Consider the following 72,089-nt stretch of genomic DNA (forward strand, 5'->3'; position numbering starts at 1 on the left):
GCATCACCAGATGTTGCGTAGCCAGGATTCCAGGGTGGGATAGTTTATGAAGGACATCGAAAACGTTGCGCCGCAAATTGCGTGCAACGGCTGGGCGTGGGACATCACAACCACTGGACATCACAAAGAATAGGGACGGCACAAGATGGAAATTGGACATCACGTACATGTAAGGCGACAGCTTTTCCACGAAGCGCAATTACTTCGGCGTTGTCTTACTGCTCGGCAGGAAGTGCGGAGAAGCCGATGCTAATCGGGTTGTATCCCATAGTGATGAAAAATACATTGTCCTTTCCGTGCACTTGCCGTATGTCCGTCGTGAATTCTGAGATGAAGCCGAGGTAGCGTGCTTCCCGTGGTGAAAATTTGTTATAATTCAAGCGTACGGCGAAGCTCAAAGTTTGTGGTTTTTCTTAATGTGAAACTCTCGGCACTAAAGGAAGTGTCTGAAGTGATGTACAGCCATGTACATTCCGAGGAGTTCTCTTCCGAAGGTGCGGCAGTAGATCTCCGTGGGTGAGAGCTTCCGAGAAAAGAAGGCAAAAGGCTGCCAAACATTATCCGTGAACTGTTGAAGCACGGCTGCCACTGCATCGTCGGACGCATCGGTCATGAGGCAAAGAGGGGCTCGTGGTCAGTGATGGACGAGATGAGATGCGTGAGACAGCTTTGTTTTGATGGAATCGAACACGGTTAGTGCTTCTGGGGGCCAGGTGAGTTCAGTTTTGGATTTGTTGTCCTCGAGCAAGTCCGTTAGGTTCCGGAGAAAAGCGGCGCAATGAGGGATGAAGGGGTTGTAGAAATTCCCGAGGCCAAGAAACTCGCGCAGTTTGCGGATGGAAGATGGCTAAGGCAATTCCTATGTGGCCTCGACTTTTAACGGCAAGGGACGGATGCCATGCTTGTCGACAAGGTGACCGATAAAGTCCAACTCGAGCGCGCAGAATTCGCACTGCACCCTATTGATGATAAGGCCGTATTCAGCGAGGCGTTGAAAAACTGGCCCAGATATTGGATGTGATGTTCTGCTTCGCGACTAAAGACAAGCAAATTGGTGATGTACGTGAAATATAAAGGTAATTATCTTGTGATTGTGTCGATGATTCGTTGAAAAGTTTGTGCAGCATTCGGAAGGCCGAAAGGCGTGTTCACATACTCGAAGAGTCCAAATGACGTTATGGTTGCCGCCTTGGGTATATCCGCTAGTTCCACAGGAATTTGATGGTGAGCCTTCACCAGATCTATCTCGGAGAATATGGTTCCTGCATCCACTGGTGCAGAGAAATCTGCAATGTGCGGAAGGGGGTAACGGTCCGGGGCAGTAGCAGTGTTGAACATATCGCAACCTCCACATGGCCACAAGCCTCCAGGCCAAGCCTTTGGCACTATATGCATTGGAGAGGCGTAAGGGCTCGAGAAAGGCCACACGATCCCGAGTTCGAGCATGTGTTCAATTTCACTGCGTGCCATCTTGCAGTGATCATATGGTAAACAACGTGCTCGAGAGTGGACCAGCTTGCTGATTGAAATGATATGATGAGTGACGTCATGATGGACCAGCAAAAAGAGGTTGGCCAGTTGAAGGACGGATGGGAATTGCCCAGAAAATTTTATGTACACTGATTTCTTCAGTGTGCTGTTGACCACTGGAAGTGGCACTTCCGAGGCTATACCAAGCACTGAAAAGTGTTTCGTAGCTTAAACAAGGTGTTTTCGGCGCATATCGACTAAGAGATGGTAGTGGCGCAGGAAATCCGCAACTAAGATGAGGTAAGGAAGATCAGCAAATAGAAAAATTCTTCGGAATGTCTTGCTGAAGTCGATGGGGAGGGACAGTGCTTATTCCCTAGAGGGGGCAATCAGTGTCTTATTGGTCTTGATTGGACTTGCCGGCGCTTGCGCATCACCGCTGAGGATGGAATGACACTGACTTCCGCATCTGTATACACGAGGAAATGCAGGGTTTTGTCAGTCACGAATAATAACCGGGTTACTTCGGCACGAGCACCACTCGCCTCTTCTAGTGGTGTTCCCAGGAGTTTCGCAGAAAACTACAGGGTGCTGTGCACTTTCGCACTGCGCTACCGAAGGTACGATGGTGCCAGCATTCGCCTTGCTGTGATGGGGACGGCGAGCGGCCGCGCGGTGAAGAACGCCAGCGTCGAGTAGATAGAGCGGTGATGTGGTCTGAAAGTGTGCAGAATATCCTCACGGAATTCATCACGCAGGCTTTGCAGGGAAGGCGAGGGTTACACATTGGATGCATGTGAATGTTCCGCGAGTGAAATCGCGAGACTTGATGCGTCCATGACGGAGGCAACAAGTTGGGCTAGCTAGGACACGGGCAAACTGCTAGCAGTCGCCAGAACCATGCGAACAGAGGTGGGAAAATGTTGTAGGAACAATCCTCGGTGCGAATCTTGATAGAAAGCGGTTGCATCGTCTTCAAGGAGCTGATCGAAACGACGCAGTAGCTGCGGAGATTTGCGATTCCCGAGCCCTTCGGTTAGGAGACACTGCGATAGCCGTCGCTGTTGCGAAATTGTCATGCGTTTGACGAGCTCGCTCGTGAGGATGTCGAAAGCGTCTGTCACCGGGGCTTGAAGGATCAGGTGGCGAAGCTCGGTGGCAATCTCGGGTGGCAGTGCGGATACAAGATGGTTCAATTTCTGAGTCACCGACGTGACTAGCGCTATGGAGAACTGGCCGTTTACTTCAGCGATACAAGAGTCCACCGGCTACTACTGGGGTAACCTGAGCGAAAGATCCGCCACGTCGCGCTGTGGTGCAGGGGTTGTTCGATCACTATTGGCCGCGACGGTGGCTCCGCGCTGATCATTAGAAGCATTGCGGTTTTCGTCGGCCGTGTCCACCGTCCGTGGTCACCAATCTTGTGGCGCACATAATCAGTGCTGACAATGAGCCACGATAAACAGCTGTATACATTTACTGAGCAAAACGTCTTAGGTGACAGTCATTACTCAGCAGATAAATCTCCCGGCAACCTCGTGCCGGCCGTGTGCGAAATGAGCGACGCGTTCGCTTCGTTTCCTAGGCAATGACATGTGCCTAGCCAGCCGCCGTTGCGCTCATATTCCTAAACGTCGATGCTGCTACACTCCAATCAATATCTCTCCGATTTGTGTGTCTTGGCGTGCCAGTCAAGGGTGATTAATGAGCGGATTTCCGAGGCTGCTACTAGCCTACTTCGTTTGTGAGATTCGTCCAAGGATTTCCTCGGAGGTTTGGCGAAGAGATAAGCTTGAGCTACGACGAGAAAGGTGAGAGGACATTGTTGCAAGCGATGACAGCGGTAGTCCCAGGGAAAGCGACAAAGAAACGAAAAAGGAAAGATGAGAAGAGTTTATGTCTGCGCGCCATTGGAAATGGATTATGTTTACCTACTCATCGGTGTACGTAGTATGAAATATTTCAAGAAAATCTCTTCTACAGCAATTATTGTTCAGTCAGATATTTAAAAAAATCACGTTGGAACTACTCATCTGAGCGTAAACACATATATTGGGGGAACAACAGGTTGTAGCAGCGGACTTAACCTGTTTTCATAGGTTCAAACCGTGCCGAAATATGCCCCATTGAAACGAGAGTGCTTAGCTGTTCAAAACAGGAAACAAATAAAAACAGCAGTTATTTTCACAGTATCGGTTAACTGCATCGAAGGACGTCATACCTTTACACAGCAATATATAAAAAAATGAAGAGAAACAAAGAAAGGCAGAAAGAACAAAAGAAAGAAAGAATGAAATGAAAGGAGTCGCTCCGAAACATATTGAACAGCGAATGTGATCCTGCTTTAGAATATGAGAACACTAGTGAGGCAGCATTGGTGCACCAGCTACGTGACCCTGGCATAAACTCAGGTGCAGCAAAATTGGTGCGGCTAGGCGCGAGAAGTGTGAAATAGGCGTAGAAGCTTTCCTTTACGAACGCACTCTTAGAAAAAATTTACACCCTTTGGGGCGTATCCTGTACCACAACGACAATCGTCACCTGTCTTGCCCGCGTTTCCTTTCTTTAACGTTGCGAGCCCGGTACTTCCTAGTCACGAACGGCATGCGCGTTATCAGTGTGACGCAGCATTCTCGACAGGAAAGTAGCGAGCGCCAAGTTTCAAGAAAGGAAACACAAGCAAGGCAGAAGACTATTATTGTTGTGGGACAAACATACACCCCAAAGGGTGTAACCGTTTTAAGAGTGAGCCATGCTCTGATCCTATTCCGTCTGGCCGCCCTAAAAGCATGTCTGTCGCACTCCCGCGCCCGGATATCTACACATCAAGCGGGAAGAAAAGAATAGCACGAGTGACTGGCTGCCGGAGCGGCAAACTCAAGGCGAGCGCCGCTGCTCTTCACGAACGCGTCGATGGCGAGAGTGCCAGGCACATTCCATTTTCCAACGTGGAGGCGGCCGGCAGAAGCCAAATCATCCTAAAGACCGCATTTCCAGAGCAATCACATGCCTAAGTTTTCGGCCAAGCTATGCGCCAGCGAGGCGGCCCACCTGATCCCAGTTATTTTATTATTATTTTTTATGCACGCTTTATTAGCGGCTGTAGTTGCTTCCGTCTGACGTAGACACTGTCGCACATGTCTTTTGATAGGGCATCGCCCAGCAGAAGTGTTGGTTTTAGAGAAAAATGCGATTCAGAACACCGCTGCTCGCAACACCACGACCAAAGAAAAAAAAACAGAAAGAAACAAAGAAAATGTGGGTTTATGGGCGCAGCCACGACAGCGCATGAGCCTGCCGTAAAGTAACGCATTATATGATATCATTTGCCAGACGTGTTTTAGCATGGGCCATTTTCGCCAGCCATCCCTGCTTTGGAAAATGGATGCGCCTGGTACTCTTGCTACAGGCGCGGTAGGAAACAGTGGCGCGGCATGTCGCTGTTTTATCGTTTTGCAGCACCGGCCAACTGTCCCTTGTGATTTTCCGCTTCGCCTGTACGTTCACTTCAACTGAAAGGGAGCACACCATTGTTAGACGGCCTTTTTTTCGGTGTTTTAGTTCACCGCGCAGACGTGAGACGAGCATGTCTCTTGCTACTTCCCAGAAATTTGCTTTTTCACCCGTTTCCTGCGACAACAAAACGCTCCTCACTTTAAGAGTAACTTCATTGGGCATGTGGCCAAATGGAGTTACATTGCGTCTGAAGCCATTAAATGGGTTCTGTGGGTTGCTACACACAGGGTGTCCCAACTACCATGCACCAAGATTAAAAAATATGCAAATGCCACGACGCAGCTGAAGATAACGAAGGTAATTTTGCTTGCCATCGCTTGGAGACGCTCAGGCTATCTTTTTGTATTCTGACTAACTACATTAGTCTTAATTTATTAATCAATTTCCCAAATATTATAACTTGATCAAATGTGTCCATGAGAAAATATGTGCTACATATAAGTATTTTTTTTGTCAAGCGTGAGAGGAGGCCGTGAATACGCGCAAAATTACCGCGCGACTGACCGCTCGAGAAACTTTGCGCGTATTCGCAGGCTCCTTTCCATGACAGCTCGTGAACACACTGCCATCTTGTCAAGAGAGAGAGAGAGAGAGAGAGACAACTTCATGTAGTCGCCTGCAGAACGACACCATGACTAAATGGCGCCGTGACGCGGGCCCTGACGTCTTCTCAGCGGGTGGTCTCTACTCAACTCCAGCGCGTGTTACTCCCGCGGTTGGTCGCCCTGTGGGGCAACGTTCCGTCGGTTTCGCTCGGCCTTTGTCTTTCAAGAGCCACCGAGACCTGCTGGACGGCCCAGGTTCGGCTTTCGTGGTCGTAGCATTCCGCCGCAGCCGCGAGTCGCGGAGGAATCGTTGTACTTGTCGAAGCCTCATTGGGGAACTTGGTGCAATCCCATAGGATGTGCGTCAGGGTGGCCCTCTCCCGCTGGCACACGCGGCACACATCACTCACATATAATTTAGGGTATAGATGAGTCATTAATACTGGGGTGGGTAAAGAACCAGTTTGCAATTGTCTGAACAGCACCGCCTCCGCTCGGCTCAGCCCCGGGTGCGGGGGTGGGAAAGTCCTTCGAGCGAGGCGGTAGAACTGGGTAAGTTCGTTGAACGTCGTAATGCGGTCCTTGGCACTACACCACGTTGGACGGTCGGTTGCAGCGGCGCGGTTGGTTAGCGCTCGCGCCACTGCGTGTGCCGTCTCGTTGTGGTTATCGTGCTTCTCGGACGCATCGGTGCCCGCGTGCGCGGGGAACCACTTGAATCTAACACACCGATTCTGTCGTTGCAGGTCAGCCGAGCACAGAACGCGCACAGCCTCACCACACACTTTGCCCTTTGCATAATTCCGCACTGCACTTCGGGAATCGCACAACACCGTCTGGCACCCGGGGTCGGCAATGGCCAGGGCAATGGCCACCTCCTCCGCCTGACACGCCTCGCGGACCCGTAAGCTCGCCGCTGCCCTCGATGACGACGCCTCGATGACGGTAGCTACGAACGCCGCGCAGTCTCCCTGGTATTCTGCCGCATCCACGAACCTTGCGTGCTCGTCCTTGGCGTGAAAGTCGATGAGGGCCTTGGCCCTCGCCGCTCTTCTCTCCTTGTTGTACTCCGGGTTCATGTTTCTCGGGATGAGGTCCACCCGAATCCGGCGCCGGGTTCCGTCCGGGACAGAAACGTCGCTACTCGCCGCTTTCGCTCCGGGCGTGAAGTCCGTGTTCGGCGGCTTGCCTGGTTTGGGGATGAGTATGGTCTTGGCAGTCTTCCACTGCTGGGGCAGTGACCCCGCACTCCAGCACTTGTTGTAGTAACCGGTGAGGTTTTCGATGGCCACATCGCTGAGGTTCTTGAGCGCTCTGTTCGAGATGTGATCCGGGCCGGCCGCCGACTTGCTGTTTAGTTCGTGCAGGGCCGCTCGCACCTCCTCGACGCTGATGTCGCGGTCAAGCTTCTCGTTGGCTTGACCGCCGTACTCAGGATGCCTTTCCGTGGGTGTAACCGGAAGATACTTGCTGTTTATGCGTCTGATTACTTCAGTTTCCCCGTTTTCCTGGACTGCTCTGTGAATGATCTTTGCGAGGCGGTCGCGTTGGTGGGACTTTGTTTTAGTCTCGTCGAGCAGATGCCGCATCAAGTTCCAGGTTTTGCCGCTATGCATCTGCCCGTCCGCAGCATTACAGATTTCGTTCCATTGTTGCGTGCAGAGCAGCCGACAATGAACTTCGATGCCGCGATTCAGCTCCGCCACCTTCTTCCTTAGGCGCCGATTTAGTCGTTGTTTCTTCCACCTGTTTAGGATAGATTGCTTTGCTTCGAATAAGTGCGCGAGACGGCTGTCAACCTTGTCGACCTGCTCATCCGTTTCTATGATTTTGGTCGCCTCCTTGACCTTCCCCGCGATGTGAGCTGACCATTCTTCTATGTTATTGATTTCCTCCATCTCCGTTGGTAACAGGCTACGGAAGGCATCCCAATCCGTAAAATAATGTTTTCTGGTGTCCTCCGAGGCCTTGACCTCTTCCGGTATGATGACCTCTACGATGTAGTGGTCGCTGCCGAGCTCTGACCCCGTGTTGCGCCAGGACATATTCCCCTTTTCGTCGTTCTTCACGAACGTGAGGTCCGGCGTCGTATCCCTGGACACAGAGTTCCCAATCCTTGTAGGATCAGTCGGGTCTGTGATGAGGGTGAAGCCCAGGTCCAATGTGTCTTGGAACAGGTCTCGCCCCTTGGCCAATTGCTTGTTATATCCCCATGCCGGGTGTGCCGCGTTGAAGTCCCCGCAGGCGACGAGCCTGTGAGTCCCCGCCACGGTGCTGGCTCTGTGAAGGAGCGTCTTGAATTTTTGCTTCCAGTGTGAAGGGCTACTGTAGACGTTAAGCAGAAAGGTGCTGTTCTTTTGTTTCTTGCCCGTAACGACCTCGATGAGAGTGTATTCAATTTTACTATTGTGCAACTCGTGCTCAATGAAGGTGAGTCCCTTGCGAACCAATGTGCATATCCCTCTGCCGCCGCTGACCTTTGGAGACTTGGCGTATACGCGATAACCGGGTAGCGACACTGTATCAGTGCGAGTCTCTTGTATCATGATTATATCAGGCTTGTTTGCTACGTGTGTTATGTGTTGCTGCAAGACTGCCTTCTTGCTAGCGAAACCGTTACAGTTCCAGTGCCAGGTCACGAGACCCTTCACTGCTGTAGTTGTTGTTGTTGCTGGAGCGGCCATGATTGTTGCTGATTGTACTGCCGCGTTATTCGCTGTATTGCGTTCGTTAACTGCTGACACGTCCGCTCGATGGCGGCGAACCTGTCGTTAATCATCGTGGTGAACGTTGTCTTAATATAATCTTCGAGCCCATCGAGGTGTTCCTCGATTTGGTCGACCTTGTCTTTCAGGTTGTCCACCCGGTCGTTGAGCTTGCGCTCCTTCAGGTTCTCGATCGCTCGTCTCTTGGGTGCTGGTTCCTTCTCAGCGGATGTTGATGGTAAAGCGCTGCTGATGCTGGGTGTTGGTTCACATGATACCGCTTGGGGCGTTTCGTTATTGGTGGAACGGGTCGTGAGAAGCTTCTTGATTTCCATGATCTCGTTTGCCATCTTGCTAATACTGGCCTCTTGCCTACTGACTTTTGTCTCGAGCTCGTTGTTTTTGCGCCTGAGTGCCTCGTTGTCTTCCTGCAACATCCTCATCGCCTCGTCTTCCTTCGTCTTGCTCTTGTTGTTGCCATCGACGGTCTTGCTGGTGCTAATGGTCGTTGCGGTGGTCGTTGCGGTATTGGAGGTGGTGGTGGTGGTGGTGGCACCCCCCTGTGCTTTCTTGGCACCGTGCCTTGCTGCATCGGCCCAGCTCACGCGGTCACGTGACTGCGATCGCTTGCGGCTAAGGCTACGCTGTCTACTCTCGCTGGCCCTGCGCTTCGAGACGGAACGTGACGCTCGGCGACCAGCTGGGCCGGCAGGTGTTGCAGTTGCTGACATCAGCGATGGAAATTCCTCAGCTCTGAGAGATGTTCGCTGTTGCTGCTGCGCTTGTTGTTCGGCCATCTTGCGCTCCCATTGTCTCCTTGTAACTACGTATGGGACCTTGAACCTATTCTTGCAAACCTTGTCACCGGTCAGATGTGGCCCTCCGCACAATCGGCAAGTGGGTGTACAACTATGGTCTTCCTTGGGGTCAACGGCCCCGCAAGCAAAGCAAGCCCTCACGTGAGGGTTTGGACAAACGTCGCGGCGGTGGCCCACCTTTCCGCACTGCTTACATACATCGAATTGTTTACGATATAGGCTGCACTTGGTGAGAACGGGACCATAGCACACGTAATTCGGGACCTTCAGGCCCTTGAAAGCCACGATGACTGTGGTCGAGCTACCAATCCTCTTCGCGCCAAGTGCCAAGGGATTTCTCGAGTTTACAATGTTCCGGTCGATTGCGGTCGTGGAGTCCTCTATTGGGATACCTCTAATAATTCCTTTAACGGTGCCATATGGCGCGGTTTGATATGCGCCAACCACGTGTTCCTTGCCACCAATGCAGATCGATTTTATTTCGGCGTAACGTGAAGCACGTATATCGTCGGGGGTACTCACCACCATGATGTTTTGTTGCAAGTTGGGGCAGAAGGTGTCCGCTGCTCCATCCTCCCTTGATACGTTCGCCGCCGTCATGATGGCTGATGCCACGGTGGCGGTCTGGGTCCTCGCGATGTTAAGGCCTCCCCGAGGCCGCACTATCACCTTGGTCTCCTCCCTCGGTAGAGCGTCCGGCATCCTTGCTGCCCTCGTCACCGAAGCTTTCACGTTCCTGGCAAAGTTCTTCGTCGTAGGTCTTGACTGGTGAGCGGCAGTCCCGTGGCTGGCCAAGGTCTTTATACGCCGGCCTACATGCGACCAGTCTGCATTGTCGTTGAATTCCTCGGAAGAAATTTCTTCCCCTTGAGTTTCAACACACATCTGGCTAACGCCGGAATTCGCCGGGTCCCGAACAATGGACGTCTCCATCTCGGTCGACATGTTTGTATAGCCGCCGCCCGAAGACGACGGCCTTTCCTCGCAGAGGATGGGCCTGGCTATGGGCAGATCCAAGCTGTTCGATTAGGCTTACTGGAACGGCGCCGGCTTCCACGGAAAGTCCCGGGAAATTGGCGAAAAATCGTACCTTTGGTAGCCACCGGTACCGGTTGATGACCCGCACTCTCACAGACACAGTGGTAATAGTTATACCGCGGTAAAAAATAATTAGCACTGCAAAATTGGTCATAAAATCCGGAGCCGATGTGAGCACGTCAGCTCAGACCATGGCTCATACCCGAATCCCCATCTTGTCAAGAACAATTTTTATTTTATACACGTCGACATAGTGCACACAAAACACGAAGAAGGAGGGAGATGGAATTAAAAGAAGATGAGCAAAACCAGAACAAGCTAAAAGCAGGAGATAACGTGTCGACAAGTGCACTTGTCTTTTTGACGGCCTTCAAAAAGAAAAGTTCACTTGTCAAAACGTCCACACAATATCATACTTGTCTTGTATAGCTCGTTTTGCTTTCCAAAGTACATCCACTGGCATCGCTGTTCTAGAGTGACTGCTGAGAGCAAAACCTTCGAGGGATTGCCCAGCACAGCTGATGCCTGATAGCTCATTGGCTCGCGTCGTCAGACTAAACATTGTTTCGTCGCCGTCGATAAAAATCCTGGTGGAGGTGGTTGCGGAGAATTTTTCTCTTTTTTTTACAGAAATTATGCGGCAACTCCAAGCGAATTTTCGATGCGGCAACGACCAGCACTATTATCTGGCTCCTATGCACAGGGTATTTCAGCGAACACTTTCAAAATTTGGTAAAGGTTGCCTGTGGGAGATAGCTGAATTCTAGTTTATGAGCCGGTCTACTCGAATTGGTGGACACGACCTGCAAAACAGAATTGAAACGCAAATTTGACTAATTAACAAGAATTCACTGATGACCTTCTAGCTAATTAGAATATGACCCATATTGCAACTTACAAATTCTCGCAGTGGACTTCGCAAGGCGGATCCGCTTGGAACGAATTCTCTGGACGACACCAGTTTCGAGATATAATTCCCGAACTTTGGGGAGAAATGCATTGGCGTTCGAGTTACTTGTGTGCTTCAGTGCATGAAACGACGTTTTGTTATCAAATTAACTGGAACGCCGATGCATTTCTCCGCAAAGTTCGGGAATTTATATCTCGAAACTGGTGTTATCTTGAAAATTCGTTCCAAGTGGATCCGCCTGGCGAACTCCACTGCTAGAATTTGTAAATGGAAATATGTGTCGTACTGTAATTGGTTGAAAAATCTAATTAGTGAAATTTTATTAATGAGCCGATTTTTATCTCAAATTTTGTGCAAGTATTGTCCACCGCTTTGAGTAGACCAGCTCACGAACTAGAATTGTGATATCTGCCAGCAGCAACTTTTAAAGATTTTTTTAAAGTGTTCGCTCAAACACGCTGTACTTAGGTATATGTACGCTGTGTTCTATGCGATGCTGTAAAGCATGATGTACATACCGGTTGTACTGCTACATTATTCCACCACCGAAGTTCCTCATACCGCGCCGTACGTTCTCGATTAAGTTATTCTTTGGAACATTGAGAATGGGAGCCCACGCGCGAGTGTCGCGAAACGTAGCACATCGCAGCCCAGCTTTTTGTTTTCTCTTAACTGTTCTCATACAAACAAATATTGAAATTGTGAAACAATAACAGTGCTGAAACCCGAAAGCGATGCAATTTGGACGGCGCGGCTGTTTAGGGACAGCGTAGTGGCACCCATGCGATGTCACTGCAGGCACTGCGCGGCTTGCTGTAACGTTATTTAGGGTGCAAGAAATATTCGCGCACCCGACCACGCATGTCCCGCCCTCGTGAGACGGACCCGCGTATAGTTGTAACACCGTAAGAGAAGCTCAAGCGCAACTCTAACTAAACTTTGCAGTCGGAGTCAGTGGTTCACCTGTCGGGTGAAACTGCCAATGTCGTTTTTTTTACCCTTCAGGTTGTGGTGGTGGCAACGGGCGGGGATGACGAGGTAGCCTAAGAACCACGAAAGTCGTCAACGACGACAAACGGTCGTCAATTAAGACTGGTGGCTTGCTTGCTTGCTTGCGGCTTGCGAATGGCTGGCGTGCTGTCCGACGGATGCAGTAAACAAACGAAGTTTTCAATAGTGGTTCAGAAAGTGTCATGCTGCGAATTCTTTTCGTGTGTAGTTTATATGCAAAACAGTAGGCAAGAATAATGTGGCGCCAACCCGTCATCCGTTTCAAAGAGGACGCTCAATACATCCATCAGCACACACTCGCAAGGGTCTCGGGCAAGGGTATGAATACAGCTGCCTGATCATGCGTTGCTTCATGCTTTCGCTGAATTCAACTAGATTGAGAGAGAAGAGAGAAAAAAAAACTTTATTGATCACGTAATCGGAATTATGGCAGGTATGGGTGGGGCCCTCAGTCCAAGGCTCCATTGGCTCTTGCTGCTGGCTGAGCTTGGTCCAGGAGGGCCAATTGGCTCCCCTGATCCTCGCTTGCGGGTAGTGCCTCCCACTGCCGTACGAAGTCCGTGACGCTTAGAAAACGTGAGTTGACATTCCTTGGCCAACTAGATTGAGATACAGCGAGCATGTGCGATTTTTTCGGGGAACTGCATGGACAAGAGAAGAAAAAAAAAGAACGGATACAGAAGGAAAACGCACGGGGCTGCGGCTAGTGCCAATTATTTCACAGCCCCACGCCATCGAGCTTACGGCCAAAATTGAGTTCGGCATCTTGGAAGTGCGGGAGCAGATGGAGCGAGTGCTGGGGTGCTGCTGTGTTGTTTTCACAAATAAGTGCGCGTTGCTTTTTTTCGCTCTCTATTTATGCTCGTCATGCCGTGAGCAGGTTTTCACGTGATGGATGAACCAATAGAGAATTTGAGCGTGAGCGAACTATTAAGTAGGGTTCTGCTGCGTCACGCTTCGTTCGAACGGACTCCGAATCTAAGTAGTGTAATCCATCGCGGGCAAAAAAAAAAAAGGAATGTCTCAAAGTAATGCCTCGAGAATGTAATTTCGCAGCGCTACTTGTTCGGTTTCTAAGGATGGTGTAAGTGCCTTATTGCGGAAGCCGAAATTATGCAGGAAACGCGCAATCCTAAAAAAAGAAATATAGACTCTGATGTTTTACGCTCTAAAACCGCGATACGACCATAAGGTACGCCATAGCTAAACAGAAAGAATTTATTTTTCCTAATTGGGGTTCCTTAACACCGCGGGATTATACGTACTCGAAGAATTTTTTTCTTTGTTTCTTTTTTTTTTTGCCTCGCCGCCATCGAAATGCGGCCGCCGCCCAGCCGGGATCTAGCTCAATTCAACAACTCGGATTTCCCGGCTGCCGTTGAAAAAAAAATGTTTCGCTCACCAAGTTTAAAGAGTGTTCTTGAGCCTCGGCTTTTTCTTTGGACGCGCTTTCTACACCCTGCGAAAGGTATCATCCTTTTTTAATTGCCCCACAATAAGTGCACCATCATAAGCTCGTCCCCATATGAATTCAAACAAACAAGAGAAACAGATTTGTGAAGAAAGAATCAAGCAGTTCTATTTCTTTACTTGAACTATAATATGGGACGATATCAGTAGTGTAGCGAAATAAAAAAAATGAAACGTAAGAACGCGTTTCACACAGTAACGAATTTTTCAACCCTTATAGGTGCTGATCTTGCCGAGGCTAAAGCATATTTCTTAAGGGGTACGATGGAGTACTTAAAATGGAGATAGATTAGCTTGTTTCTTTATGGCGATATCTTGTGGCAAGTAAGCATGGCGAAAAGTGCTGCAGACGGCAAGAGAACAAACTCGGAATGAGCGCATAGCTATAACCGTCAAACTAGCGTGTTAAGCTTCTTCAGCGTGATTACTGGGTACTCCGAATTCATAAACACATTTACGTTATGGTGTTCCTCCTCACTGCTGCAATCTGAGCTCGCCGTCGTGTTCAATAGAGCCACGGAGCAGTTTCAGCAACGTTAGGGGTGCAAACATATCTTTATTTGAGCATTAGGCCTAAGTTGCCCACGTTATTGTCCACGTCCACGGCTATAGTACACGAAGCGGAATATAATTGGCCTCTACCAAATTTCCCGTCCGTGAAATTTAGTTCGTCTCGCGGATTTCCGAGGAAGTGTTCTTGCGAAGTGATGTGCGGATGAATGGTAGTGTTAAACAAACTTTACACGTGGAATTGGTCGCTATATATAGTTAAGCGTTGCGTTGTCGAATGGGGAAACTGAACGACAGCACGCTGTAACGAAGCCGAAGCGAGAGAATACCCGAATACCCGAATACCCGGGACACGTATTTTGTCGAAGTTTTATTGATCAACAGGAGATGGCACAGTTGGCTACCTTTGAAGCTGATTCTTTCTACAAAGGAACTTTCTTTCGCCGGCATCGTGAAAAATTCCTTCAGTCGAAGCATTCAGAACAGTGAAAACACTTCCAACACTGGAACTGCGGAAGCATTGGAAACAACTGGCATTTATTTGAAAAAGAATCGCACAGTTCCGCGTACAAATCTAAGCATTGAAAGCGACAGCGAAGTTTAGCGTGGCGCTGAAATTCCTCTGACAGCGTTGAAAGAATACGCGGAGGCTACTTATGGGGCACCTCCAAGGCAGTTTAAAAGCATATAAATGCTTTGAACTTCTTTAATCGCAGCAAAGAAAGCGCCCTGGCAACTACTAGGCATGGCACAACGCTGGCTTCATGAGGACTGTGGCGCCCTGCGTTGCCGATGTCTCACCTCAACGTTGTGACCACGCGAGCATGTTGCTCGAAATGTCCTACATGTTTTACTGAGATCACCCCATATGCGCCATGGAGTAGCATGCACACAGCTGCATTATTATGCTCACGCTAGCAACGGACTACGAAACGCTGCCGCAACTCCGCCGCGGAGCCGTTTGAGCTGAGGGCGTGAGAATGCGTCCAACTGGCTCCGTGATTTTTTTTACAGCCAAAAGCAGTGCGCCTCTCTCACGTGTCGCTGGAGACTCCCTAACCACCTGCGTGCTGCACGCAATTGGGCCGTCGATACCGTGACAGCACGGCGACGGCGACAGTGGCTGCTGGTTCGTATGTCGCTATGACGATATCGCAATAAAAGATAATGTTCGGGAAGTGGGGGGGGGGGACGCCGGTGGCGAAAATAGCTTCCCCCATTTCCGAATTGCGCGCGCAAAGCAATTGATTGGAAACTGAATGGAGGGAACCCTTCCCCCAAATCCCGTTCTTCCTCTCATCCTTCTTCCCTTCCTGATAACGCACAAAAGTTTGGCGGCCACTTACAGCGCGGACTGTAAAGAACGTGCCAACTCCAAACGCGAACGTTCGTCAGAAAAAGCCCCAACTGTTGCTGTGAGAATAGTCCCGATCGTACTAACAAAATTTGCGCTTCAATATTCTTCTTATGTTGCTTGTCTGGGCGGGCCTAATCCTGCGACCTGTCGCAGTCGTTGGTTCGCGCGCTGTTGCCAGGGCTGCTGCTTTTTGTTCGAGCTCCTTTAACTGGGTGTTCGCGGACTACGTGTAAACAGGGATCGTCTCCGCTGCGGTGCAAGAAGTGTTATGCAAATGTCGAGACCCTTGTGAGGGCATATATGCAGAAATCCACGAAAAGGTGATTTCCGTTTCTATTGTTATAGAAACACTTAGGAGATGCCGGAGGGTTTAGTTAGTGTTGCTACCCAATTTTACACAAACATGCATGAATAATCAAGTGTAAATGTACGAAACTAAGTCACTCAAAAGGATACTGCAACTAAAGTAAGCTCATGTAAGTAATTTGAACAACTGGCGCACAAAAAAGAACGAAAAAGGAAAGAAAGAAAGGTGGGGGGGGGCTTTCAGACGAATAGAACAAACTATGGCGAACAAATATTTTTGATGTGATCCGTTGAACAAGAAAAGGTGTGTGTGTGCGTGTGTGTGTGTGTGTGTGTGTGTGTGTGTGTGTGTGTGTGTGTGTGTGTGTGTGTGTGTGTGTGTGTGTGTGTGTGTGTGTGTGTGTGTGTGTGTGTGTGTGTGTGTGTGTGTGTGTGTGTGTGTGTGTGTGTGTGTGTGTGTGTGTGTGTGTGTGTGTGTGTGTGTGTGTAAGACTGCTTCAACAAGGCCAATGTGTCCTGCTGAACAGCCGTCTTTTTATGGTATGCAGCGCTTACTATCCGATGCCATGAAAGCAGAAATTGTAAAGGTGCATTTTGCCGTAATCCTCTCTGCCAAAGCTCCTCTCAAACCTCTTAGGCATTGCTTAATTATCAAAATATTTATCTAAGTCCAACATTCATTCCCACGGTTGTACACTTTTCTTTCAGCTTTTGTCTAATTTTATTCTCTTCAATTGTCTGTGCCGCCTGCCGCAGCAAATCCTAACCAGTCGGTCCACAATGGCTAGCCTGCCCGTTTTTCTCTGTCTCTCTTTCTTGCTTAAATGTGCAAATGAAGCGAAGCTTGCGACATACAGCTGCGAGAGTCTAGGTCTTGACGTAGGCTATATTGAAAACCTATGTTATTACCGAGTTCCGCTCGAAGAGTAGAACTTGGCGAATCCATTCACTCTGCTTTTCCGCAACATCTTATATTGTTTTCTCATGTGTTCGTATGTGTGCTTGTGCGTGCGTGCGTGCGTGTGTGTGTGTGTGTGTTTGTGTGTGTGTGTGTGTGTGCGTGCGTGTGTGCGTGCGTGCGTGTGTTCGTGTTCGATTTAAGCATTCTTTTTTTATTTTGAGGCCCAAAGCGGCTTATCACAGCGTAGTAGGCAACATTTTGAGGTTCATACCTGATGTCGCTTGGCCTCATAGACCCTATCTGGCGCAATGAGTTCTCCGGGCTACCCGAGGCAGTTCAAGCAGCAGTTGTGTTCTAACGCACGACTAGGGGGTTTCCTAAGAAAATATGCCATTATTAGCACGGCACAGTATGATTTATAAAAATTAATCCTAAGAGGATGCGCTCTTCAATATGAGATATCAACTACCGAAAAATATGGAAAACCGTTTACACACAGTAGGCCTATTTCTGGACCTGCGTAAGGCATTTTACACTGTAAATCACGTTATACTTCTGTGCAAACTTTATGACTACGGCATACGTAGTACAACACTAAATTTATTAACAAGTTACGTAACGGATCGTTACCAGTTTGTTTCATATAATCAGACGACTTCCTCGCTTCTCAAAATACAGACTGGCGTGCAACAGGGATCCATACCCGGTCCTGTATTATTTATTCTTTATATTAATGACCTTCCTAACATTTCTGCCTCACCTAATATTATCATGTACGCAGATGATACTAATCTTTGCAAATTCTTCCCTGGAATGCTTAGAAAAAGAAATAAATGATTACTTATCTGAATGGCTGTACATAAACAAACTCAATTGAATGTGAACAAAACCAAATATATAATATTTGCACCAATAAATAAGCCATTGCCTGTTAATATAACTGTTCTATTTCAAGCAAAGAAGCTAGAACAAGTAACAACGCAAAATTTTTTGGGGGTATGGTTTCAATAGAACTCCTGCGGGGACAATCATGTCAATAAGCTTAGCAATGACCATAGCAAAGTAGTAGGCGGTATGTATAAAATTGGTGATCTAATACCATTGCGGCTAAAGAAAGGAATATAATACGCCCTTTTTCACTCAAAGCTAACTTATTGTACCTTGATTTGGGGAACAACGATAGCAAGAACTATGAGAAGTTATTAAGCTTGCAAAAACGAGTAGTTCGAATTTTTGGAAACTACCATGGTAGGCCGCGTGACTTACCCACACACAGTCTCTTTGGCAAACCTTTGCTGATCCGAGCAAATCATGTTTTTTTATTATTGATTACTGTTACAGATAAAAAACACAGACTCCATGTTGTCAGCATACCCACTCCTCCTCGATAACCATTACGTAATCAAATCAGAAAAAATGCCATTTACGCGTACTAACTACGGTCGTCAGGATATAAAATATCAAATACCAAGACTACGAAATATCGTTGAGCAAAAAATTCATTTTCATGCACCTCATTTTAAGCAATGTATAAAAAGCCTACTCATACATAATCAAATCACTTATACATAACATGCTGTGGCACTAAAATGTTTTATGCACTATATATGTATGCTTTAATCTGTGCTGTAATGTGAATTCACAAACAAACAAACAAACAAAAATTGAAGCATAACATGTATTTTCACATAATGATTGTATAATGTGCAAGCTATCTTGTTTATTTGTATTTTCCACATCGTACTTGCTAGTTCTTGTGTTATATTTGCTTTTTTCGTACATTGAATTATCAAGTAAGTCGAACGCGCTTAGGAGCAAGAGCCCCTGTCAGGCCATATGGCCTTTAGCTCTTGTTTCCTCTTACCGCAACAAAGAAAGAAAATGAACTTCAAACTTCCAACTTAATACGGCTAGCATATTCTTGCAGATCATTCGCTTAGACGCACTAAAATAAGAAAGACCACAAAATTACCAAAGAAAGCATAACTCTAGAAAGGAACAATACGAAAATAACGTGTTTGATCGGCGAATGAATGCCTATGTTGAATGCGTAAACAGAACGCAGTTTTGCCCAGTTGATTCGGGAGCAACTTAGATAATCCCAGTCAGAAAAGTAAATTACATGCATCGCTAGTTTAACCCGCTGAAAGCTATACTTGCCCTGGTCGCTGCAAACAAATTTGCTGAATTTTATAGGAGACGCTTCAATTTCATTGCCGCCTCGCCAGACAGTGTTAGTAGATATTCCAGTGAGTCGAACTCAAAAATTTAATACAGCTCGCAGTCACTTGCAGCTTGTTCGTTTGGGCAAAGCGAAAAAAAAAGACGACTGCAATGTTACCAAAGATAAGGAAAATCTAAAAAAGGAGTAACAGTTAAGTAACGTGTTTGGTCGACGCTGGAATACGCACGTGTAGAAAGCTCAAACCGAACGCAGGTAACGCCACTTGATTCGTAATCAGGTCAGGTCAAGTTCGTTGCGTGGCCAGCTTAACGTGCTGCAAGCTGTATTTGCCTGGGGCGCTGCAAAAAAACCTAACTAAACTAAATTTCATAGGCTGCTTTTTTAATTTCTTCGTGGCCTCTCTTGGCGATGTTATTGCAGTCTGTTGAAACGACGTGCAAGTTCAAGAGTTTCATCCGGTATGCGTGAAGTTTGTTTTAGTGTAGTTGCGCTGACGGGATGGTATATCCAGTCTAGCCTACTCGCAAAGTGAAAGAAGTTAATTTAGTACACTATATTGATTGAGTAAAAGAGAAAGAGCGTTGCTTGGTACTCAAATCGATGACGTCATAGGACGAGGGCAGTGTTCTTTCTCGTTTTATTTGTTCAAATTGTAATAAAAGTGATAGTATTTGACGATGATTAACACTAACCCCAAACTTTCGTCCGTTGCTTGCCGCCGTAAAATGTTGACGGTAACTTTATTTCATAAGCCACGCCATGGTTATTTACTGCTCGACGAACATATATTTCCCCGCATCGCATAGCGAAATCCCTTGTGTCCCTTTCTGAGGTAGACGTTGAGTATTGCTACCCGAAATCTTTCTTCACTGCTTTGTGTGCCTCGTACCTTTTTCAGGTGTAATCTCCTTCCCACAAAAATTATTACTAATATTACTATTACTAATATTCGTAAATTTTTAATGCAACAGAAGCTAACTTTGCGCGTTTACCTCCACCTAAATTCGTATAATTAGAAAGGTTCTGTTTCCTCAGTGTATATTTTTTTCTGTTTAGCCGGTCCAACCGACCACCATATGTAATGCCTTCGGGCCCTGAAGGTGTTTATAAATAAACAGAATATGGAAACTCTCGCCAGAAGAGCGAAACACTGACTGTGATAGCAAATCTCAGCGTCGCGCTTGAGCTTCTCCGGTAGTGCTTAAACACGCACGCAATATACGCGGGTACGCCAAAAGTGCCGGCACCCTGAAAGAGAGAGAGAGAGAGAAGGCAGGGAGGTTAATCAGAGGCGAGTTTTGGTTTGTTATCCTGCACTGTGGTGGAGGATATAATGGTTGTAAAGACGACATAGAGCCAGAGGAGAAAAAAAAAGGAAACAAGAAGAAAAAGAAGAGAAAAGAAAAGGGAGAAAGAAGAGGGAGAAAATTGGTAACAAGAAAGGTGTTCCCACCACGGGCGTCCACACAGGCCTGTTTATCTCAAGAAGCGCAATAGCGTTTGCACCGCCTTTTCATGCAATGTTAAGTCGCTTTGATGTTTCAGAATTATTTCTTCCGAGAAGGGCAGGCCGTGCAACTAGTTCAGCACAGCGGAAAGCGATTGCCTCTGGGCGCTGCACTGTGGGCACTGACAAAGAACATGACGAATCGTTTTCGAGTCGCCGCAATCGCCACATGCCGCAGTGTCAGCCATCCCTATGCGGAACACGTAGGCATTGGTAAACACGGCGCCCAGCCATAGCCTACACAAAAGGGTCGCGTACCTTCGTGGAAGTCTTGGTGCAAGTCGAAGACTTCAGGTTCGATTCAGGGTGTATAAACGGGTGTGAATAAAGTGTGCTTCATTCCACTCTGATGTAGTGCATTGGCGTGCCAGTAATTGGAGCATCCTTACTTCATCTGACCTAGACAGAGGGATGGATAAGTGGTTGTCTTCTTCACGAGCTTAACGAATGGCTTGATCGTCACGTTCACTGCCGATGATACGAAAATGACATGGTAGCCAGTGAAAAATTAATTCATCTCCTTTCTCAGTCAGGTGGTGTAAGACTTCTATGATTTTAAATACGAACTGTTCATGTGGACCGCGTCGTACGGCTGACAGTAAACACTCTAGTGCCGTCTTCAAGTCGCAGAAAATCGACCACTTGTGTGTAGGTTCGTCATTAACGAAGTGTAGTGCGATTCGAAGTGAGGCGAGTTCTGCTGCTGTCGGCGTTGTCGTGTGAGATGTTTTCAACTTGATAGTGGCGGCTATTGCTTTAATGACCACAGCTGCGGTAGAGCTGCGGCGCCCTAAAATGATTTAAGACGCTGTGTAAGGCCTTTAATGATATCGCACAGGCACCTCTGCAGTGCCCGTGAGGGGCCACACTAGTAAAAAACATCGGTTTCAGGTTTGAGCACTGATTCTGCTTTGCACTTATGATATTTACCATACTGAGAATGTTTAAGATAAAAAGGCAAGGTCCGTGAATGTTGTTTGACCACATTTGTTTGTGGGCAGCCATTCTCAATATTCCGAGGAATAATTTAGTCAGAGATCCAATACCGGGCATGAGAAACGTTAGGTACTGAATAGCGTAGCAATATTACCCGCACATAAGGCCTGCATAAGCATACAGCGTGCGTGGACTCGTTCGGTTCTCCGCCCCAGTGTGCCCAAGCTGGAGCTTGCTTGGTGGTTTGGCTGAGTTTTGGGTGGAGTAGACCTAGTTATATCACTTATCTAATTTTTGTAAGGCTTATTTCGTGATTGAATCAGCACTGATGTCTAAAGCTCTCCTGGGCAAGGGCCCAGCCCTTGGTCAGCCTCCCTTTCTCCTGATGATTTGCCTTTGCAATCTTTCTTCCGCAGCGGTGTTAGCAGCATCCCTGTCGCGCTGGTGCTCTCGAACGGTGGATTCATCCGCCTGAACAACCCACAAGCCGTGCAGGCCGAGCTACAAGTCATGACGCATATTTCCAGATGGTAAGCGATGTCCGACAATTTGGAAGAGGTGGGATAGTTTGTAGGTCATCAGATTCGATCTGTGTTGCAGACCTCTCAAAGTGTAAGACTTTCGCATCTGTCCCGGTGAGTGCGTTCATTCCTCCTCATCTAGCATGCACTAAAGGCATTGTCCGGGGCGTAGGCCCTCGATCGAGCCCAACTGAGACTCTGGAGAAACTTTCTGATGCTGGCGTCATAGCTGTATACCGATGTAACCGACTCGTAAACGGGGAAAAAGTTGCCACAGAATCGGTTATTGCTACGTTTGCTGGCATGTCCTGCCCATCTGAACTAAACGTGTGGACACTTATTTTTAGAGTGGAACCTCTCGCTTCCCGTCCACTTCAGTGTCGGAACTGTTGGCGTTTTGGCCATAGTGCAGGAGGCTGCAAATCAAATGGACGCTGTCGCGCCTGTGGTGACGATCATTCCCCCAATGAATGCACAGCTGAAACCGAGACGTGCTGCCTATGTGGAGGAAACCATGCGGCTGACTATGGAAGCTGCTCGGCTAGAGCTAACGAAATACAGTTACTAGAGATAATTGACAGGCGACGATGTTCGCGGCGAGAAGCTATTGCAGTCGTCAAGGAAAGAGCCTTTGGATACGCTGGCGTCACTGCGAGGCAATCTACTTTCCATGAAGACAACTTGCCTAAACTTATTGAATCAGCAGTAGAAAAAGCAATGACAAAGGCTATGCAATATATTGTCACAAGTGTTACCGAATGTATTTCACAAGTGTTTACCGCGCAGATGACACAGATGTTGCAAACAGCTGCCACACCAATCACCAAATCGATTGTTTGTGCTGCAGAACAGGTAGCCAGTTCAGTCCTAGCGCCGAGTACCACATCGGACCCAACATTTGTAGGATCCGATCCTTGTTCTTCGCGTCAGTCAGACTCGCAGGTCGACATGGAAACGAGTCATGATATCAGGCCGCAAAAGCGAACTGGGTCTCCAGTAACTACTTCTTGTCCTTATACGAAAAACAAAAAGGGTAATCCTATTTTTCATTCAGGCATCCAAGAAAGTTCATCGCGACGGTAGTCGCTAAATATCAATTAGATCATCACCATAGCTTTTTTAAAAGTGCTACAGTGGAACTGTCGTTCCTTGTTCTCTCCTTCAACAGACTTAAACTACTTAACAACTGCACTTAATCCTAACGTCATAATCTTACAAGAAACCTGGCTTACTCCTGAGAAAATTTTTCATTTTAAAGATTTTCGATCTTTTAGATTAGATCGCCTTTCACTAGGAGGTGGTTTAATGATTTTGTAATCATCTAAATTCTGTCATAAGGCGAAAATAGCTTTCGGGTTAATGTCTCCAGAATGTGAAATTTTGGCAGTGCACCTTAGCATCCCAGGAAACCGTTCATTTTCTATTATAGATGCTTATTTCCCTACGGGCATACACAGTACATACCAATTGGATAGTGCGCTTGCCAGCTGCAAAAATGAAGTCGTCCTTACTGGTGACTTCAACTCGCATCATGTGTCATGGGGTTACAAAACAGATGCATGTGGGACACGTCTATGGGACTGGACCATAGATAAAAATCTTTCATGCCTTAATGTCAGACGACCTACTTTTATCCGTGGGCAATCTTACTTAGTGTTAGATTTGATGTTTTCTAGCACAAGCGTCGCCGTGGCATGTTGGACTACGATTGATTTCGGTACAAACAGTGATCACCTTCCGGTACACCTTGAAATTGCATGCCCTTTAACATCAGTTGATCGACACGGCAGAATATTTGTGAATTGCAAAAAATTTAAAGACTGCTTGCGCTCCACCATTGCATCATTAACTAATAGTAATAACGAAGAAATTGGCTTGAATATTTGTTCAGCGTTACAGATGTCCCGACAAAAGTCTGAATTTGTAATTCAGACCGCTAAGCGTTCCCCATCTAGTCCTTGGTGGAATAGTGAGTGCACACGAGTTTATCGAAGAAGGAAAGCTGCTTGGAAAAAACTTCTACATAATCAGAGCCCACAAAATTGGAAAGATTATCAATTTATTTCGGCAACCTTCAAACGTGCTATTAAACACGCAAAAGATGAGTACGATAAAAACCATTTCGATTATCTATCTAAATCCAAAAACAAACGTGCTTTATTTAATTACCTTCGGTTTAGAAAGAGACTCCCAATGAGCGTTAATGTAGACTCAATCGTCTATACCTCACAGGAAATGCAGGAGTCCTTAGAGCTGTCGGCGAAAGGATTGGAGAGCCGGTTCGCAACGCGCCTTCAAGCTTCTGTTTCTACTCCTGCATTATCGCACTACAAAGAGATATCCTATTCGGAAGTAGCACAAGTTATGTTACGGTTGCCAACTACAGCGCCTGGCCCGGACCGAATAACAAATGCAATGTGAAAGATTTTCTTTCAAGAAGCTCCACCTGAGCTTCTGAACTTGGTAAACTACTCTGTTAGCAAAGCATGGATTCCACAAGAATGGATGATTGCCAAAATTATTCCGTTACTTAAAAAGCAAGGGGCAGGGTACACTATCGACAACATCAGACCGGTTGCGTTGACATCAAATATAGTGAAACTTTTTGAAAGAGTGCTTCTCGGACACATAATAGAGTTTATTGTCGAAAATCAATTGTTGAGTCCTTGCCAAATTGTATTTCGATCTGGCTATTCAATATGGCACGCGCATGTAGACCTTGAAAGTCGAATTAACATCGCCAGACAGAAAAAGCAATACGCGGCTTTAGTTACCTTAGATATATGTAAAGCCTATGACAGCATCGAACACACAATTTTAACAAATCGGTTACAGAGCCATTGTTTTCCAGGCTATATTTTAGCATAAGTGCATGAATTTTTAAAAGGCAGGGAATTCTATTGTTTTCGAAGCGGCTATTCTTCTAGAAAACATAAGCAAACAAGAGGTGTGCCTCAGGGATCGGTACTCTCACCAGTTATATTTAATATTTTACTGAGCAGAATCCCAGTTCACGCAGGAGTCAGTACCTACGTTTATACTGATGACATTGCCTTTTTTGGTATGGCTAGTGACATTTACTCTCTTTACGAAACTTTGCAGTCGTATCTAAGGGAACTGGAACACTGGCTGGATAGCTTACGCTTAAACCTGAATGCTAATAAGTGTGCTATACTTGTTTTTCCTGTTAAAGACCCAGTATGCATATCGCTGAACTACCATCTCGAAGACATCCCGCAAGTAGAGTCATTAAAGTACCTTGGAGTTATTTAAAACGGTAATCTTAACTGGCGGCCACATATTGAATATATTATGACAGAAGGAGCTCGTACAATGGGCATTTTGCGCAAGTTAAGCAATCGAAGAACAGGTATGCGCAGAAAATCCCTCTTGATGGTATGTAAAATGTACGTTCGTCCGGTGTTAGAATTTGTATGTGTTTTATTCTCAGGTGTTCCATCATACAAGCTTCGGCCGCTAGTTCTGTTAGAACGAGAGGCACTACGTCTGTGCTTAGGCCTTTCAAAATACGTTGCAAATGCCATATTATACATGGAAGCAAGAATTTCACCCATATGCCGATTTCACCTTCTGACCGTTCAGACCTTCTTAAGGCTATATGAATCACCATTAAACCGTCCTCAAATTATTTTCATCTCCTATCCAGAATTATTTTTTTCTGTTCGTTGGCCCAGGTTTCACAGACCACAGATTATATTTGTGCAAACATTACTTGAACCACTAAATGTGCAAATTCGTGATGTGCTTCCTAATAATACGCATTCAAATTACCCAGAGATCAGGTTCGACGACATTTACCCGAACCACTCGAAACTACTCCCTTACGGCATCTTAAACGCCATGTTGCAAGACCACCTAAGCACCCTAGAAACAAACATTATCATTGCAACAAATGCCTCACAGTGCGAGGAAAAAGCTGGCATTGGAATATTTTGTCCTGCGCTCGAGTGGTCTTTTTCTTTAAGATTGCCTGATTTTGTGCCTATTTTTCTGGCCGAGTTGTTAGCAGTAATCCTAGCTTTACGTAAATTAGACCAAATGATTATAACGGATGCTATTCTTACTGACTCCCTTTCTGTGTGCTGTTGCCTTACCGCTACTAATGAGTCACCCATGCTATAACTTTTCCACTTACTAGTTCCTGCCCATGTGCAATGTATTCATTTGATTTGGGTGCCTGGTCATAAAGGTTTGTTTTATAATGAAACTGCCGATTCACTGGCACATGCATCACTAGCGGGCCCTGTTCTTCCTATTCTACCAGTGACAGCACAGATCACGGCGGCAAGATTTCGGATGAGATCAATTAGATCAGCCTTATCAAACCCACATTTGACAGCTTCTCCAGAGTATAAACATCTGGCATTTCCTTGACATAGCGAATCTTGTTACACAAAGATGCTTGAGGTCTGCCCACCAAATTACGCTGCCGCATTCCCTCCCTAAATTTCTATTTACACAGGTCGGGTTTGGTTCCCTCTCCCCTTCGTTCTTTTTGTGAGGAGGAGGAGACGATACAACACTTTCTTCTATCTTGTCGCCGCTTTGCTGCGTTAAGAAAAAGATCGTTGGAGATACCTTTTCGAAGAATTGGCCTGGACTTGACAGAGCCTGCAATTCTTTCGTTCGGGGCGTCCACTTTAGGATTCAGCCACAGGGATGCATGCGTCGCTGTCCAAACATTCCTTGCAGAATCTAAACGAATGCCGTGCTAAATTTTATTTTTTATTACTTTTAAATTAATTATTACTCATTCAACAGCGCCTTCCTGATTTTATTTTAACCAGTAATTCAACCCTATTCAATGCTATTGCCACAGATATTAGGAAATTTATGCTCTATATTATTTTGGAATAATCCACCCATTTCTTGGCCAATCCCCCATCGTGGGTAGGAACCACACGCGCCACAGGCTGCAACAACAACAACAACAAGCTCTGGAATGGTATCACCACGTGTCCGTCGGGTACATAGGCCGGTCTACGTGAGAGATAGCTGTTAAGGCACTTAATCTCTTCCTTATGTAATCGAAGGCTGACTCACCCACGTACTTCCACCATTACAGATATGCCGTGCCTCTACCATAAGATGCGTATCTTCATTCTTGTGCCTGTACAATATCACGCATTCATCTAACTCTGGCGTGCAGTTACAATCTTGACAATGTAGGGAGAGATTAGAAGGCGATCCACCGGTTAAAGACCTTTTATGTTCCATTAGCCTCTGATTGACACACCGCCCCGTTCGCCCTACGTAGAACTCGCTACAGCTAAGGGGAACTTTATAAACCACACCTGTACGACAGTGAGTTAAACTGTTGTTCTTATTGTGCTTCACAGGACAAACGTCTGTCCTTCTTTTGCCTTTTACCTGCTCCTTTTTTCCTCTGCACGGGAGCGCATATCTTACTAGCTTATTGGGAGCAGTGAAAGCAACATAAATATCATATCTACTTGCAACTTTTTTAAGCCTGTGCGATACTGAAGGAATGTACTGGATAGCCACTACTCTTTTTTTGCTATTACTGCTTTCTGTAATCACGTCCGTCTCCCTCGAAACCGACTTCTTTAGGCTTTCAGCCACAGTGGCCACTGCTACGCTAGGATAACCTGCTTCTAATAGGCGCTGGACCTGTGCATTAAAACTGGCGCTCCTTTTGTGCGTACAGGATCTGGGGAGAGAAGACTTAAGACACGACATGGCAATTACGTTTTTTACTACTTTGGAATGCTCGGATTTAAAATTTTACAACTGCTTCGAAGATCTTGGGGAGTACTGCCAACAAACGTGATTTTGTTCGAAGACCAAGGAAATGTCTAGAAACTGAATCACGCGTTGTTGAGGAAATTCCTTGGCAAACTTTATTCCTCCTCCATGAAGTTCAAATTTCTCACTTACTGAGGTAGCAGCACAATCAAATTCTTCCCTATTGCAGAAAATCAATCAATCATCAACGTAACGAAATATCTAGATAACGCAATCCCCTATGGCTTTCTCTAAGAAGCTGTCAACCTTACTCAGGTAAATATTGCCAAGAATAGGGGCCACTTTTGAGCCAATACAAATGCCTGATTTCTGCAGAAACACGCCATCTCTCCACCCAGTCAACGTCGACTTTAAGTACTCAGAAAGAATTTTTCGAAAAGCTCCCATGGAAACACCGCATCTGTCAATAAAATCCGACTCTTGCACTTGTTCTTTATTGCACTCATTTACGGAATTTAGCAACTCGTCATGCGGCAAAGATTAATAAAGGTCTTGGATATCCATACTAAAAGCTGTACAAGTGCTAGTGAAGTACAAGTTGTAGTGAAACTAAGCAGTTCTGTAGGTAACTAGTGACACAGACCTGCCACGTCCCTTTCTCTGACACTATAGCACGAAAAAGGATTTCTTGCTTACACGTCTTCCCTGAGAAAAATAAAGAGCAGATATATGCACCTCTTTGTTGCTCACAAGCGCCTTCACACGCATCACAAAGAGAGGCGTTATTTCGTTCTCCCACAGCCGGGTATAAATTAGCGCACATCTCACGCTCTAGTAGAAACAACGCTGGCTAGCATAGGGGACGTCAAGACAAACAATGCTGGCAAACGTGATCTGTAGGCGTGAACAACGTCAATGTAAATTGGCTTTCGATGTGACTGGCTGGAACTCTCTATGTGACTGTTTATCGAGGAAGAAAGAATAACAAATTTTTTCACCCTACTGAAAGGAAATGCACTGACCAGAAAGATTCACACAGGTTTCTGGAATTACTGTCGCGCAAGCATGTGGAATCTTAAAATGGGCTACTCAACCATCAATGCACGTTCTCCTTTCGAACGTGGCCACAGTAATCGTGCGTACTTGAGCCATTGCAACTCTAGAAACATTACCTCAGAAGTTATTCCATTTGCTTTCCTTCCTGGTTGTAGCAAAACTAAACGCGCATTAAGAAATGCACAAATTTTCGCCAACTTACTGATCAATTGGCAGGCTGGCGCACTCTAATGGGTGCCACAAGTGCGCGTGTTCATTCAACGCGATGACAGACTTGCGCTTATGATGTAATTTGCAAGCAGCATCATTTATTCGAAAACATTGGGTCTTCGTTTATTTAAAGGCAGTGGTTACTTGTTTCTACCTGCCTTATATTCCATAACAATACCGTTTCTTTGCGCTTGTGCAGTTCTAGAAGTGCATCGGCCTGGGTGACCGTTTATTGATCCTTGAATCACAGCGCGTGTAGAATGATCCCTCTTTCGCTTTTTCAATTCCCCTTTCGCTTATCCCCGCCGTAGAATTCCCCCTTCGCTTATCCCCGCAGTAGCTGGTTTGAGACAAACAGGGTGCTCGTCTGACTGACCACCCTGCTTTTCCACTCCTTGTTTATTTCTGTCTCTGCACCTGCTTTGAATTGTGTAATTAAGTATTTGTACGCGATTTTTGTACATAGGGTCAAACGTAAAGTCACATCGAAAGCCCCATGGAGTAATTTAGGCTTTTCCTAGCCGCCGTGAAGAGTTATTTTTAGAAAGTAGTTGACAACAGTGTGCTCTACTTCTACTCACGTGCGGTATTTATTGCTTACAGCCCATCGTTCTCAGTAGCTCCGCGGAAGAAGTGCGAAAGAAGGAAGATGCAGAAGGAAGTTAGCGCGAAGTCAGAACTTACGCGAGGCGTTGTCATTTGTGCTACTTTTCATTTGCGTCATCGCTGTCTTCACGTCCACCAATTATTGCCGCGACAAACCAAATAACCTAAAACGTTCTCGCATCCATTTTGGTTCTCTTTGCTCCTGTGGGGTGCAAAATCAGTGATGACGGTGAAGCACTATAAACAGGAGTGCATTATTACTAAGCAGAAGGCCCTGGCGACGGTCATTCCTTGGCGACTAAGTCTCCCGGCTACTTTGCACTAGCCGCGCATGATCTGAACCACGCGCCCACTTTACTTCCTAGAGAATGACCTGCCCCTAGCAAGCCGCTGTTCTCCCCGTCTTCCTCGACGTCGATGCTGCTACAGGAGTGACGTTGTAGCGAAGGTAGCCGGAATGGTACTTTGAGGAGTTTGAGTCGGGGTGCTGGGAGTTGACGTGTGTTTCATGGCTGACCAGGACCGACTGGTTCTGGGTTAATCAGTCTATCTAGTGACTGAGGGAGTGGGTCCTCAACAAAGGCAGGTTTGAGGCGATCGAGAGAGACAGTGCCTTGTTGGCCATTTGTGTTCATGGTGCATGACGTAGCATGGACCGTCGGAAGGGCAACGCACGGGTTTCCGTACGGAGCCACGGTGGACGAAAACACAAGAGGACGTCGCCAGTTCTTTGGAAATATGCGACGCAGTATGGTGCTGCAGCTTCAGGAGCACGAAGTATTCGGAATGAAGCTCGCAGCCTTTTGATGTCGGTGGGGTCAGGGCACGGCGATGAAACGGCATGGTGGAAGAACTCCCATGGAATACGTAGTGGTGCTTCAAAAACAATCTCGGCTGGCGTACAGCGCTGATACTTCTTCAGCGTAGCCTGAATACTCAGCACAGTGGCAGTGGTGTGGACCAGTGAGTGGGGTAAGGTTGCGCTCTGAGAGAGGTCTTGATGGAGCGATGAAAACGTGCAACAAAACCGTTGGCAATGGGGTGATGTGCCTTGGTGTGTATGAGAGAAGTGCCTAGGAGTGTCAGCAGCTTATTGAATGGTGCCAATTCAAACTGGCACCCTCTATCGATTGCAATAGTAGATGGTACGCCGTATCGCGAAACCCAACCCGTCACGAACGTGTTCGTGATGGTTTCAGAACGGGTGTCAGGCAGAGGGAAAGCTTCTCTCCATCGGGTAAAGGAATCTCTGTCGGTAATGAAGTAGGTTTTCCTACTTGATGGTGTGTTTGTGAAAACTTTTCTTGACACTTGATGGTGGCCATGGCCCCAAAATGTCAATGTGTACCTGGTCGAATTGTTCAGATGGGGCCGTTAACGAGCCGAAAGGTGTTCTTGCGTGTCGGTGAACCTTCTATTGTTGGCATACCAGACAACAACACGACCAGACACCGACGTCCTTGCTGATGCCCGGCGAGACTAAACGTTGCATCACCAGATGTTGCGTAGCCAGGATTCCAGGGTGGGATAGTTTATGAAGGACATCGAAAACGGTGCGCCGCAAATTGCGTGCAACGGCTGGACGTGGGACATCACAACGACTGGACATCACAAAGAATAGGGACGGCACAAAATGGAAATTGGACATCACGTACATGTAAGGCGACAGCTTTTCCACGAAGCGCAATTACTTCGGCGTTGTCTTACTGCTCGGCAGGAAGTGCGGAGAAGCCGATGCTAATCGGGTTGTATCCCATAGTGATGAAAAATACATTGTCCTTTGCGTGCACGTGCCGTATGTCCGTCGTGAATTCTGAGATGAAGCCGAGGTAGCGTGCTTCCCGTGGTGAAAATTTGTTATAATTCAAGCGTACGGCGAAGCTTAAAGTTTCTGGTTTTTCTTAATGTGAAACTCTCGGCACTAAATGAAGTGTCTGAAGTGATGTACAGCCATGTACATTCCGAGGAGTTCTCTTCCGAAGGTGCGGCAGTGGATCTCCGTGGGTGAGAGCTTCCGAGAAAAGAAGGCAAAAGGCTGCCAAACATTATCCGCGAACTGTTGAAGCACCGCTGCCACTGCATCGTCGGACGCATCGGTCATGAGGCAAAGAGGGGCTCGTGGTCAGTGATGGACGAGATGAGATGCGTGAGACAGCTTTGTTTTGATGGAATCGAACACGGTTAGTGCTTCTGGGAGCCAGGTATGGTCAGTTTTGGATTTGTTGTCCTCGAGCAACTCCGTTAGGTTCTGGAGAAAAGCGGCGCAATGAGGGATGAAGGAGTTGTAGAAATTCCCGAGGCCAAGAAACTCGCGCAGTTCGCGGATGGAAGATAGCTAATGCAATTCCTATGTGGCCTCGACTTTTAACGGCAAGGGACGGATGCCATGCTTGTCGACAAGGTGACCGATAAAGTCCAACTCGAGCGCGCAGAATTCGCACTGCACCCTATTGATGATAAGGCCGTATTCAGCGAGGCGTTGAAAAACTGGCCCAGATATTGGATGTGATGTTCTGCTTCGCGACTAAAGACAAGCAAATTCTTGATGTACGTGAAATATAAAGGTAATTATCTTGTGATTGTGTCGATGATTCGTTGAAAAGTTTGTGCAGCATTCGGAAGGCCGAAATGCGTGTTCACATACTCGAAGAGTCCAAATGACATAATGGTTGCCGCCTTGGGTATATCCGCTAGTTCCACAGGAGTTTGATGGTGAGCCTTCACCAGATCTATCTCGGAGAATATGGTTCCTCCATCCACTGGTGCAGAGAAATCTGCAATGTGCGGAAGGGGGTAACGGTCCGAAACAGTAGCATTGTTGAACATGTCGCAATCTCCACATGGCCACAAGCCTCCAGGCCAAGCCTTTGGCACTATATGCATTAGAGAGGCGTAAGGGCTTGTGAAAGGCCACACGATGCCGGGTTCGAGCATGTGTTCAATTTCACTGCGTGCCATCTTGCAGTGATCATATGGTAAACAACGTGCTCGAGAGTGGACCGGCCTGCTGATTGAAACGATATGATGAGTGACGTCATGATGGACCAGCAAAAAGAGGTTGGCCAGTTGAAGAACGGATGGGAATTGCCCAGAAAATTTTATGTACACTGATTTCATCAGTGTGCCGTTGACCACGGGAAGTGGCATTTCCGAGGCTATACCAAGCACTGAAAAGTGTGTCATAGCATAAACAAGGTGTTTTCGGCGCATATCGACTAAGAGATGGTAGTGGCGCAGGAAATCCGCAACTAAGATGGGGTAAGGAAGATCAGCAAATAGAAAATTTCTTCGTAATGTCTTGCTGAGGTCGATGGGGAGGGACAGTGCTTATTCCCTACAGGGGCAATTAGTGTCTTATTGGTCTTGATTGGACTTGCCGACGCTTGCGAATCACCGCTGAGGATGGAATGACACTGACTCCGCATCAGTATACACGAAGAAACGCAGGGTTTTGTCGGTCACGAATAATAAGCGGGTGACTTCGGCACGAGCACCACTAGCCTCTTCTAGTGGTGTTCGGAGGAGTTTCGCAGAAAACTACAGGGTGCTGTGCACTTTCGCACTGCGCTACCGAAGGTACGACGCTACCAGCATTCGCCTTGCCGTGATGGGGACGGCGAGCGGCCGCGCGGTGAAGAGCGCCGGCGTCGAGTAGATAGAGCGGTGATGTGGTCTGAAAGTTTGCAGAATATCCTCACGGAATTCATCGCGGAGGCTTTGCAGGGAAGGCGAGGGTTACACAGTGGATGCATGTGAATGTTCCACGAGTGAAATCGCGAGACTTGATGCGTCCATGACGGAGTCAACAAGTTGGGCTAGCTAGGACACGGGCAAACTTCTAGCAGTCGCCAGAACCAGGCGAACAGAGGTGGGAAAATGTTGTAGGAACAATCCTCGGTGCTAATCTTGATAGAAAGCGGTTGCATCATCTTCAAGGAGCTGATCGAAACGACGCAGTAGCTGCGGAGATTTGCGATTCCCGAGCCCTTCAGTCAGGAGACACTGCGATAGCCGTCGCTGTTGCGACATTGTCATGCGTTTGGCGAGCTCGCTCATGAGGATGTCGAAAGCGTCTGTCACCGGGGCTTGAAGGATCAGGTGGCGAAGCTCGGTGGCAATCTCGGGTGGCAGTGCGGATACAAGATGGTTCAATTTTTGAGTCTGCGACGTGACTCACGCTATGGAGAACTGGCCGTTTACTTGAGCGATACAAGAGTCCACCGGCCAGTACTGGGGTAACCTGAGCGAAAGATCCGCCACGTCGCGTTGTGGTGCAGGGGTTGTTCGATCACTATTGGCCGCGACGGTGGCTCCGCGCTGATCATTAGAAGCATTGCGGTTTTCATCGGCCGTGTCCACCGTCCGTGGTCACCAATATTGTGGCTCACATAATCAGTGCTGACAATGAGCCACGATAAACAGCTGTATATATTTACTGAGCAAAACGTCTTAGGTGACGGTCATTACTCAGCAGATAAATCTCCCGGCAACCTCGTGCCGGCCGTGTGCGATATGAGCGACGCGTTCGCTTCGATTCCTAGGCAATGGCACGTGCCTAGCCAGCCGCCATTGTGCTCATATTCCTAAACGTCGATGCTGCTACACTCCAATCAATATATCTCCGATTTGTGTGTCTTGGCGTGCCAGTCAAGGGTGATTAATGAGCGGATTTCCGAGGCTGCTACTAGCCTACTTCATTTGTGAGATTCGTCCAAGGATTTCCTCGGAGGTTTGGCGAAGAGATAAGCTTGAGCTACGTCGAGAAAGGTGAGAGGACATTGTTGCAAGCGATGACAGCGGTAGTCCCAGGGAAAGCGACAAAGAAACGAAAAAGGAAAGATGAGAAGAGTTTATGTCTGCGCGCCATTGGAAATGGATTATGTTTACCTACTCATCGGTGTGCGTAGTATGAAATATTTCAAGAAAATCTCTTCTACAGCAATTATTGTTCAGTCAGATATTTAAAAAAAATCACGTTGGAACTACTCATCTGAGCGTAAACACATATATTGGGGGAACAACAGGTTGTAGCAGCGGACTTCACCTGTTTTCATAGGTTCAAACCGTGCCGAAATATGCCCCATTGAAACGAGAGAGCTTAGCTGTTCAAAACAGGAAACAAATAAAAACAGCAGTTATTTTCACAATATCGGTTAACTGCATCGAAGGACGTCATACCTTTACACAGCAATATATAAAAAAATGAAGAGAAACAAAGAAAGGCAGAAAGAACAAAAGAAAGAAAGAATGAAATGAGAGGAGTCGCTCCGAAACATATTGAACAGCGAATGTGATCCTGCTTGAGAATATGAGAACACTAGTGAGGCAGCATTGGTGCACCAGCTACGTGGCCCTGGCATAAACTCAGGTGCAGCAAAATTGGTGCGGCTAGGCGCGAGAAGTGCGAAATAGGCGTAGAAGCTTTCCTTTACAAAAGCACTCTTAGAAAAAATTTACACACTTTGGGGCATATGCTGTCCCACAACGATAATCGTCATCTGTCTTGCCCGCCTTTCCTTTCTTTAACGTTGCGAGCCCGGTACTTCCTAGTCACGAATGGCATGTGCGTTATCAGTGTGACGCAGCATTCTCGACAGGAAAGTAGCGAGCGCCGAGTTTCAAGAAAGGAAACACAAGCAAGGCAGAAGACGATTATTGTTGTGGGACAAATGTACACCCCAAAGGGTGCAACCGTTTTAAGAGTGAGCCATGCTCTGATCCTATTCCGTCTGCCCGCCCTAAAAGCATGTCTGTTGCACTCCCGCGCCCGGATATGTACACATCAAGCGGGAAGAAAAGAATAGCACGAGTGACTGGCTGCCGGAGCGGCAAACTCAAGGCGAGCGCCGCTGCTCTTCACGAACGCGTCGATGGCGAGAGTGCCAGGCACATTCCATTTTCCAACGTGGGGGCGGCCGGCAGAAGCCAAATCATCCTAAAGACCGCATTTCCAGAGCAATCACATGCCTAAGTTTTCGGCCAAGCTATGCGCCAGCGAGGCGGCCCACCTGATCCCATTTATTATTATTTTTTTCATGCACGCTTTATTAGCGGCTGTAGTTGCTTCCGTCTGACGTAGACACTGTCGCACATGTCTTTTGACAGGGCATCGCCCAGCAGAAGTGTTGGTTTTAGAGAAGAATGCGATTCAGAACATCGCTGCTCGCAACGCCAGGACCAAAGAAAAAGAACAGAAAGAAAAAAGAAAATGTGGGTTTATGGGCGCAGCCACGACAGCGCATGAGCTTGCCGTAAAGTAACGCATTATATGATATCATTTGCCTGGCGTGTTTTAGCATGGGCCATTTTTGCCGGCCATCCCTGCTTTGGAAAATGGATGCGCCTGGTACTCTTGCTACAGGCGCGGTAGGAAACAGTGGCGCGGCATGTCGCTGTTTTATCGTTTTGCAGCACCGGCCACCTGTCCCTTGTGATTTTCCGCTTCGCCTGTACGTTCACTTCAACTGAAAGGGGGCACACCATTCTTAGACGGCCTTTTTTTTTCGGTGTTTTAGTTCACCGCGCAGACGTGAGACGAGCATGTCTCTTGCTACTTCCCAGAAATTTGCTTTTTTTCACGCGTTTCCTGCGACAACAAAACGCTCCTCACTTTAAGAGTAACTTCATTGGGCATGTGGCCAAATGGAGTTACATTACGTCTGAAGCCATTAAATGGGTTCTGTGCGTTGCTACACACAGGGTGTCCCTACTACCATGCACCAAGATTTAAAAAATAGGCAAATGCCACGACGCAGCTGAAGATAACCAAGGTAATTTATCTTGCCGTCGCTTGGAGACGCTCAGGCTATTTTTTTGCATTCTGACTAACTACATTAGTCTTAATTTATTAATCAATTTCCCAAATATAACTTGATCAAATGTGTCCATGAGAAAATATGTGTTACATATAAGAATTTTTTTTTTCAAGCGTGAGAGGAGGCCGTGAATACGCGCAAATTACCGCGCGACTGGCCACTCCAGAAACTTTGCGCGTATTCGCAGGCTCCTTTCAATGACAGCTCGTGAACACACTGCCATCTTGTCGAGAACAATTTTTATTACACGTCGACATAGTGCACACAAAACACGAAGAAGGCGGGAGATGGAATTACAAGAAGATGAGCAAAACGAGAACAAACTAAAAGCAGGAGCTGACGTTTCGACACGTGTACTTGTCTTTTTGAAGGCCTTGAAAAAGAAAAGTTCACTTGTCGAAACGTCCACACAATGTCATACTTGTCTTGCATAGCTCGTTTTGCTTTCCAAAATACATCCACTGGCATCGCTGTTCTAGAATGACTGCTGAGAGCAAAACCTTCGAGTGATTGCCCAGCACAGCTGATGCCTGATAGCTCTGTGGCTCGCGCGGTCAGACTAAACATTGTTTCGTTGCCATCGATAAAAATCCTGGTGGAGGTGGTTGCGGAGAATCTTTCTCTTTTTTTTTTACAGAAATTATGCGGCAACTCCAAGCGAATTTTCGCTGCGGCAGCGACCGGCACTATTATCTGGCTCCACATGCACAGGGTGTTTCAGCGAACACTTTCAAAATTTGGTAAAGGTTGCCTGTGGGAGATAGCTGAATTCTAGTTTATGAGCCAGTCTACTCGAATCGGTGGACGCGACCTGCAAAGCAGAATTGAAACCCAAATTTGACTAATTAACAAGAATTCACTGATGACCTTCTAGCTAATTAGATTATGACCCATATTGCAATTTACAAATTCTCGCAGTGGACCTCGCAAGGCGGATCCACTTATAACGAATTCTCTGGACGACACCAGTTTCGAGGTATAATTCCCGAACTTTGGGGAGAAATGCATTGGCGTTCGAGTTACTTGTGTGCTTCAGTGCATGAAATGACGTTTTGTTATCAAATTAACTGGAACGCCGATGCATTTCTCCGCAAAGTTCGGGAATTTATATCTCGAAACTGGTGTCATCTTGAAAATTCGTTCCAAGTGGATCCACCTGGCGAACTCCACTGCTAGAATTTGTAAATGTAAATATGTGTAATACTGTAATAGGTTGAAAAATCTAATTAGTGAAATTTTATTACAGAGCCGATTTTTTATCTCAATTTTTGTGCAAGTATTGTCCACCGCTTCGAGCAGACCAGCTCACAAGCTAGAATTGTGATATCTGCCAGCAGCAACTTTTAAAGATTTTTTTTTAAAGTGTTCGCTCGAACACGCTGTACTTAGGTATATGTACGCTGTGTTCTATGCGATGCTGTAAAGCATGATGTACATACCGGTTGTACTGCTACATTATTCCAGCACCGAAGTTCCTCATACCGCGCCGTACGTTCTCGATTAAGTTATTCTTTGCAACATTGAGAATGGGAGCCCACGCGCGAGTGTCGCGAAACGTAGCACATCGCAGCCCAGCTTTTTGTTTTCTCTTAACTGTTCTCATACTAACAAATATTAAAATTGTAAAACAATGACAGTGCTGAAACCCGAAAGCGATGCAATTTGGACGGCGCGGCTGTTTAGGGACAGCGTAGTGGCACCCATGCGATGTCACTGCAGGCACTGCGCGGCTTGCTGTAACGTTATTTAGGGTGCAAGAAATATTCGCGCACCCGACCACGCATGTCCCGCCCTCGTGAGACGGACCCGCGTATAGTTGTAACACCGTAAGAGAAGCTCAAGCGCAACTCTAACTAAACTTTGCAGTCGGAGTCAGTGGTTCACCTGTCGGGTGAAACTGCCAATGTCGTTTTTTTCCCCTTCAGGTTGTGGTGTGGCAACGGGCCGGGATGACGAGGTAGCCTAAGAACCACGAAAGTCGTCAACGACGACAAACGGTCGTCAATTAAGACTGGTGGCTTGCTTGCTTGCTTGCGGCTTGCGAATGGCTGGCGTGCTGTCCGACGGATGCAGTAAACAAACGAAGTTTTCAATAGTGGTTCAGAAAGTGTCATGCTGCGAATTCTTTTCGTGTGTAGTTTATATGCAAAACAGTAGGCAAGAATAATGTGGCGCCAACCCGTCATCCGTTTCAAAGAGGACGCTCAATACATCCATCAGCACACACTCGCAAGGGTCTCGGGCAAGGGTATGAATACAGCTGCCTGATCATGCGTTGCTTCATGCTTTCGCTGAATTCAACTAGATTGAGAGAGAAGAGAGAAAAAAAAAACTTTATTGATCACGTAATCGGAATTATGGCAGGTATGGGTGGGGCCCTCAGTCCAAGGCTCCATTGGCTCTTGCTGCTGGCTGAGCTTGGTCCAGGAGGGCCAATTGGCTCCCCTGATCCTCGCTTGCGGGTAGTGCCTCCCACTGCCGTACGAAGTCCGTGACGCTTAGAAAACGTGAGTTGACATTCCTTGGCCAACTAGATTGAGATACAGCGACCATGTGCGATTTTATCGGGGAACTGCATGGACAAGAGAAGAAAAAAAAAGAACGGATACAGAAGGAAAACGCACGGGGCTGCGGCTAGTGCCAATTATTTCACAGCCCCACGCCATCGAGCTTACGGCCAAAATTGAGTTCGGCATCTTGGAAGTGCGGGAGCAGATGGAGCGAGTGCTGGGGTGCTGCTGTGTTGTTTTCACAAATAAGTGCGCGTTGCTTTTTTTCGCTCTCTATTTATGCTCGTCATGCCGTGAGCAGGTTTTCACGTGATGGATGAACCAATAGAGAAATTGAGCGTGAGCGAACTATTAAGTAGGGTTCTGCTGCGTCACGCTTCGTTTGAGCGGACTCCGAATCTAAGTGGTGTAATCCATCGCGGGCAAAAAAAAAAAAGGAATGTCTCAAAGTAATGCCTCGAGAATGTAATTTCGCAGCGCTACTTGTTCGGTTTCTAAGGATGGTGTAAGTGCCTTATTGCGGAAGCCGAAATTATGCAGGAAACGCGCAATCCTAAAAAAAGAAATATAGACTCTGATGTTTTACGCTCTAAAACCGCGATACGACCATAAGGTACGCCATAGCTAAACAGAAAGAATTTATTTTTCCTAATTGGGGTTCCTTGACACCACGGGATTATACGTACTCGAAGAATTTTTTTCTTTGTTTCTTTTTTTTTTTGCCTCGCCGCCATCGAAATGCGGCCGCCGCCCAGCCGGGATCTAGCTCAATTCAACAACTCGGATTTCCCGGCTGCCGTTGAAAGAAAAATGTTTCGCTCACCAAGTTTAAAGAGTGTTCTTGAGCCTCGGCTTTTTCTTTGGACGCGCTTTCTACACCCTGCGAAAGGTATCATCCTTTTTTAATTGCCCCACAATAAGTGCACCATCATAAGCTCGTCCCCATATGAATTCAGACAAACAAGAGAAACAGATTTGTGAAGAAAGAATCAAGCAGTTCTATTTCTTTACTTGAACTATAATATCGGACGATATCAGTAGTGTAGCGAAATAAAAAAAATGAAACGTAAGAACGCGTTTCACACAGTAACGAATTTTTCAACCCTTATAGGTGCTGATCTTGCCGAGGCTAAAGCATATTTCTTAAGGGGTACGATGGAGTACTTAAAATGGAGATAGATTAGCTTGTTTCTTTATGGCGATATCTTGTGGCAAGCAAGCATGGCGAAAAGTGCTGCAGACGGCAAGAGAACAAACTCGGAATGAGCGCATAGCTATAGCCGTCAAACTAGCGTGTTAATTAAGCTTCTTCAGTGTGGGCACTGGGTACTCCGAATTCATAAACACATTTACGTTATGGTGTTCCTCCTCACTGCTGCAATCTGAGCTCGCCGTCGTGTTCAATAGAGCCACGGAGCAGTTTCAGCAACGTTAGGGGTGCAAACATATCTTTATTTGAGCATTAGGTCTAAGTTGCCCACGTTATTGTCCACGTCCACGGCTATAGTACACGAAGCGGAATATAATTGGCCTCTACCAAATTTCCCGTCCGTGAAATTTAGTTCGTCTCGCGGATTTCCGAGGAAGTGTTCTTGCGAAGTGATGTGCGGATGAATGGTAGTGTTAAACAAACCTTACACGTGGAATTGGTCGCTATATATAGTTGAGCGTTGCGTTATCGAATGGCGAAACTGAACGACAGCAAGCTGTAACGAAGCCGCAGCGAGAGAATACCCGAATACCCGAATACCCGGGACACGTCTTTTGTCGAAGCTTTATTGATCAACAGGAGATGGCACAGTTGGCTACCTTTGAAGCTGATTCTTTCTACAAAGGAACTTTCTTTCGCCGGCATCGTGAAAAATTCCTTCAGTCGAAGCATTCAGAACAGTGAAAACACTTCCAACACTGGAACTGCGGAAGCATTGGAAGCAACTGGCATTTATTTGAAAAAAAATCGCACAGTTCCGCGTACAAATCTAAGCATTGAAAGCGACAGCGAAGTTTAGCGTCGCGCTGAAATTCCCCTGACAGCGTTGAAAGAATACGCGGAGGCTACTTATGGGGCACCTCCAAGGCAGTTTAAAAGCATATAAATGCTTTGAACTTCTTTAATCGCAGCAAAGAAAGCGCCCTGGCAACTACTAGGCATGGCACAACGCTGGCTTCATGAGGACTGTGGCGCCCTGCGTTGCCGATGTCTCACCTCAACGTTGTGACCACGCGAGCATGTTGCTCGAAATGTCCTACATGTTTTACTGAGATCACCCCATATGCGCCATGGAGTAGCATGCACACAGCTGCATTATTATGCTCACGCTAGCAACGGACTACGAAACGCTGCCGCAACTCCGCCGCGGAGCCGTTTGAGCTGAGGGCGTGAGAATGCGTCCAACTGGCTCCGTGATTTTTTTTACAGCCAAAAGCAGTGCGCCTCTCTCACGTGTCGCTGGAGACTCCCTAACCACCTGCGTGCTGCACGCAATTGGGTCGTCGATACCGTGACAGCACGGCGACGGCGACAGTGGCTGCTGGTTCGTATGTCGCTATGACGATATCGCAATAGAAGTTAATGTTCGGGAAGTGGGGGGGGGACGCCGGTGGCGAAAATAGCTTCCCCCATTTCCGAATTGCGCGCGCAAAGCAATTGATTGGAAACTGAATGGAGGGAACCCTTCCCCCAAATCCCGTTCTTCCTCTCATCCTTCTTCCCTTCCTGATAACGCACAAAAGTTTGGCGGCCACTTACAGCGCGGACTGTAAAGAACGTGCCAACTCCAAACGCGAACGTTCGTCAGAAAAAGCCCCAACTGTTGCTGTGAGAATAGTCCCGATCGTACTAACAATATTTGCGCTTCAATATTCTTCTTATGTTGCTTGTCTGGGCGGGCCTAATCCTGCGACCTGTCGCAGTCGTTGGTTCGCGCGCTGTTGCCAGGGCTGCTGCTTTTTGTTCGAGCTCCTTTAACTGGGTGTTCGCGGACTACGTGTAAACAGGGATCGTCTCCGCTGCGGTGCAAAAAGTGTTATGCAAATGTCGAGACCCTTGTGAGGGCATATATGCAGAAATCCACGAAAAGGTGATTTCCGTTTCTATTGTTATAGAAACACTTAGGAGATGCCGGAGGGTTTAGTTAGTGTTGCTACCCAATTTTACACAAACATGCATGAATAATCAAGTGTAAATGTACGAAACTAAGTCACTCAAAAGGATACTGCAACTAAAGTAAGCTCATGTAAGCAATTTGAACAACTGGCGCACAAAAAAGAACGAAAAAGGAAAGAAAGAAAGGTGGGGGGGGCTCTCAGACGAATAGAACAAACTATGGCGAACAAATATTTTTGATGTGATCCGTTGAACAAGAAAAGGTGCGTGCGTGCGTGCGTGCGTGCGTGTGCGTGTGCGTGTGCGTGTGCGTGTGTGTGTGTGTGTGTGTGTGTGTGTGTGTGTGTGTGTGTGTGTGTGTGTGTGTGTGTGTGTGTGTGTGTGTGTGTGTGTGTAAGACTGCTTCAACAAGGCCAATGTGTCCTGCTCAACAGCCGTCTTTTTATGGTATGCAGCGCTTACTATCCGATGCCATGAAAGCAGAAATTGTAAAGGTGCATTTTGCCGTAATCCTCTCTGCCAAAGCTCCTCTCAAACCTCTTAGGCATTGCTCAATTATCAAAATATTTATCTAAGTCCAACATTCATTCCCACGGTTGTACACTTTTCTTTCAGCTTTTGTCTAATTTTATTCTCTTCAATTGTCTGTGCCGCCTGCCGCAGCAAATCCTAACCAGTCAGTCCACAATGGCTAGCCTGCCCGTTTTTCTCTGTCTCTCTTTCTTGCTTAAATGTGCAAATGAAGCGAAGCTTGCGACATACAGCTGCGAGAGTCTAGGTCTTGACGTAGGCTATATTGAAAACCTATGTTATTACCGAGTTCCGCTCGAAGAGTAGAACTTGGCGAATCCATTCACTCTGCTTTTTCGCAACATCTTATATTGTTTTCTCATGTGTTCGTATGTGTGCTTGTGCGTGCGTGCGTGCGTGTGTGTGTGTGTGTGTGTGTGTGTTTGTGTGTGTGTGTGTGTGCGTGCGTGCGTGCGTGCGTGTGTTCGTGTTCGATTTAAGCATTATTTTTTTATTTTGAGGCCCAAAGCGGCTTATCACAGCGTTGTAGGACACATTTTGAGGTTCATACCTGATGTCGCTTGGCCTCATAGACCCTATATGGCGCAATGAGTTCTCCGGGCTACCCGAGGCAGTTCAAGCAGCAGTTGTGTTCTAACGCACGACTAGGGGGTTTCCTAAGAAAATATGCCATTATTAGCACGGCACAGTATGATTTATAAAAATTAATCCTAAGAGGATGCGCTCTTCAATATGAGATATCAAATACCGAAAAATATGGAAAACCGTTTACACACAGTAGGCCTATTTCTGGACCTGCGTAAGGCATTTTACACTGTAAATCACGTTATACTTCTGTGCAAACTTTATGACTACGGCATACGTAGTACAACACTAAATTTATTAACAAGTTACGTAACGGATCGTTACCAGTTTGTTTCATATAATCAGACGACTTCCTCACTTCTCAAAATACAGACTGGCGTGCAACAGGGATCCATACCCTGTCCTGTATTATTTATTCTTTATATTAATGACCTTCCTAACATTTCTGCCTCACCTAATATTATCATGTACGCAGATGATACTAATCTTTGCAAATTCTTCCCTGGAATGCTTAGAAAAAGAAATAAATGATTACTTATCTGAATGGCTGTACATAAACAAACTCAATTGAATATGAACAAAACCAAATATATAATATTTGCACCAATAAATAAGCCATTGCCTGTTAATATAACTGTTCTATTTCAAGCAAAGAAGCTAGAACAAGTAACAACGCAAAATCTTTTGGGGGTATGGTTTCAATAGAACTCCTGCGGGGACAATCATGTCAATAAGCTTAGCAATGACCATAGCAAAGTAGTAGGCGGTATGTATAAAATTGGTGATCTAATACCATTGCGGCTAAAGAAAGGAATATAATACGCCCTTTTTCACTCAAAGCTAACTTATTGTACCTTGATTTGGGGAACAACGATAGCAAGAACTATGAGAAGTTATTAAGCTTGCAAAAACGAGTAGTTCGAATTTTTGGAAACTACCATGGTAGGCCGCGTGACTTACCCACACACAGTCTCCTCGGCAAACCTTTGCTGATCCGAGCAAATCATGTTTTTTTTATTATTGATTACTGTTACAGATAAAAAACACAGACTCCATGTTGTCAGCATACCCACTCCTCCTCGATAACCATTACGTAATCAAATCAGAAAAAATGCCATTTACGCGTACTAACTACGGTCGTCAGGATATAAAATATCAAATACCAAGACTACGAAATATCGTTGAGCAAAAAATTCATTTTCATGCACCTCATTTTAAGCAATGTATAAAAAGCCTACTCATACATAATCAAATCACTTATACATAACATGCTGTGGCACTAAAATGTTTTATGCACTATATATGTATGCTTTAATCTGTGCTGTAATGTGAATTCACAAACAAACAAACAAACAAAAATTGAAGCATAACATGTATTTTCACATAATGATTGTGTAATGTGCAAGCTATCTTGTTTATTTGTATTTTCCACATCGTACTTGCTAGTTCTTGTGTTATATTTGCTTTTTTCGTACATTGAATTATCAAGTAAGTCGAACGCGCTTAGGAGCAAGAGCCCCTGTCAGGCCATATGGCCTTTTTCTCTTGTTTCCTCTTACCGCAACAAAGAAAGAAAATGAACTTCAAACTTCCAACTTAATACGGCTAGCATATTCTTGCAGATCATTCGCTTAGACGCACTAAAATAAGAAAGACCACAAAATTACCAAAGAAAGCATAACTCTAGAAAGGAACAATACGAAAATAACGTGTTTGATCGGCGAATGAATGCCTATGTTGAATGCGTAAACAGAACGCAGTTTTGCCCAGTTGATTCGGGAGCAACTTAGATAATCCCAGTCAGAAAAGTAAATTACATGCATCGCTAGTTTAACCCGCTGAAAGCTATACTTGCCCTGGTCGCTGCAAACAAATTTGCTGAATTTTATAGGAGACGCTTTAATTTCATTGCCGCCTCGCCAGACAGTGTTAGTAGATATTCCAGTGAGTCGAACTCAAAAATTTAATACAGCTCGCAGTCACTTGCAGCTTGTTCGTTTGGGCAAAGCGAAAAAAAAAGACGACTGCAATGTTACCAAAGATAAGGAAAATCTAAAAAAGGAGTAACAGTTAAGTAACGTGTTTGGTCGACGCTGGAATACGCACGTGTAGAAAGCTCAAACCGAACGCAGGTAACGCCACTTGATTCGTAATCAGGTCAGGTCGAGTTCGTTGCGTGGCCAGCTTAACGTGCTGCAAGCTGTATTTGCCTGGGGCGCTGCAAAAAAACCTAACTAAACTAAATTTCATAGGCTGCTTTTTTAATTTCTTCGTGGCCTCTCTTGGCGATGTTATTGCAGTCTGTTGAAACGACGTGCAAGTTCAAGAGTTTCATCCGGCATGCGTGAAGTTTGTTTTAGTGTAGTTGCGCTGACAGGATGGTATATCCAGTCTAACCTACTCGCAAAGTGAAAGAACTTAATTTAGTACACTTATTGATTGAGTAAAAGAGAAAGAGCGTTGCTTGGTACTCAAATCGATGACGTCATAGGACGAGGGCAGTGTTCTTTCTCGTTTTATTTGTTCAAATTGTAATAAAAGTGATAGTATTTGACGATGATTAACACTAACCCCAAACTTTCGTCCGTTGCTTGCCGCCGTAAAATGTTGACGGTAACTTTATTTCATAAGCCACGCCATGGTTATTTACTGCTCGACGAACATATATTTCCCCGCATCGCATAGCGAAACCCCTTGTGTCCCTTTCTGAGGTAGACGCTGAGTATTGCTACCCGAAATCTTTCTTCACTGCTTTGTGTGCCTCGTACCTTTTTCAGGTGTAATCTCCTTCCCACAAAAATTATTACTAATATTACTATTACTAATATTCGTAAATTTTTAATGCAACAGAAGCTAACTTTGCGCGTTTACCTCCACCTAAATTCGTATAATTAGAAAGGTTCTGTTTCCTCAGTGTATATTTTTTTCTGTTTAGCCGGTCCAACCGACCACCATATGTAATGCCTTCGGGCCCTGAAGGTGTTTATAAATAAACAGAATATGGAAACTCTCGCCAGAAGAGCGAAACACTGACTGTGATAACAAATCTCAGCGTCGCGCTTGAGCTTCTCCGGTAGTGCTTAAACACGCACGCAATATACGCGGGTACGCCAAAAGTGCCGGCACCCTGAAAGAGAGAGAGAGAGAGAAGGCAGGGAGGTTAATCAGAGGCGAGTTTTGGTTTGTTATCCTGCACTGTGGTGGAGGATATAATGGTTGTAAAGACGACATAGAGCCAGAGGAGAAAAAAAAAGGAAACAAGAAGAAAAAGAAGAGAAAAGAAAAGGGAGAAAGAAGAGAAACCAAAAGAAGAGGGAGAAAATTGGTAACAAGAAAGGTGTTCCCACCACGGGCGTCCACACAGGCCTGTTTATCTCAAGAAGCGCAATAGCGTTTGCACCGCCTTTTCATGCAATGTTAAGTCGCTTTGATGTTTCAGAATTATTTCTTCCGAGAAGGGCAGGCCGTGCAACTAGTTCAGCACAGCGGAAAGCGATTGCCTCTGGGCGCTGCACTGTGGGCACTGACAAAGAAAATGACGAATCGTTTTCGAGTCGCCGCAATCGCCACATGCCGCAGTGTCAGCCATCCCTATGCGGAACACGTAGGCATTGGTAAACACGGCGCCCAGCCATAGCCTACACAAAAGGGTCGCGTACCTTCGTGGAAGTCTTGGTGCAAGTCGAAGACTTCAGGTTCGATTCAGGGTGTATAAACGGGTGTGAATAAAGTGTGCTTCATTCCACTCTGATGTAGTGCATTGGCGTGCCAGTAATTGGAGCATCCTTACTTCATCTGACCTAGACAGAGGGATGGATAAGTGGTGGTCTTCTTCACGAGCTTAACGAATCGCTTGATCGTCACGTTCACTGCCGATGATACGAAAATGACATGGTAGCCAGTGAAAAAGTAATTCATCTCCTTTCTCAGTCAGGTGGTGTAAGACTTCTACGATTTTAAATACGAACTGTTCATGTGGACCGCGTCGTACGGCTGACAGTAAACACTCTAGTGCCGTCTTCAAGTCGCAGAAAATCGACCACTTGTGTGTAGGTTCGTCATTAACGAAGTGTAGTGCGATTCGAAGTGAGGCGAGTTCTGCTGCTGTCGGCGTTGTCGTGTGAGATGTTTTCAACTTGATAGTGGCGGCTATTGCTTTAATGACCACAGCTGCGGTAGAGCTGCGGCGCCCTAAAATGATTTAAGACGCTGTGTAAGGCCTTTAATGATATCGCACAGGCACCTCTGCAGTGCCCGTGAGGGGCCACACTAGTAAAAAACATCGGTTTCAGGTTTGAGCACTGATTCTGCTTTGCACTTATGATATTTACCATACTGAGAATGTTTAAGATAAAAAGGCAAGGTCCGTGAATGTTGTTTGACCACATTTGTTTGTGGGCGGCCATTCTCAATATTCCGAGGAATAATTTAGTCAGAGATCCAATACCGGGCATGAGAAACGTTAGGTACTGAATAGCGTAGCAATATTACCCGCACATAAGGCCTGCATAAGCATACAGCGTGCGTGGACTCGTTCGGTTCTCCGCCCCGGTGTGCCCAAGCTGGAGCTTGCTCGGTGGTTTGGCTGAGTTTTGGGTGGACTAGACCTAGTTATATCACTTATCTAATTTTTGTAAGGCTTATCTCGTGATTGAATCAGCACTGATGTCTAAAAACTCTCCTTGTCAAGGGCCCAGCCCTTGGTCAGCCTCCCTTTCTCCTGATGATTTGCCTTTGCAATCGTTCTTCCGCAGCGGTGTTAGCAGCATCCCTGTCGCGCTGGTGCCCTCGAACGGTGGATTCATCCGCCTAAACAACCCACAAGCCGTGCAGGCCGAGCTACAAGTCATGACGCATATTTCCAGATGATAAGCGATGTCCGACAATTTGGAAGAGGAGGGATAGTTTGTAGGTCATCAGATTCGATCTGTGTTGCAGACCTCTCAAAGTGTAAGACTTTCGCATCTGTCCCGGTGAGTGCGTTCATTCCTCCTTATCTAGCATGCACTAAAGGCATTGTCCGGGGCGTAGGCCCTCGATCGAGCCCAACTGAGACTCTGGAGAAACTTTCTGATGCTGGCGTCATAGCTGTATACCGATGTAACCGACTCGTAAACGGGGAAAAAGTTGCCACAGAATCGGTTATTGCTACGTTTGCTGGCATGTCCTGCCCATCTGAACTAAACGTGTGGACACTTATTTTTAGAGTGGAACCTCTCGCTTCCCGTCCACTTCAGTGTCGGAACTGTTGGCGTTTTGGCCATAGTGCAGGAGGCTGCAAATCAAATGGACGCTGTCGCGCCTGTGGTGACGATCATTCCCCCAATGAATGCACAGCTGAAACCGAGACGTGCTGCCTATGTGGAGGAAACCATGCGGCTGACTATGGAAGCTGCTCGGCTAGAGCTAACGAAATACAGTTACTAGAGATAATTGACAGGCGACTATGTTCGCGGCGAGAAGCTATTGCAGTCGTCAAGGAAAGAGCCTTTGGATACGCTGGCGTCACTGCGAGGCAATCTACTTTCCATGAAGACAACTTGCCTAAACTTATTGAAGCAGCAGTAGAAAAAGCAATGACAAAGGCTATGCAATATATTGTCACAAGTGTTACCGAATGTATTTCACAAGTGTTTACCGCGCAGATGACACAGCTGTTGCAAACAGCTGCCACACCAATCACCAAATTGATTGTTCGTGCTGCAGAACAGGTAGCCAGTTCAGTCCTAGCGCCGAGTACCACATCGGACCCAACATTTGTAGGATCCGATCCTTGTTCTTCGCGTCAGTCAGACTCGCAGGTCGACATGGAAACGGGTCATGATATCAGGCCGCAAAAGCGAACTGGGTCTCCAGTAACTTCTTCTTGTCCTTATACAAAAAACAAAAAGGGTAATCCTATTTTTCATTCAGGCATCCAAGAAAGTTCATCGCGACGGTAGTCGCTAAATATCAATTAGATCATCACCATAGCTTTTTTAAAAGTGCTACAGTGGAACTGTCGTTCCTTGTTCTCTCCTTCAACAGACTTAAATTACTTAACAACTGAACTTAATCCTGACGTCATAATCTTACAAGAAACCTGGCTTACTCCTGAGAAAATTTTTCATTTTAAAGATTTTCGATCTTTTAGATTAGATCGCCATTCACTAGGAGGTGGTTTAATGATTTTGTAATCATCTAAATTCTGCCATAAGGCGAAAATAGCTTTCGGGTTAATGTCTCCAGAATGTGAAATTTTGGCAGTGCACCATAGCATCCCAGGCAACCGTTCATTTTTTATTATAGATGCTTATTTCCCTACGGGCATACACAGTACATACCAATTGGATAGTGCGCTTGCCAGCTGCAAAAATGAAGTCGTCCTTACTGGTGACTTCAACTCGCATCATGTGTCATGGGGTTACAAAACAGATGCATGTGGGACACGTCTATGGGACTGGACCATAGATAAAAATCTTTCATGCCTTAATGTCAGACGACCTACTTTTATCCGTGGGCAATCTCACTCAGTGTTAGATTTGATGTTTTCTAGCACAAGCGTCGCCGTGGCATGTTGGACTACGATTGATTTCGGTACAAACAGTGATCACCTTCCGGTATACCTTGAAATTGCATGCCCTTTAACATCAGTTGATCGACACGGCAGAATATTTGTGAATTGCAAAAAATTTAAAGACTGCTTGCGCTCCCCCATTGCATCATTAACTAAGAGTAATAACGAAGAAATTGGCTTCAATATTTGTTCAGCGTTACAGATGTCCCGACAATAGTCTGAATTTGTAATTCAGACCGCTAAGCGTTCCCCATCTAGTCCTTGGTGGAATAGTGAGTGCACACGAGTTTAACGAAGAAGGAAAGCTGCTTGGAAAAAACTTCTACATAATCAGAGCCCACAAAATTGGAAAGATCATCAATTTATTTCGGCAACCTTCAAACGTGCTATTAAACACGCAAAAGATGAGTACGATAAAAACCATTTCGATTATTTATCTAAATCCATAAACAAACGTGCTTTATTTAATTACCTTCGGTTTAGAAAGAGACTCCCAATGAGCGTTAATGTAGACTCAATCGTCTATACCTCACAGGAAATGCAGGAGTCCTTAGAGCTGTTGGCTAAAGGATTGGAGAGCCGGTTCGCAACGCGCCTTCAAGCTTCTGTTTTTACTCCTGCATTATCGCACTACAAAGAGATATCCTATTCGGAAGTAGCACAAGTTATGTTACGGTTGCCAACTACAGCGCCTGGCCCGGACCGAATAACAAATGCAATGTTAAAGATTTTCTTTCAAGAAGCTCCACCTGAGCTTATGAACTTGGTAAACTACTCTGTTAGCATAGCATGGATTCCACAAGAATGGAAGATCGCCAAAATTATTCCGTTACTTAAAAAGCAAGGGGCAGGGTACACTATCGACAACATCAAACCGGTTGCGTTGACATCAAACATAGTGAAACTTATTGAAAGAGTGCTTCTCGGACACATAATAGAGTTTATTGTCGAAAATCAATTGTTGAGTCCTTGCCAAATTGTATTTCGATCTGGCTATTGAATATGGCACGCGCATGTAGACCTTGAAAGTCGAATTAACATCGCCAGACAGAAAAAGCAATACGCGGCTTTAGTTACCTTAGATATATGTAAAGCCTATGACAGCATCGAACACACAATTTTAACAAATCGGTTACAGAGCCATTGTTTTCCAGGCTATATTTTAGCATAAGTGCATGAATTTTTAAAAGGCAGGGAATTCTATTGTTTTCGAAGCGGCTATTCTTCTACAAAACATAAGCAAACAAGATGTGTGCCTCAGGGATCGGTACTCTCACCAGTATTATTTAATATTTTACTGAGCAGAATCCCAGTTCACGCAGGAGTCAGTACCTACGTTTATACTGATGACATTGCCTTTTTCGGTATGGCTAGTGACATATACTCTCTTTACGAAACTTTGCAGTCGTATCTAAGGGAACTGGAACACTGGCTGGATAGCTTACACTTAAACCTGAATGCTAATAAGTGTGCTATACTTGTTTTTCCAGTTAAAGACCCAGTATGCATATCGCTGAACTACCATCTCGAAGACATCCCGCAAGTAGAGTCATTAAAGTACCTTGGAGTTATTTAAAACGGTAATCTTAACTGGCGGCCACATATTGAATATATTATGACAAAAGGAGCTCGTACAATGGGCATTTTGCGCAAGTTAAGCAATCGAAGAAAAGGTATGCGCAGAAAATCCCTCTTGATGGTATATAAAATGTAGGTTCGTCCGGTGTTAGAATTTGTATGCGTTTTATTCTCAGGTGTTCCATCATACAAGCTTCGGCCGCTAGTTCTGTTAGAACGAGAGGCACTACGTCTGTGCTTAGGCCTTTCAAAATACGTTGCAAATGCCATATTATACATGGAAGCAAGAATCACACCCATATTATGCCGATTTCACCTTCTGACCGTTCAGACCTTCTTAAGGCTATATGAATCACCTATAAACCGTCCTCAAATTATTTTCATCTCCTATCCAGAATTATTTTTTCCTGTTCGTTGGCCCAGGTTTCACACACCACAGATTATATTTGTGCAAACATTACTTGAACCACTAAATGTGCAAATTCGTGATGTGCTTCCTAATAATACGCATTCAAATTACCCAGAGATAAGGTTCGACGACATTTACCCGAACCACTCGAAACTACTCCCTTACGGCATCTTAAACGCCATGTTGCAAGACCACGTAAGCACCCTAGAAACAAACATTATCATTGCAACAAATGCCTCACAGTGCGAGGAAAAAGCTGGCATTGGAATATTTTGTCCTGCGCTCGAGTGGTCTTTTTCTTTAAGATTGCCTGATTTTGTGCCTATTTTTCTGGCCGAGTTGTTAGCAGTAATCCTAGCTTTACGTAAATTAGACCAAATGATTACAACGGATGCTATTCTTACTGACTCCCTTTCTGTGTGCTGTTGCCTTACCGCTACTAATGAGTCACCCATGCTAAAACTTTTCCACTTACTAGTTCCTGCCCATGTGCAATGTATTCATTTGATTTGGGTGCCTGGTCATAAAGGTTTATTTTATAATGAAACTGCCGATTCACTGGCACATGCATCACTAGCGGGCCCTGTTCTTCCTATTCTACCAGTGACAGCACAGATCACGGCGGCAAGATTTCGGATGAGATCAATTAGATCAGCCTTATCAAACCCACATTTGACAGCTTCTCCAGAGTATAAACAATTGGCATTTCCCTGACATAGCGAATCTTGTTACACAAAGATGCTTGAGGTCTGCCTCACCAAATTACGCTGCCGCATTCCCTCCCTAAATTTCTATTTACACAGGTCGGGTTTGGTTCCCTCTCCCCTTCGTTCTTTTTGTGAGGAGGAGGAGACGGTACAACACTTTCTTCTATCTTGTCGCCGCTTTGCTGCGTTAAGAAAAAGATCGTTAGAGATACCTTTTCGAAGAATTGGCCTGGACTTGACAGAACCTGCAATTCTTTCGTTCGGGGCGTCCACTTTAGGATTCAGCGACAGGGATGCATGCGTCGCTGTCCAAACATTCCATGCAGAATCTAAACGAATGCCGTGCTAAATTTTATTTTTCATTACTTTTAAATTAATTATTACTCATTCAACAGCGCCTTCCTGATTTTATTTTAACCGGTAATTCAACCCTATTCAATGCTATTGCCATAGATATTAGGAAATTTATGCTCTATATTATTTTGGAATAATCCACCCATTTCTTGGCCAATCCCCCATCGTGGGTAGGAACCACACGCGCCACAGGCTGCAACAACAACAACAACAAGCTCTGGAATGGTATCACCACGTGTCCGTCGGGTACATAGGCCGGTCTACGTGAGAGATAGCTGTTAAGGCACTTAATCTCTTCCTTATGTAATCGAAGGCTGACTCACCCACGTACTTCCACCATTACAGATATGCCGTGCCTCTACCATAAGATGCGTATCTTCATTCTTGTGCCTGTACAATATCACGCATTCATCTAACTCTGGCGTGCAGCTACAATCTTGACAATGTAGGGAGAGATTAGAAGGCGATCCACCGGTTAAAGACCTTTTATGTTCCATTAGCCTCTGATTGACACACCGCCCCGTTCGCCCTACGTAGAACTCGCTACAGCTAAGGGGAACTTTATAAACCACACCTGTACGACAGTGAGTTAAACTGTTGTTCTTATTGTGCTTCACAGGAAAAACGTCTGTCCTTTTGCCTTTTACCTGCTCCTTTTTCCTCTGCACGGGAGCGCATATCTTACTAGCTTATTGGGAGCAGTGAAAGCAACATAAATATCATATCTACTTGCAACTTTTTTAAGCCTGTGCGATACTGAAGGAATGTACGGGATAGCCACTACTCTTTTTTTGCTATTACTGCTTTCTGTAATCACGTCCGTCTCCCTCGAAACCGACTTCTTTAGGCTTTCAGCCACAGTGGCCACTGCTACGCTAGGATAACCTGCTTCTAATAGGCGCTGGACCTGTGCATTAAAACTGGCGCTCCTTTTGTGCGTACAGGATCTGGGGAGGGAAGACTTAAGACACGACATGGCAATTACGTTTTTTACTACTTTGGAATGCTCGGACTTAAAATTTTACAACGGCTTCGAAGATCTTGGGGAGTACTGCCAACAAACGTGATTTTGTTCGAAGACCAAGGAAATGTCTAGAAACTGAATCACGCGTTGTTGAGGAAACTCCTTGGCAAACTTTATTCCTCCTCCATGAAGTTCAAATTGCTCACTTACTGAGGTAGCAGCACAATCAAATTCTTCCCTATTGCAGAAAATCAATCAATCATCAACGTAACGAAATATCTAGATAACGCAATCCCCTATGGCTTTCTCTAAGAAGCTGTCAACCTTACTCAGGTAAATATTGCCAAGAATAGGGGCCACTTTTGAGCCAATACAAATGGCTGATTTCTGCAGAAACACGCCATCTCTCCACCCAATCAACGTCGACTTTAAGTACTCTGAAAGAATTTTTAGAAAAGCTCCCAAGGAAACACCGCATCTGTCAATAAAATCCGACTCTTGCACTTGTTCTTTATTGCACTCATTTACGGAATTTAGCAACTCGTCATGCGGCAAAGATTAATAAAGGTCTTTGATATCCATACTAAAAGCTGTACAAGTGCTAGTGAAGTACAAGTTGTAGTGAAACTAAGCAGTTCTGTAGGTAACTAGTGACACAGACCTGCCACGTCCCTTTCTCTGACACTATAGCACGAAAAAGGATTTCTTGCTTACACGTCTTCCCCGAGAAAAATAAAGAGCAGATATATGCACCTCTTTGTTGCTCACAAGCGCCTTCACACGCATCACAAAGAGAGGCGTTATTTCGTTCTCCCACAGCCGGGTATAAATTAGCGCACATCTCACACTCTGGTAGAAACAACGCTGGCTAGCATAGGGGACGTCAAGACAAACAATGCGGGCAAACGTGATCTGTAGGCGTGAACAACGTCAATGTAAATTGGCTTTCGATGAGACTGGCTGGAACTCTCTATGTGACTGTTTATCGAGGAAGAAAGAATAACAAATTTTTTTACCCTACTGAAAGGAAATGCACTGACCAGAAAGATTCACACAGGTTTCTGGAATTACTGTCGCGCAAGCATGTGGAATCTTAAAATGGGCTACTCAACCATCAATGCACGTTCTCCTTTCGAACGTGGCCACAGTAATCGTGCGTACTTGAGCCATTGCAACTCTAGAAACATTACCTCAGAAGTTATTCCATTTGCTTTCCTTCCTGGTTGTAGCAAAACTAAACGCGCATTAAGAAATGCACAAATTTTCGCCAACTTACTGATCAATTGGCAGGCTGGCGCACTCTAATGGGTGCCACAAGTGCGCGTGTTCATTCAATGCGATGACAAACTTGCGCTTATGATGTAATTTGCAAGCAGCATCATTTATTCGAAAACATTGGGTCTTCGTTTATTTAATGGCAGTGATTACTTGTTTCTACCTGCCTTATATTCCATAACAATACCGTTTCTTTGCGCTTGTGCAGTTCTAGAAGTGCATCGGCCTGGGTGACCGTTTATTGATCCTTGAATCACAGGGCGTGTAGAATGATCCCTCTTTCGCTTTTTCAATTCCCCTTTCGCTTATCCCCGCCGTAGAATTCCCCCTTCGCTTATCCCCGCAGTAGCTGGTTTGAGACAAACAGGGTGCTCGTCTGACTGACCACCCTGCTTTTCCACTCTTTGTTTATTTCTGTCTCTGCACCTGCTTTGAATTGTGTAATTAAGTATTTGTACGAGACTTTTGTACATAGGGTCAAACGTAAAGTCAAATCGAAAGCCCCATGGAGTAATTTAGGCTTTTCCTAGCCGCCGTGAAGAGTTATTTTTAGAAAGTAGTTGACAACAGTGTGCTCTACTTCTACTCACGTGCGGTATTTATTGCTTACAGCCCATCTTTCTCAGTAGCTCCGCGGAAGAAGTGCGAAAGAAGGAAGATGCAGAAAGAAGTTAGCGCGAAGTCAGAACTTACGCGAGGCGTTGTCATTTGTGCTACTTTTCATTTGCGTCTTCGCTGTCTTCACGTCCACCAATTATTGCCGCGACAAACCAAATAACCTAAAGCGTTCTCGCATCCATTTTGGTTCCCTTTGCTCCTGTGGGGTGCAAAATCAGTGATGACGGTGAAGCACTATAAACAGGAGTGCATTATTACTAAGCAGACGGCCCTGGCGACGGTCATTCCTTGGCGACTAAGTCTCCCGGCTACCTTGCACTAGCCTCGCATGATATGAACCACGCGCCCACTTTACTTCCTAGAGAATGACCTGCCCCTAGCAAGCCGCTGTTCTCCCCGTCTTCCTCGACGTCGATGCTGCTACAGGAGTGACGGAGTAGCGAAGGTAGCCGGAATGGTACTTTGAGGAGTTTGAGTCGGGGTGCTGGGAGTTGACGTGTGTTTCATGGCTGACCAGGACCGACTGGTTCTGGGTTAATCAGTCTATCTAGTGACTGAGGGAGTGGGTCCTCAACAAAGGCAGGTTTGAGGCGATCGAGAGAGACAGTGCCTTGTTGGCCATTTGTGTTCATGGTGCATGACGTAGCATGGACCGTCGGAAGGCCAACGCACGAGTTTCCGTACGGAGTCACGGTGGACGAAAACACAAGAGGACTTCGCCAGTTCTTTGGAAATATGCGACGCAGTATGGTGCTGCAGCTTCAGGAGCACGAAGTATTCGGAATGAAGCTCGCAGCCTTTTGATGTCGGTGCGGTCAGGGCACGGCGATGAAACGGCATGGTGGAAGAACTCCCATGGAATACGTAGTGGTGCTTCAAAAACAATCTCGGCTGGCGTACAGCGCTGATACTTCTTCAGCGTAGCCTGAAGACTCAGCACAGGGGCAGTGGTGTGGACCAGTGAGTGGGGTAAGGTTGCGCTCTGAGAGAGGTCTTGATGGAGCGATGAAAACGTTCAACAAAACCGTTGGCAATGGGGTGATGTGCCTTGGTGTGTATGAGAGAAGTACCTAGAAGGGTCAGCTGCTTATTGAATAATGCCAATTCAAACTGGCACCCTCTATCGATTGCAATAGTAGATGGTACGCCGTATCGCGAAACCAAACCCGTCACGAACGTGTTCGTGATGGTTTCAGAACGGGTGTCAGGCAGAGGGAAAGCTTCTCTCCATCGGGTAAAGGAATCTCTGCCGGTAATGAAGTAGGTTTTCCCACTTGATGGTGTGTTTGTGAAAACTTTTATTGACACTTGATGGTGGCCATGGCCCCAAAATGTCAATGTGTACCTGGTCGAATTGTTCAGATGGTGCCGTTAACGAGCCGAAAGGTGTTCTTGCGTGTCGGTGAACCTTCTATTGTTGGCATACCAGACAACAACACGACCAGACACTGACGTCCTTGCTGATGCCCGGCGAGACTAAACGTTGCATCACCAGATGTTGCATAGCCAGGATTCCAGGGTGGGATAGTTTATGAAGGACATCGAAAACGGTGCGCCGCAAATTGCGTGCAACGGCTGGACGTGGGACATCACAACGACTGGACATCACAAAGAATAGGGACGGCACAAGATGGAAATTGGACATCACGTACATGTAAGGCGACAGCTTTTCCACGAAGCGCAATTACTTCGGCGTTGTCTTACTGCTCGGCAGGAAGTGCGGAGAAGCCGATGCTAATCGGGTTGTATCCCATAGTGATGAAAAATACATTGTCCTTTCCGTGCACGTGCCGTATGTCCGTCGTGAATTCTGAGATGAAGCCGAGGTAGCGTGCTTCCCGTGGTGAAAATTTGTTATAATTCAAGCCTACGGCGAAGCTCAAAGTTTGTGGTTTTTCTTAATGTGAAACTCTCGGCACTAAAGGAAGTGTCTGAAGTGATGTAGCCATGTACATTCCGAGGAGTTCTCTTCCGAAGGTGCGGCAGTGGATCTCCGTGGGTGAGAGCTTCCGAGAAAAGAAGGCAAAAGGCTGCCAAACATTATCCGCGGACTGTTGAAGCACCGCTGCCACTGCATTGTCGGACGCATCGGTCATGAGGCAAAGAGGGGCTCGTGGTCAGTGATGGACGAGATGAGATGCGTGAGACAGCTTTGTTTTGATGGAACCGAACACGGTTAGTGCTTCTGGGAGCCAGGTGAGTTCAGTTTTGGATTTGTTGTGCTCGAGCAAGTCCGTTAGGTTCGGGAGAAAAGCGGCGCAATGAGGGATGAAGGGGTTGTAGAAATTCCCGAGGCCAAGAAACTCGCGCAGTTTGCGGATGGAAGATAGCTAAGGCAATTCCTATGTGGCCTCGACATTTAACGGCAAGGGACGGATGCCATGCCTGTCGACAAGGTGACCGATAAAGTCCAACTCGAGCGCGCAGAATTTGCACTGCACCCTATTGATGATAAGGCCGTATTCAGCGAGGCGTTGAAAAACTGGCCCAGATATTGGATGTGATGTTCTGCTTCGCGACTAAAGACAAGCAAATTGTTGATGTCCGTGAAATATAAAGGTAATTATCTTGTGATTGTGTCGATGATTCGTTGAAAAGTTTGTGCAGCATTCGGAAGGCCGAAATGCGTGTTCACATACTCGAAGAGTCCAAATGACATAATGGTTGCCGCCTTGGGTATATCCGCTAGTTCCACAGGAATTTGATGGTGAGCCTTCACCAGATCTATCTCGGAGAATATGGTTCCTCCATCCACTGGTGCAGAGAAATCTGCAATGTGCGGAAGGGGGTAACGGTCCGGAACAGTAGCATTGTTGAACATGTCGCAATCTCCACATGGCATTAGAGAGGCGTAAGGGCTTGTGAAAGGCCACACGATCCCGGGTTCGAGCATGTGTTCAATTTCACTGCGTGCCATCTGGCAGTGATCATATGGTAAACAACGTGCTCGAGAGTGGACCGGCCTGGTGATTGAAACGATATGATGAGTGACGTCATGATGGACCAGCAAAAAGAGGTTGGCCAGTTGAAGAACGGATGGGAATTGCCCAGAAAATTTTATGTACACTGATTTCATCAGTGTGCCGTTGACCACTGGAAGTGGCATTTCCGAGGCTATATCAAGCACTGAAAAGTGTGTCATAGCATAAACAAGGTGTTTTCGGCGCATATCGACTAAGAGATGGTAGTGGCGTAGGAAATCCGCAACTAAGATGGGGTAAGGAAGATCAGCAAATAGAAAAATTCTTCGTAATGTCTTGCTGAGGACGATGGGGAGGGACAGTGCTTATTCCCTACAGGGGCAATTAGTGTCTTATTGGTCTTGATTGGACTTGCCGGCGCTTGCGAATCACCGCTGAGGATGGAATGACACTGACTCCGCATCAGTATACACGAAGAAACGCAGGGTTTTGTCGGTCACGAATAATAAGCGGGTGACTTCGGCACGAGCACCACTCGCCTCTTCTAGTGGTGTTCGGAGGAGTTTCGCAGAAAACTACAGGGTGCTGTGCACTTTCTCACTGCGCTACCGAAGGTACGACGCTACCAGCATTCGCCTTGCCGTGATGGGGACGGCGAGCGGCCGCGCGGTGAAGAGCGCCGGCGTCGAGTAGATAGAGCGGTGATGTGGTCTGAAAGTTTGCAGTATATCCTCACGGAATTCATCGCGCAGGCTTTGCAGGGAAGGCGAGGGTTACACAGTGGATGCATGTGAATGTTCCACGAGTGAAATCGCGATACTTGATGCGTCCATGACGGAGTCAACAAGTTGGGCTAGCTAGGGCACGGGCAAACTGCTAGCAGTCGCCAGAACCATGCGAACAGAGGTGGGAAAATGTTGTAGGAACAATCCTCGGTGCGAATCTTGATAGAAAGCGGTTGCATCGTCTTCAAGGAGCTGATCGAAACGACGCAGTAGCTGCGGAGATTTGCGATTCCCGAGCCCTTCAGTCAGGAGACACTGCGATAGCCGTCGCTGTTGCGAAATTGTCATGCGTTTGACGAGCTCGCTCGTGAGGATGTCGAAAGCGTCTGTCACCGGGGCTTGAAGGATCAGGTGGCGAAGCTCGGTGGCAATCTCGGGTGGCAGTGCGGATACAAGATGGTTCAATTTCTGAGTCTGCGACGTGACTCGCGCTATGGAGAACTGGCCGTTTACTTGAGCGATACAAGAGTCCACCGGCCAGTACTGGCGTAACCTGAGCGAAAGATCCGCCACGTCGCGCTGTGGTGCAGGGGTTGTTCGATCACTATTGGCCGCGACGGTGGCTCCGCGCTGATCATTAGAAGCATTGCGGTTTTCGTCGGCCGTGTCCACCGTCCGTGGTCACCAATATTGTGGCGCACATAATCAGTGCTGACAATGAGCCACGATAAACAGCTGTATATATTTACTGAGCAAAACGTCTTAGGTGACGGTCATTACTCAGCAGATAAATCTCCCGGCAACCTCGTGCCGGCCGTGTGCGATATGAGCGACGCGTTCGCTTCGTTTCCTAGGCAATGGCACGTGCCTAGCCAGCCACCGTTGTGCTCATATTCCTAAACGTCGATGCTGCTACACTCCAATCAATATCTCTCCGATTTGTGTGTCTTGGCGTGCCAGTCAAGGGTGATTAATGAGCGGATTTCCGAGGCTGCTACTAGCCTACTTCATTTGTGAGATTCGTCCAAGGATTTCCTCGGAGGTTTGGCGAAGAGATAAGCTTGAGCTACGTCGAGAAAGGTAAGAGGACATTGTTGCAAGCGATGACAGCGGTAGTCCCAGGGAAAGCGACAAAGAAACGAAAAAGGAAAGATGAGAAGAGTTTATGTCTGCGCGCCATTGGAAATGGATTATGTTTACCTACTCATCTGTGTGCGTAGTATGAAATATTTCAAGAGAATCTCTTCTACAGCAATTATTGTTCAGTCAGATGTTTAAAAATATCACGTTGGAACTACTCATCCGAGCGTAAACACATATATTGGGGGAACAACAGGTTGTAGCAGCGAACTTCACCTGTTTTCATAGGTTCAAACCATGCCGAAATATGCCCCATTGAAACGAGAGAGCTGAGCTGTTCAAAAAAGGAAACAAAGAAAAACAGCAGTTATTTTCACAATATCGGTTAACTGCATCGAAGGACGTCATACCTTTACACAGCAATATAGAAAAAAATGAAGAGAAACAAAGAAAGGCAGAAAGAACGAAAGAAAGAAACAATGAAATGAAAGGATTCTCTCCGAAACATATTGAACAGCGAATGTGATTATGCTTTAGAATATGAGAACACTAGTGAGGCAGCATTGGTGCACCAGCTACGTGGCCCTGGCATAAACTCAGGTGCAGCAAAATTGGTGCGGCTAGGCGCGAGAAGTGCGAAATAGGCGTAGAAGCTTTCCTTTACGAAAGCACTCTTAGAAAAAATTTACACCCTTTGGGACGCATCTTGTCCCACAACGATAATCGTCATCTGTCTTGCCCGCGTTTCCTTTCTTTAACGTTGCGAGCCCGGTACTTCCTAGTCACGAACGGCATGCGCGTTATCACTGTGATGCAGCATTCTCGACAGGAAAGTAGCGAGCGCCGAGTTTCAAGAAAGGAAACACAAGCAAGGCAGAAGACGATTATTGTTGTGGGACAAACATGCACCCCAAAGGGTGCAACCGTTTTAAGAGTGAGCCATGCTCTGATCCTATTCCGTCTGCCCGCCCTAAAAGCATGTCTGTTGCACTCCCGTGCCCGGATATCTACACATCAAGCGGGAAGAAAAGAATAGCACGAGTGACTGGCTGCCGGAGCGGCAAACTCAAGACGAGCGCCGCTGCCCTTCACGAACGCGTCGATGGCGAGAGTGCCAGGCGCATTCCATTTTCCAACGTGGGGGCGGTCGGCAGAAGTCAAATCATCCTAAAGACCGCATTTCGAGAGCAATCACATGCCTAAGTTTTCGGCCAAGCTATGCGCCAGCGAGGCGGCCCACCTGATCCCAGTTATTTTATTATTATTATTATTATTATTATTTTACCCGACGTGGTTGCTCAGTGGCTATGGTGTTAGGCTGCTGAGCACGAGGTCGCGGGATCGAATCCCGGCCACGGCGGCCGCATTTCGATGGGGGCGAAATGCGAAAACACCCGTGTACTTAGATTTAGGTGCACGTTAAAGAACCCCAGGTGGTCTAAATTTCCGGAGTCCTCCACTACGGCGTGCCTCATAATCAGAAAGTGGTTTTGGCACGTAAAACCCCATATATTATTATTATCATTTTTTTCATGCACGCTTTATTTGCGGCTGTAGTTGCTTCCGTCTGACGTAGACACTGTCGCACATGTCTTTTGACAGGGCATCGCCCAGCAGAAGTGTTGGTTTTAGAGAAGAATGCGATTCAGAACACCGCTGCTCGCAACGCCAGGACCAAAGAAAAAAAAACAGAAAGAAACAAAGAAAATGCGGGTTTATGGGCGCAGCCACGACAGCGCATGAGCCTGCCGTAAAGTAACGCATTATATGATATCATTTGCCAGGCGTGTTTTAGCATGGGCCATTTTTGCCGGCCATCCCTGCTTTGGAAAATGGATGCGCCTGGTACTCTTGCTACAGGCGCGGTAGGAAACAGTGGCGCGGCATGTCGCTGTTTTATCGTTTTGCAGCACCGGCCACCTGTCCCTTGTGATTTTCCGCTTCGCCTGTACGTTCACTTCAACTGAAAGGGGGCACATCATTCTTAGACGGCCTTTTTTTTCGGTGTTTTAGTTCACCGCGCAGACGTGAGACGAGGATGTCTCTTGCTACTTCCCAGAAATCTGCTTTTTTTCACGCGTTTCCTGCGACAACAAAACGCTCCTCACTTTAAGAGTAACTTCATTGGGCATGTGGCCAAATGAAATTACATTTCGTCTGAAGCCATTAAATGGGTTCTGTGCGTTGCTACACACAGGGTGTCCCTACTACCATGCACCAAGATTTAAAAAATATGCAAATGCCACGACGCAGCTGAAGATAACCAAGGTAATTTTGCTTGCCGTCGCTTGGAGACGCTCAGGCTATTTTTTTGCATTCTGACTAACTACATTAGCCTTAATTTATTAATCAATTTCCCAAATATAACTTGATCAAATGTGTCCATGAGGAAATATGTGTTACATATAAGAATTTTTTTTTTCAAGCGTGAGAGGAGGCCGTGAATACGCGCAAATTACCGCGCGACTGGCCGCTCGAGAAACTTTGCGCGTATTCGCAGGCTCCTTTCAATGACAGCTCGTGAATACACTGCCATCTTGTCGAGAACAATTTTTATTACACGTCGACATAGTGCACACAAAACACGAAGAAGGCGGGAGATGGAATTACAAGAAGATGAGCAAAACGAGAACTAGCTAAAAGCAGGAGCTGACGTTTCGACACGTGCACTTGTCTTTTTGAAGGCCTTGAAAAAGAAAAGTTCACTTGTCGAAACGTCCACACGATGTCATACTTGTATAGCTCGTTTTGCTTTCCAAAATACATCCACTGGCATCGCTGTTCTAGAGTGACTGCTGAGAGCAAAACCTTCGAGTGATTGCCCAGCACAGCTGATGCCTGATAGCTCAGTGGCTCGCGCGGTCAGACTGAACATTGTTTCGTTGCCATCGATGAAAATCCTGGTGGAGGTGGTTGCGGAGAATGTTTCTCTTTTTTTGGCAGAAATTATGCGGCAACTCCAAGCGAATTTTCGCTGCGGCAACGACCGGCACTATTATTTGGCGCCACATGCACAGGGTGTTTCAGCGAACACTTTCAAAATTTGTTAAAGGTTGCGTGTGGGAGATAGCTGAATTCTAGTTTATGAGCCAGTCTACTCGAAGCGGTGGACACGACCTGCAAAACAGAATTGAAACGCAAATTTGACTAATTAACAAGAATTCACTAATGACCTTCTAGCTAATTAGAATATGACCCATATTGCAATTTACAAATTCTCGCAGTGGACTTCGCAAGGCGGATCCACTTGGAACGAATTCTCTGGACGACAACAGTTTCGAGGTATAATTCCCGAACTTTGGGGAGAAATGCATTGGCGTTCGAGTTACTTGTGTGCTTCGGTGCATGAAACGACGTTTTGTTATCAAATTAACTGGAACGCCGATGCATTTCTCCGCAAAGTTCGGGAATTTATATCTGGAAACTGGTGTCATCTTGAAAATTCGTTCCAAGTGGATCCACCTGGCGAACTCCACTGCTAGAATTTGTAAATGGAAATATGTGTAATACTGTAATAGGTTGAAAAATCTAATTAGTGAAATTTTATTAATGAGCCGATTTTTTATCTCAATTTTTGTGCAAGTATTGTCCACCGCTTCGAGTAGACCAGCTCACAAACTAGAATTGTGATATCTACCAGCAGCAACTTTTAAAGATTTTTTTTTAAAGTGTTCGCTCGAACACGCTGTACTTAGGTATATGTACGCTGTGTTCTATGCGATGCTGTAAAGCATGATGTACATACCGGTTGTACTGCTACATTATTCCACCACCGAAGTTCCTCATACCGCGCCGTACGTTCTCGATTAAGTTATTCTTTGGAACATTGAGAATGGGAGCCCACGCGCGAGTGTCGCGAAACGTAGCACATCGCAGCCCAGCTTTTTGTTTTCTCTTAACTGTTCTCATACTAACAAATATTAAAATTGTAAAACAATAACAGTGCTGAAACCCGAAAGCGATGCAATTTGGACGGCGCGGCTGTTTAGGGACAGCGTAGTGGCACCCATGCGATGTCACTGCAGGCACTGCGCGGCTTGCTGTAACGTTATTTAGGGTGGAAGAAATATTCGCGCACCCGACCACGCATGTCCCGCCCTCGTGAGACGGACCCGCGTATAGTTGGAACACCGTAAGAGAAGCTCAAGCGTAACTCTAACTAAACTTTGCAGTCGGAGTCAGTGGTTCGCCCGTCGGGTGAAACTGCCAAGGTTGTTTTTTTTCCCTCAACTTGTGGTACGGCAACGGGCGGGGATGACGAGGTAGTCTAAGAACTACGAAAGTCATCAACGACTACAAACGGTCGTCAATGAAGACTGGTGGCTTCCTTGCTTGCTTAAGGCTTGCAAATGGCTGGCGTGCTGTCCGACGGATGCAGTAAACAAACGAAGTTTTCAATAGTGGCTCAGAAAGTGTCATGCTGCGAATTCCTTTCGTGTGTAGTTTATATGCAAAACAATAGGCAAGAATAATGTGGCGCAACCCGCCATCCGTTTCAAAGAGGACGCTGAATACATCCATCAGCACACACTCGCAAGGGTCTCAGGCAAGGGTATGAATACAGCTGCCTGATCATGCGTTGCTTCATGCTTGTATATTAATTCTTTCGCTGAATTCAACTAGATTGAGAGAGAAGAGAAAAAAAACTTTATTGATCACGTAATCGGAATTATGGCATGTATGGGTGGGGCCCTCAGTCCAAGGCTCCATTGGCTGTTGCTGCTCGCTGAGCTTGGTCCAGGAAGGCCAATTGGCTCCCCTGATCCTCGCTTGCGGGTAGTGCCTCCCACTGCCGTACGAAGTCCGTGACGCTTAGAAAACGTGAGTTGACATTCCTTGGCCAACTAGATTGAGATACAGCGAGCATGTGCGATTTTTTCGGGGAACTGCATGGACAAGAGAAGAAAAAAAAAGAACGGATACAGAAGGAAAATGCACGGGGCTGCGGCTAGTGCCAATTATTTCACAGCCCCACGCCATCGAGCTTACGGCCGAAATTGAGTTCGGCATCTTGGAAGTGCGGGAGCAGATGGAGCGAGTGCTGGGGTGCTGCTGTGTTGTTTTCACAAATAAGTGCGCGTTGCTTTTTTTCGCTCTCTATTTATGCTCGTCATGCCGTGAGCAGGTTTTCACGTGATGGATGAACCAATAGAGAATTTGAGCGTGAGCGAACTATTAAGTAGGGTTCTGCTGCGTCACGCTTCGTTCGAACGGACTCCGAATCTAAGTGGTGTAATCCATCGCGGGCAAAAAAAAAAAGGAATGTCTCAAAGTAATGCCTCGAGAATGTAATTTCGCAGCGCTACTTGTTCGGTTTCTAAGGATGGTGTAAGTGCCTTATTGCGGAAGCCGAAATTATGCAGGAAACGCGCAATCCTAAAAAAAGAAATATAGACTCTGATGTTTTACGCTCTAAAACCGCGATACGACCATAAGGTACGCCATAGCGAAACAGAAAGAATTTATTTTTCCTAATTGGGGTTCCTTAACACTACGGGATTATACGTACTCGAAGAATTTTTTTCTTTGTTTCTTTTTTTTTTTTTTTTGCCTCGCCGCCATCGAAATGCGGCCGCCGCCCAGCCGGGATCTAGCTCAATTCAACAACTCGGATTTCCCGGCTGCCGTTGAAAAAAAAATGTTTCGCTCACCAAGTTCAAAGAGTGTTCTTGAGCCTCGGCTTTTTCTTTGGACGCGCTTTCTACACCCTGCGAAAGGTATCATCCTTCTTTAATTGCCCCACAATAAGTGCACCATCATAAGCTCGTCCCCATATGAATTCAAACAAACATGAGAAACAGATTTGTGAAGAAAGAATCAAGCAGTTCTATTTCTTTACTTGAACTATAATATGGGACGATATCAGTAGTGTAGCGAAATAAAAAAAAATGAAACGTAAGAACGCGTTTCACACAGTAACGAATTTTTCAACCCTTATAGGTGCTGATCTTGCCGAGGCTAAAGCATATTTCTTAAGGGGTACGATGGAGTACTTAAAATGGAGATAGATTAGCTTGTTTCTTTATGGCGATATCTTGTGGCAAGTAAGCATGGCGAAAAGTGCTGCAGACGGCAAGAGAACAAACTCGGAATGAGCGCATAGCTATAACCGTCAAACTAGCGTGTTAAGCTTCTTCAGCGTGAGCACTGGGTACTCCGAATTCATAAACACATTTACGTTATGGTGTTCCTCCTCACTGCTGCAATCTGAGCTCGCCGTCGTGTTCAATAGAGCCACGGAGCAGTTTCAGCAACGTTAGGGGTGCAAACATATCTTTATTTGAGCATTAGGCCTAAGTTGCCCACGTTATTGTCCACGTCCACGGCTATAGTACACGAAGCGGAATATAATTGGCCTCTACCAAATTTCCCGTCCGTGAAATTTAGTTCGTCTCGCGGATTTCCGAGGAAGTGTTCTTGCGAAGTGATGTGCGGATGAATGGTAGTGTTAAACAAACTTTACACGTGGAATTGGTCGCTATATATAGTTAAGCGTTGCGTTGTCGAATGGGGAAACTGAACGACAGCACGCTGTAACGAAGCCGAAGCGAGAGAATACCCGAATACCCGAATACCCGGGACACGTATTTTGTCGAAGTTTTATTGATCAACAGGAGATGGCACAGTTGGCTACCTTTGAAGCTGATTCTTTCTACAAAGGAACTTTCTTTCGCCGGCATCGTGAAAAATTCCTTCAGTCGAAGCATTCAGAACAGTGAAAACACTTCCAACACTGGAACTGCGGAAGCATTGGAAACAACTGGCATTTATTTGAAAAAGAATCGCACAGTTCCGCGTACAAATCTAAGCATTGAAAGCGACAGCGAAGTTTAGCGTGGCGCTGAAATTCCTCTGACAGCGTTGAAAGAATACGCGGAGGCTACTTATGGGGCACCTCCAAGGCAGTTTAAAAGCATATAAATGCTTTGAACTTCTTTAATCGCAGCAAAGAAAGCGCCCTGGCAACTAGTAGGCATGGCACAACGCTGGCTTCATGAGGACTGTGGCGCCCTGCGTTGCCGATGTCTCACCTCAACGTTGTGACCACGCGAGCATGTTGCTCGAAATGTCCTACATGTTTTACTGAGATCACCCCATACGCGCCATGGAGTAGCATGCACACAGCTGCATTATTATGCTCACGCTAGCAACGGACTACGAAACGCTGCCGCAACTCCGCCGCGGAGCCGTTTGAGCTGAGGGCGTGAGAATGCGTCCAACTGGCTCCGTGATTTTTTTTACAGCCAAAAGCAGTGCGCCTCTCTCACGTGTCGCTGGAGACTCCCTAACCACCTGCGTGCTGCACGCAATTGGGCCGTCGATACCGTGACAGCACGGCGACGGCGACAGTGGCTGCTGGTTCGTATGTCGCTATGACGATATCGCAATAAAAGTTAATGTTCGGGAAGTGGGGGGGGGACGCCGGTGGCGAAAATAGCTTCCCCCATTTCCGAATTGCGCGCGCAAAGCAATTGATTGGAAACTGAATGGAGGGAACCCTTCCCCCAAATCCCGTTCTTCCTCTCATCCTTCTTCCCTTCCTGATAACGCACAAAAGTTTGGCGGCCACTTACAGCGCGGACTGTAAAGAACGTGCCAACTCCAAACGCGAACGTTCGTCAGAAAAAGCCCCAACTGTTGCTGTGAGAATAGTCCCGATCGTACTAACAAAATTTGCGCTTCAATATTCTTCTTATGTTGCTTGTCTGGGCGGGCCTAATCCTGCGACCTGTCGCAGTCGTTGGTTCGCGCGCTGTTGCCAGGGCTGCTGCTTTTTGTTCGAGCTCCTTTAACTGGGTGTTCGCGGACTACGTGTAAACAGGGATCGTCTCCGCTGCGGTGCAAAAAGTGTTATGCAAATGTCGAGACCCTTGTGAGGGCATATATGCAGAAATCCACGAAAAGGTGATTTCCGTTTCTATTGTTATAGAAACACTTAGGAGATGCCGGAGGGTTTAGTTAGTGTTGCTACCCAATTTTACACAAACATGCATGAATAATCAAGTGTAAATGTACGAAACTAAGTCACTCAAAAGGATACTGCAACTAAAGTAAGCTCATGTAAGTAATTTGAACAACTGGCGCACAAAAAAGAACGAAAAAGGAAAGAAAGAAAGGTGGGGGGGGCTTTCAGACGAATAGAACAAACTATGGCGAACAAATATTTTTGATGTGATCCGTTGAACAAGAAAAGGTGTGTGTGTGCGTGTGTGCGTGCGTGCGTGTGTGTGTGTGTGTGTGTGTGTGTGTGTGTGTGTGTGTGTGTGTGTGTGTGTGTGTGTGTGTGTGTGTGTGTGTGTGTGTGTGTGTGTGTGTGTGTGTGTGTGTGTGTGTGTGTGTGTGTGTGTGTGTGTGTGTAAGACTGCTTCAACAAGGCCAATGTGTCCTGCTGAACAGCCGTCTTTTTATGGTATGCAGCGCTTACTATCCGATGCCATGAGAGCAGAAATTGTAAAGGTGCATTTTGCCGTAATCCTCTCTGCCAAAGCTCCTCTCAAACCTCTTAGGCATTGCTTAATTATCAAAATATTTATCTAAGTCCAACATTCATTCCCACGGTTGTACACTTTTCTTTCAGCTTTTGTCTAATTTTATTCTCTTCAATTGTCTGTGCCGCCTGCCGCAGCAAATCCTAACCAGTCGGTCCACAATGGCTAGCCTGCCCGTCTTTCTCTGTCTCTCTTTCTTGCTTAAATGTGCAAATGAAGCGAAGCTTGCGACATACAGCTGCGAGAGTCTAGGTCTTGACGTAGGCTATATTGAAAACCTATGTTATTACCGAGTTCCGCTCAAAGAGTAGAACTTGGCGAATCCATTCACTCTGCTTTTCCGCAACATCTTATATTGTTTTCTCATGTGTTCGTATGTGTGCTTGTGCGTGCGTGCGTGTGTGTGTGTGTGTGTGTGTGTGTGTGTGTGTGTGTGTGTGTGTGTGTGTGTGTGTGTGTGTGTGTGTGTGTGTGTGTGTGTGTGTGTGTGTGTGTGCGTGCGTGTGTTCGTGTTCGATTTAAGCATTCTTTTTTTTATTTTGAGGCCCAAAGCGGCTTATCACAGCGTTGTAGGCAACATTTTGAGGTTCATACCTGATGTCGCTTGGCCTCATAGACCCTATCTGGCGCAATGAGTTCTCCGGGCTACCCGAGGCAGTTCAAGCAGCAGTTGTGTTCTAACGCACGACTAGGGGGTTTCCTAAGAAAATATGCCATTATTAGCACGGCACAGTATGATTTATAAAAATTAATCCTAAGAGGATGCGCTCTTCAATATGAGATATCAAATACCGAAAAATATGGAAAACCGTTTACACACAGTAGGCCTATTTCTGGACCTGCGTAAGGCATTTTACACTGTAAATCACGTTATACTTCTGTGCAAACTTTATGACTACGGCATACGTAGTACAACACTAAATTTATTAACAAGTTACGTAACGGATCGTTACCAGTTTGTTTCATATAATCAGACGACTTCCTCGCTTCTCTAAATACAGACTGGCGTGCAACAGGGATCCATACCCGGTCCTGTATTATTTATTCTTTATATTAATGACCTTCCTAACATTTCTGCCTCACCTAATATTATCATGTACGCAGATGATACTAATCTTTGCAAATTCTTCCCTGGAATGGTTAGAAAAAGAAATAAATGATTACTTATCTGAATGGCTGTACATAAACAAACTCAACTGAATGTGAACAAAACCAAATATATAATATCTACACCAATAAATAAGCCATTGCCTGTTAATATAACTGTTCTATTTCAAGCAAAGAAGCTAGAACAAGTAACAACGCAAAATTTTTTGGGGGTATGGTTTCAAGAGAACTTCTCCTGGGACAATCATGTCAATAAGCTTAGCAATGACCATAGCAAAGTAGTAGGCGGTATGTATAAAATTGGTGATCTAATACCATTGCGGCTAAAGAAAGCAATATAATACGCCCTTTTTCACTCAAAGCTAACTTATTGTACCTTGATTTGGGGAACAACGATAGCAAGAACTATGAGAAGTTATTAAGCTTGCAAAAACGAGTAGTTCGAATTTTTGGAAACTACCATGGCAGGCCGCGTGACTTACCCACACACAGTCTCTTTGGCAAACCTTTACTGATCCGAGTAAATCATGTTGTTTTATTATAGATTACTCTTACAGATAAAAAACACAGACTCCATGTTGTCAGCATACCCACTCCTCCTCGATAACCATTACGTAATCGAATCAGAAAAATGCCATTTACGCGTACTAACTACGGTCTTCAGGATATAAAATATCAAATACCAAGACTACGAAATATCGTTGAGCAAAAAATTCATTTTCATGCACCTCATTTTAAGCAATGTATAAAAAGCCTACTCATACATAATCAAATCACTTATACATAACATGCTGTCGCACTAAAATGTTTTATGCACTATATATGTATGCTTTAATCTGTGCTGTAATGTGAATTTACAAACAAACAAACAAAAATTGAAGCATAACATGTATTTTCACATAATGATTGTATAATGTGCAAGCTATCTTGTTTATTTGTATTTTCCACATCGTACTTGCTAGTTCTTGTGTTATATTTGCTTTTTTCGTACATTGAATTATCAAGTAAGTCGAACGCGCTTAGGAGCAAGAGCCCCTGTCAGGCCATATGGCCTTTAGCTCTTGTTTCCTCTTTCCGCAACAAAGAAAGAAAATGAACTTCAAACTGCAAACTTAATACGGCTAGCATATTCTTGCAGATCATTCGCTTAGACGCAGTAAAATAAAAAAAGACCACAAAATTACCAAAGAAAGCATAACTCTAGAAAGGAACAATACGAAAATAGCGTGTTAGATCGGCGAATGAATGCCTATGTTGAATGCGTAAACAGAACGCAGTTTTGCCCAGTTGATTCGGGAGCAACTTAGATAATCCCAGTCAGAAAAGTAAACTACATGCATTGCTAGTTTAACCCGCTGAAAGCTATACTTGCCCTGGTCGCTGCAAACAAATTTGCTGAATTTTATAGGAGACTCTGTAATTTCATTGCCGCCTCGCCAGACAGTGTTAGTAGATATTCCAGTGAGTCGAACTCAAAAATTTAATACAGCTCGCAGTCACTTGCAGCTTGTTCGTTTGGGCAAAGCGAAAAAAAAATGACGACCGCAATGTTACCAAAGATAAGAAAAATCTAAAAAAGGAGTAAGAGTTAAGTAACGTGTTTGGTCGACGCTGGAATACGCACGTGTAGAAAGCTCAAACCGAACGCAGGTAACGCCACTTGATTCGTAAACAGGTCAGGTCAAGTTCGTTGCGTGGCCAGTTTAACGTGCTGCAAGCTGTATTTGCCTGGGGCGCTGCAAAAAAAGCCTAACTAAACTAAATTTCATAGGCTGCTTTTTAATTTCTTCGTGGCCTCTCTTGGCGATGTTATTGCAGTCTGTTGAGACGACGTGCAAGTTCAGGAGTTTCATCCGGGATGCGTGAAGTTTGTTTTAGTGTAGTTGCGCTGACGGGATGGTATATCCAGTCTAACCTACTCGCAAAGTGAAAGAACTTAATTTAGTACACTATATTGATTGAGTAAAAGAGAAAGAGCGTTGCTTGGTACTCAAATCGATGACGTCATAGGACGAGGGCAGTGTTCTTTCTCGTTTTACTTGTTCAAATTGTAATAAAATGATAGTATTTGACGACGATTAACACTAACCCCAAACTTTCGTCTGTTGCTTGCCGCCGTAAAATGTTGACGGTAACTTTATTTCATAAGCCACGTCATGGTTATTTACTGCTCGACGAACATATATTTCCCCGCATCGCATAGCGAAACCCCTTGTGTCCCTTTCTGAGGTAGACGCTGAGTATTGCTACCCGAAATCGTTCTTCACTGCTTTGTGTGCCTCGTACCTTTTTCAGGTGTAATCTCCTTCCCACAAAAATAATACTAATATTACTATTACTAATATTCGTAAATTTTTAATGCAACAGAAGCTAACTTTGCGCGTTTACCTCCACCTAAATTCGTATAATTAGAAAGGTTCTGTTTCCTCAGTGTATATTTTTTTTCTGTTTAGC

Source organism: Dermacentor variabilis, chromosome 11, assembly GCF_050947875.1.
Source record: "Dermacentor variabilis isolate Ectoservices chromosome 11, ASM5094787v1, whole genome shotgun sequence".
NCBI classification, from domain to species: Eukaryota; Metazoa; Arthropoda; class Arachnida; order Ixodida; family Ixodidae; genus Dermacentor; species Dermacentor variabilis.